Source organism: Spinacia oleracea, chromosome 1 (assembly GCF_020520425.1).
Source record: "Spinacia oleracea cultivar Varoflay chromosome 1, BTI_SOV_V1, whole genome shotgun sequence".
Lineage (NCBI taxonomy): Eukaryota > Viridiplantae > Streptophyta > Magnoliopsida > Caryophyllales > Amaranthaceae > Spinacia > Spinacia oleracea.
In genome coordinates, this window is record NC_079487.1 from 115,487,868 (window position 1) to 115,559,456 (window position 71,589).

At 36.8% G+C, this 71,589-nt stretch overlaps 6 protein-coding genes and 1 non-coding gene across 7 annotated transcripts; 3 read left to right on the plus strand and 4 right to left on the minus strand.

Annotated features, from left to right (window-relative positions):
- Window positions 1-15,236: 15,236 nt before the first annotated feature.
- LOC110801646 (uncharacterized) lies at window positions 15,237-20,451 on the plus strand. The gene is made up of 5 exons (XM_022007021.2): window positions 15,237-16,128; window positions 16,218-16,282; window positions 16,579-18,393; window positions 19,179-19,317; window positions 19,487-20,451. Exons 1-5 carry the CDS (start codon window positions 15,966-15,968, stop codon window positions 20,170-20,172), a joined length of 2,868 nt encoding a protein of 955 aa, XP_021862713.2. The 5' UTR covers window positions 15,237-15,965; the 3' UTR covers window positions 20,173-20,451.
- A 97-nt stretch (window positions 20,452-20,548) lies between these two features.
- LOC110801647 (uncharacterized) lies at window positions 20,549-21,894 on the minus strand. The gene has a single exon (XM_022007022.2). The coding sequence runs from the start codon at window positions 21,697-21,699 to the stop codon at window positions 20,848-20,850; it is 852 nt and encodes a 283-aa protein (XP_021862714.1). The 5' UTR covers window positions 21,700-21,894; the 3' UTR covers window positions 20,549-20,847.
- Window positions 21,895-23,700: 1,806 nt separating this feature from the next.
- Window positions 23,701-27,369, minus strand: LOC110801627 (chloroplastic group IIB intron splicing facilitator CRS2-B, chloroplastic). Its single transcript, XM_022006996.2, has 8 exons — window positions 27,061-27,369; window positions 26,257-26,341; window positions 26,065-26,132; window positions 25,603-25,653; window positions 25,442-25,515; window positions 24,538-24,596; window positions 24,356-24,432; window positions 23,701-24,248 (listed from the first exon to the last, which is right to left on the minus strand). Exons 1-8 carry the CDS (start codon window positions 27,256-27,258, stop codon window positions 24,132-24,134), a joined length of 729 nt encoding a protein of 242 aa, XP_021862688.1. The 5' UTR covers window positions 27,259-27,369; the 3' UTR covers window positions 23,701-24,131.
- A 903-nt stretch (window positions 27,370-28,272) lies between these two features.
- LOC110801624 (plastidic glucose transporter 4) lies at window positions 28,273-42,116 on the plus strand. The gene is made up of 14 exons (XM_022006993.2): window positions 28,273-28,498; window positions 28,771-29,062; window positions 38,387-38,501; window positions 38,716-38,783; window positions 38,959-39,091; window positions 39,173-39,272; window positions 39,352-39,464; window positions 39,904-39,997; window positions 40,129-40,282; window positions 40,677-40,823; window positions 40,908-40,981; window positions 41,370-41,458; window positions 41,559-41,673; window positions 41,784-42,116. The coding sequence occupies exons 2-14, from the start codon at window positions 28,792-28,794 to the stop codon at window positions 41,964-41,966; spliced, it is 1,656 nt and encodes a 551-aa protein (XP_021862685.2). The 5' UTR covers window positions 28,273-28,498; window positions 28,771-28,791; the 3' UTR covers window positions 41,967-42,116.
- A 434-nt stretch (window positions 42,117-42,550) lies between these two features.
- LOC130466552 (U2 spliceosomal RNA) lies at window positions 42,551-42,747 on the minus strand. Its single transcript, XR_008926758.1, has one exon. It is a non-coding gene; the product is annotated as a U2 spliceosomal RNA (small nuclear RNA).
- On the minus strand, window positions 42,551-45,040 carry LOC110801614 (uncharacterized). The gene is made up of 4 exons (XM_022006981.2): window positions 44,783-45,040; window positions 44,078-44,138; window positions 43,764-43,950; window positions 42,551-43,625 (listed from the first exon to the last, which is right to left on the minus strand). Exons 1-4 carry the CDS (start codon window positions 44,873-44,875, stop codon window positions 43,583-43,585), a joined length of 384 nt encoding a protein of 127 aa, XP_021862673.1. The 5' UTR covers window positions 44,876-45,040; the 3' UTR covers window positions 42,551-43,582.
- Window positions 45,041-51,169: 6,129 nt separating this feature from the next.
- LOC110801622 (glycosyltransferase BC10) lies at window positions 51,170-56,185 on the plus strand. The gene is made up of 2 exons (XM_022006990.2): window positions 51,170-51,880; window positions 55,500-56,185. Exons 1-2 carry the CDS (start codon window positions 51,272-51,274, stop codon window positions 56,145-56,147), a joined length of 1,257 nt encoding a protein of 418 aa, XP_021862682.2. The 5' UTR covers window positions 51,170-51,271; the 3' UTR covers window positions 56,148-56,185.
- Window positions 56,186-71,589: the final 15,404 nt, after the last annotated feature.

A 71,589-nucleotide genomic window follows, 5' to 3' on the forward strand; every position in this document is an offset into this window, starting at 1 on the left:
AGTTGTGAGATAAGACCCAATTCTAAACTTTTGTTGTGAATAAGGACCAAAAGCCAATTTTCGATGGTCAAAGCAAATTTTCCGGCGTTGACAGTCACGTGCCCGGCACGTGACTCTCTTTTAACAATTTTTTTAAAAAAAAAAATTGTATTGCCTCCAATTCCCCTTTATTTCCTTAACTAACCACACTGAACTAAAAAAAAACAGCGCGTCTCTTGTGAGACCAGTCACACCATCAACTTGATGGTGTGACGAGCGCGAAACCAATAGTGTACCTCCCCTAAAACTATTAAAAAAAAGTAACAGATCTAAACTATATAAGTAACATACCTAAACTAAAAAAGTACCTCCTCTAAAACTATATAAAAAAAAAGTAACATGTCTAAACTATAGAACATACCTAAACTAAAAATATACCTCCCCTAAAACTATTCCGTATAAAAAAAGTAACATGTCTAAACTATAAAAGTAACATACCTAAACTAAAAAGGTACCTCATCTAAAATTATAAAAAAAGTAACATGTCTAAACTATAGAAGTAATACATAAACTAAAAAGGTACCTCCCCTAAAACTAATCCGTATTAAAAAGTAACATGTCTAAACTATAGAAGTAACATACCTAAACCAAAAAGGTACCTCCCCTAAAACTACTCCGTATAAAAAAAAGTAACATGTCTAAACTATAGAAGTAACATACCTAAACTAAAAAAAAATACCTCCTCTAAAATTATTAAAAAAAAGAGTAACATGTCTAAACTATAGAAATAACATACATAAACTAAGAAGGTATCTCCCCTAAAACTACTTCGTATAAAAAAAGTAACATGTATAAACTATAGAAGTAACATACCTAAACTAAGAAGGTATCTCCCCTAAAACTACTCCGTATAAAAGTGACATGTACGGAGTATAAACTATAGAAGTAACATACCTAAACTAAAAAAAGTACTTCCTCTAAAATTATAAAAAAAAGTAACATGTCTAAACTATAGAAGTAACATACCTAAACTAAGAAGGTATCTCCCCTAAAACTACTCCGTATAAAAGTAACATGTACGGAGTATAAACTATAGAAGTAACATACCTAAACTAAAAAAAGTACTTCCTCTAAAATTATAAAAAAAAGTAACATGTCTAAACTATAGAAGTAACATACCTAAACTAAGAAGGTATCTCCCCTAAAACTACTCCGTATAAAAAAAAGTAACATGTATAAACTATAGAAGTAACATACCTAAACTAAAAAAAATACTTCCTCTAAAATTATATAAAAAAGTAACATGTCTAAATTATAGAAGTAACATACCTAAATTCGCAAGTGTAAACTGGTCTCACCATAAGTTGATGGTGAGGACAGTCTCATATAAGAATTTGAGAAAAAAAATGGCATTTCTCTCTCCTCTCATCTCTGTGTTCTTCGACATTTAATTTCTTCCTCCCTTGTTTCTCTAATCTGTTCTCTACAATTTAAAACAACAAAATTCGTGCAACCCCTTTGATTTTCGTACATCTTCGTACAAGGTAACACTGAACGCCCCATTATTTTTGCTCAAATTTCTCCAAATTTTAAACTCTTGAAATTAGGGTTCTATGGCCCATTGAGTTCATTTTGGCAAAGTAGCACGCCCAGCAATGAGGGCGAGCCGAATGAAGAAGACCCAGGAATACTCCCTTTCATCGAGTTAAAGCTCAAGTCAAGAATGGACATATTTGAGAGGTTTACCCAATTCGTAAATGCAAGCGTGTCATTTAACTCATTATTATTCGTAGACCAGAAAATTTGTTATTGGAGAAATCCATATAGACAAGTTGATTGAGCTGTTCCATTGAAGGTGGAATTGATCCACTGAAAAGTTATGTAATTCAATCCTCTGCGATTGCTTCAAATTACTAATGGAATTTGGCAACTGCTCAGAAAAGTTTGTGAAACTCGAAGCTAATGTCTGAAGAGAGCTGTTCGGTGAGAATTCAGGAAGAGTAACTTGAAGCAATCCTTTGTATGATTTTTTTACATTACAGATAATGAATTTGAGAAAAAAGGGAGGATGAAAATGGCGAGAAAATGTAATTTTTTTTAGGTTTACTGAGTTAGTTATGGGAAAGAAAGGGGGAAATTGTTAGAGGGAAAAGATTAAAAAAAAAAAAAAAAGTTAAAAAGAGTCACATGTTGTGCACGTGACAATCAACGCCGGAAAATTGGATTTGACTGCCGGAAAATGGGACTTGGTCCCTATTAACAACAAAAAACATGATTTGGGTCTTATGTCACAATTTTTTTTTAAAAAGGTCATTTCTCACAATTTTTGGACTTTAAAAGGTCCTTTGTGACAAAATTTCCTAAAATATATATATACTCTTTATTCTTTTACTTTTTTATCAATAATTAAAAATATTAATTATTCAAGTTATGAATTGTCAAACGTGAAAAAAAAAATTGTTGCAATTAAAAAGAAACGGATGAATTAAGTGCATCAATACTACTGTAATACTTATAATTTTGTTAACTAATAGGGCGGAATTTGTGGATTATTGTAGGAAACAACTGTTGAGTTGTATGCTTTTGTAATCAAGAAATGGAAAGTGGTTTTTACGGTCGAGTTTAGACCTGCTCGAGACGATTCATTTCCGGTCCTGTTGCAAAGAAGGAGTGTGATAACAACACCAACAACAGAGATGGAAAATAATGCATTCAGCAAAATCTTTCCAGTTCGTGAGGATGGAACTCTTCATTTAATCGTTGAAAATTTCAGTTTTTCCACTGCCAAGTTGGTGTATGGTTGTCGTCTAATCAGATTAGACGTTTGTAGTTATTTGTTTTGTGTTGGATCAAATCAGTGATAATTTTATGTTTTTGGAGAATATACTCATGATTATCATATTTTTATATAATGGGATTGGGGTATGTTGATTATTACAATTTGATTCACTAAGTTTATCTTATTTCTATATACTAGTTGTTGGACCGTGTGCTAATCCTTTAATATAATTAATTGGTAAATGTATAAAATTGAAAATAAGAAACATAATTAGTTACATAATGTAGTCTCACAGGCATATTAGTTGTTGTAAGTACTTGCAAACACGGATTTCTTATTGGGCTTCATTATACTAACACATGTCATTTTAATGCAGGGGGAATACTATGAGAAACTCGAGGCATGTAAGAGTAAATGAATTGAGATAGACCCCAACGATTTATACCTAGAGATTGTTGGTGGGCAAAAAAAAAGGCAGAGACTATGGCTTAGGGAGTGATTCACAAATGTATTACAATAATATTTCTTCTCACCATACGACATCATCTTCCACGTCTTCCACAACTTGTCAGTTAAGCTCTCAAGTTGAAGAATTAAAGAAGATGGTAGAGGATACCCAGAAAGTGGCAGCGGAGAGCTTAAATTTGGCAAAAGCAACTGCCAAAGACTATGAGATTGAAAAGCCGCATGGCAGAAAGAGAGAAAGAATATGATAATCTCGATAAGGGATATGACATAAATGATTCTTGCTTGTCGGCTTAATCCTACTGTTGCTCTTACCACAGCCCCTACCACTGCTCCTACTCCTACCACGGCTCCTACAACTGCTCCTACAAGACTTGGTTGAGTGTTTTACTTACCGTGCTAACACTTGGAGTGATGATTTGAAGGGTAATTTTGCGAATGTCTAACATGCTCGATAGCAATAGCTTGCTAGCTCATTTTGAAGGTAATTTATGAATGTCTAACATGCTCTATATGGAGTGCCCATTTGGAGGTAATTTTGTGAGTGTCTAACATGCCCATTTGGAGGTAATTTTGTGAATGTCTAACAATCCCATTTGGAGGTATTTTGTAAATGTCCTACTCCGTAATACATTTTAGGAGGTATTTTATAGATGTCCTTACATTTTAGGAGGTGCTTTGTAAATGGCCTAATACATTTTAGGAGGTGATTCTGAATCCATTAGTAGTATGGTTTAAAATTATGTACTTGAATACAATCTGTTTAGTGAATGAGAAATTTGGGATATTCACATATTGTTGTAAATGTATGTAGTTTTAAGAGCATTTTATATTTAGGATAAATTATTTTTTACCACCTAAAAAATTCAAAAATTTAATTTTTACCACCTAAAAAATTAAAACTTATATTTTACCACCTAAATAAAGTTTAAAACTTATTTTTTACCACCTGGCAAATGAAAAAATAGATGAAAATGAAAAAAATGAATTTCAAATAACAACCATTTATTTTATATTTCAAATTCTTAACAATGGCCTTATTTTTTAAAGTCTTAAATTTGGGCCAAATACAAATTCAAACACTTTAGTTTTCCATACAGATCATTTGGCCCATCTCCATCATTTAAAATGAATTTCTTGTTTCCAAACAGGACACAAATGTAATTTGAAAATTCATTAGTGTGCCTAATGAAGTAATTATACAACCTAATTACTCATACAGTACTTGATTACTCCGTACTTAGGACTTAGGAGTTAGGAGGTAGGTTCGTAAGTTAATTGACGTCAACCGACAACCGAAACATCGTTCCTTGGTTTGTTGGTGTCATGCCGGTCATATGCCAACTCACGTGACTCTCTAATAAACAAAACACCCGTATTCTCAATTTACCCACGCGCCATCTCACCAACTGACACGTAAGCATCGCTATCTGTCAGTGCACAATGGCAAGTACACGCACTGTACACGCGATTACATATGGAAAGATGCACATCAGCACAAAGCACACTAGCACAGTACATGAACTAGATTAGTATAAAAACAAGTGTTTAAGCGTCATCGTTCCCCACACTTGGAGCGTATTCTTCCATGCGCGCCCTGGGGTGAAAACTGAAAACCTTTTCTCTCTCCTCTTTTCCTCCACAGTCCACACGGCCTCTCAAGTCTTACGGAGTACTCTTACTGTATTTAATTAAAATATAATTACATTTTTTTTTTGGTAAGCTATGATCTACGGAGTATTATTTTAATTATATTACTCCTTAATATTTATTTCCTTCTTGTATTCCTCACACTTATTCAAATAATTTTTTTACTACAATAAATATTCCACCTAATATGTCACTTTCATCTTATTTTAATAAATTCAACTCAATTTCCTAAAATTATGTGCCGATCAAAATATTATTTTAATTAAATACGATGGTACTTAAACCCTGTTTTCACTAAATTTTCTAAACTGAATTAAATTAAATTGAATGCTCTTAAACTGAACTGAATATTCCTAAACGGAGCTAAAATGAATTTAAATTAACTGAATATCCCTGAACTCAACTGAGGCCCTGTTTTGTTCACCTTATTTTCACTTATTTCAGGAAAAATAAGTTCAGATAAGTTCAGTTAAGTTCAGATAAGATAAGTTCAGGAAAAATAAGGGTTAGCCAAATACAATTTATAACTAAATTAAGTTCAGATAAGTTCTTAGCTTTTAATCTTACGTCTAAATATAGATATGTCTGATTAGCAAACAACTCAATCAAAACTTAATCGAAGCTGACCACTAAACAACCAAGCTTGAACAAAAAATACACGAATAACGTCACCTTGAATAAACGATGTGTACTCCGTACCATTCTCCACGTTAGAAGTGTATTAGTTTGAAGCACGACAAAAACAATAGTTAAAATGCAAAGACTTATAGTACTCCCTCCATTTCTTTTTGTTGTTCCCATTTCCTTTTTTGGCGTTTCTTTTTGTTGTTCCCCTACTGAATCTTTACTATTTTTGGCCATAGTTTTTTTACCAATTTACCCTAAGATTCCCCAATATTTACAAAAAATACCCTAAGATTCTACCCTTTCCCACCCACTTTTACCCCACCCACCTTATTTAATTATTTAACCTAACCCTACCCCCCCTCCCTTTATTACCCATCCCTTTCATCCCTCTGATTTCACTCTCTCATTCTGATCTCTCTCTCTCTCATTCTGATTTCTCTCTCTCACCTCTTCGGATCTCTCTCTCTCTCTCTTATTTCACTCTCTCTCTCTCTCTTAAAATCCCTCCCCTGTTCTTGAGAAAACCCTAGGTTTTCCGCCTCTGATCTGGGTTTTCCTCTCCAAATCTCACAAATCTGAAACGTTTTTGCCGAAAAACTTTCATACAAATTACTCGGATTGATTTTCCGATCAGATCCCCTCTATATTTGTCCCCTTTTTGGTCCCTAATCGTCGCTGAACTTTGTTTTTCTGGTACGTTATGGGTTCTTCTTTTTCTAGAACTCGAGGTGATTCTGGGGTGGGAACTACTGGTCAAAGAATCCCCGATTCCAACTGTGATTGGGGATCCAAGTGCAACTGTCCCAATAACGAGCATTCCTACTCCGCCGAATATAAAAACAATCTGTATTTGGCCCAAAAAGAAAATACGAGTACTCGAAACTATTTGGAAGAATGGTTTCGGAAGAGGGAAGTGGAGCCAGGAGAGGAGGTTGAGTCAAAATATGACGATCGGAAACCCACTCCCTCAGATCTGCGTTTTTTCGGTGAAGGAGATTCCGATGAGGTATTACTTTTGATTTTTTGCGATTTTTTAAGGGTTATTGATGTCGGTTTTAAAAAAATGGTTTGATAATTGTTTGCATGTGTAAAAAAGTGGGATTTGATAAATGTTGGATTTATTTGGAGTATTGTTCATTAAACTCGGATTATTTTTTGGATAAGTTGGTCTGATTTCCCATTGCATGTGTTAAAAATGCAGATCTGGTATTATTTCGAAATTTAAAAGAATTTTTTGGAGATCTGTTGGATTCATTCGGGCTTTTTATGTTATTCTTTGCTCTGTTTTCTCATTGCATGTTGTTAAAATTGAGTTCTATGGGTATTTTGTGCTCTGTTTTTTCATTGCATGTTGTTAAAATTGAGTTCTGATTTTATTTGGAGGTATTTGGAAATTATTTGAAGAAAATCGGAATATTCCTGTGTTTTGTTGATCTGATTTCCCATTGCATGTGGTTAAAAATGGGATCTGGATGTATTTGCTCTCATTTATCTCATTGCATGTGGTAACCATGGTGATCTGAAATTATTTGGAACTTTATTTTGAGTTGTTTGATTAAATCTGTTTTTAATTCATGGTCCCCTGTTATTTTATGAGGGCACTAATCATGTTGTTTGTCCCCTGTTGATTGCAAGGAACCAAGTGGGTCTGATTCATTTGATCTGGTGTATGTTGGAGAGTGTGAAAATGAGAATGGTGATGCTGTTGGGTCTCCAGGACAACTTTCATCTGGTTATCCCTCCTCAAAGAAAGGAGGGAAGGGAAAAAAATCGGCTTCAGCGTCTGATGATGCTTAGATAAGTCTGTCTCCTTTCTCCCTTTTTTCATTTTATTGAATGCTGGCTAGCTGTGGAGTCATAAGGTGGATGCCAACAACTGTGATCTGTTGTTGGCCAGGGGTGTTGTTGTTTGGATGATGATGTTGTGATTAGTTGTATGGATGTTGATGTTAGATAATGATGTTATGAAATTGATATTGATAATGATGATTGGATGATGGTGTTTCCATATGGTTATGAAATTTTGTGGAATGTTGTCTGTGTGATGAACATGATTTGATGGCTTAATGTCCCCTGTTTTATGGTATGTTTTGTGTATGATAAATATGATGCTTTGGTGAGTATGAGATTTGATCAGTATAACTATGTTTTGGATTAGTAAGGGCATGAAATGATCATAATTTGGGGATAGGGTTTGGGTTATTTCAGTCCTCTCAGTGTGGCCTGGTGTTGAATGCTTAATGTCCAAGCATGTCCCTTTAGGATACAATAATGTCCCTTTATTTGTTGTGATCGATGATGAGTCTTTTTTTTGCTGAGGAACAAGTCCAACTAACCACAAATGCTCGTGCTGCCATTAGTATCAGTAATGATATTTCTCGGGCGCTAAGTGTTTGTGGTTTGGAGTTGTTTTAATGATGCTTGGGGACATTCTGAGATCAATATTAGGAGGTTTGTGATCTTCAATGATGTGATTGTTGATATTCTGAGATCTTTGTTTTGATAATTGTCCTTTAACTTCTTTTGTCGAACGGAGTGAATGTCATTTCACACAATGGAATGTGAATATCAATCATTCCGTTCGACAGAAGAATGTTAAAGATATGATAGTATTGAAACTACTTGATCAATGATGTGTGTCAATATGTCTTAGAAATGAAACCCTACATGTTAATGATCTGTTTAATGCTTCATGTCCCATGAATCAGTGGAGGTCTGTGATGAGTCTTTCATTTGATGAGGTTCAAACCCTATGTTTTGATCAGTTCATGGTGATCTGATGCATTGTTGATTGTTATTGTTATACTTGATCTGTGATGAGTCTTTCATTTGCTGAGACTCAAACCCAATGTTCCAATAACACTTGTGCACCATTAGCATCATTGATGCTCTTCCGGAGCTAAGTGTTAGGGGATAGGGTTTGTGTCAATGATGCTTGGGGACATTCTGAGATCTTATGTCAGGTTAGACAGGAGAGGCAATTCATGTATTGCAAAACATGTATAATGTGTTTCTGATATTCAATGATGTTAGTGTTGATATTCTGTGATGTATGTGTTGATAACCTGAGATATTTGATTCTAAACATGTCCCTCACCACCAATCACCAAAGGGAATACAGATCATGTCACATCATTGATTGATCTAGTATCCCCTTTGGTGAATTGGTGGTGAGGTTGTAAATCATTTAGAAACAAATCTGTCAATGATGTAAAACAACTTAACTGAGAGTCAATGATGTTGCCTTGTTCATTGCTTCCTTGTTTTTGCTGCTTTGTTCTTGTTTCCTTGTCCATTACATCTTTTGGCACAACGGCATCCAATTGGGAAGAATTTCCATCTGAAAATGATGTGATATGCATTCTTTCCATTTGGATGCCGATGTGTTTAGAGATGTGATGTGATAAAGTTTTTGTACTTATGCCTTGTGATCTGTGATGAGTCTTCATTTTATGAGTGTCAAACCCTTTGTTTTTCAATCAAACTCATGCACCATTAGCATCCATGATGTTTTTCAGGAGCTAAGTTTAATTGGAAAGGGTTTGATTCAATGATTTTTGGGGACATTCTGAGATATTTATGATTCTTTGTTTATGTGAGGCATATTCCATGTGTTATCAATGATGAATTGATTGTTTTTGTCAAAATTACATCTTTTGACGCATCGGTTTCAGAATGGGAATAATTTCCATCTGAAAATGATGTGATATTATTATTTATTTCCATTTTGAAGCCGATGTGTTTAGAGTTGTGATATTGCAAATGCTGCCTTGTTCTTAAGAACCCAATGCTGCCTTGTTTATAGTGTTGCCAATGCTGCCTTACCTCTTGTGCCTTGTACTTTTTCTGCCAATGCTGCCTTGTTTATTGCCTTGCCTTGATTACTCTATATTGATGTGAATAAGAATGAAGAAAAAAAACTTTACTAAACTTAAACATGAGATTCATTCATTGATGCTTCCAAAAGATATGCTTACAAAATGTTTTGCCTACATGTTATGCTTGCATTTAAGCTTACAAAAGTGACACATTGGTTTTACTTGTCAATTTAAAAACATGTCCCCAAAACACAAAAAATTATCTAATTGTTTTCACTTTGCTTCACTGGTTTGCTTTCCATTCATCATAGAGTTGCATGCATTCATTAACTGCCCATATAGGTGCTTTGACTTGCTCTGGCAGTCTGCCTTCATCTTCTAAAATCTTCTTCTTGTTGTGTGAAAGTTGGTAATCATTGTTGCCTTTGTGTTTTAGAATCTCATTAGAAACAAACTGTAATGTCATCCACACATTAGACAATGTCTTAGGATGCAACTCATTAAAAGAATCATACACTGCTCCACTTAAGTCCTCCACAGTTTTAGGCATTTTCTTGTGCATAAGTGATTGTATTGACCTGAAAAATCCCAAGTCCAAGATGTTGCAATCTGGACTGTTTGCTGGCTGTTGAGTCAACACAAAAGTGAACCCATCTTGTTTGTAGTGTAGTTGCCATTCAGGATCACTTTGCAATATATGTGCCTTTGCATTATCTTGAATGATATAGATGACCTTTTCCCCTTCATGTGGTGGCCACTTGGCCTTGATTGCTGGAAGTAGGTTGTTGATCATCATTGCCCTTGTCTCTATTTGATTTACAGACTTCACTGGCTTTGTTTCAATTGTCCCCTTGAGTCTGTTTTTTGATGTCCTCTTGGCTGCAATTGCATTTGTGAATGGAAATATGCCTATTTTACCATCAAATTCACATTCCCCATTTTCACCCCACCTTGGTCTGGCTACTGCTGCCATGAACATGAATTTTGGTATCTTGGTTCTTGAACTTGCACTTCTGTGTGGATAGGGTTCATTGTTTGCAAGATAAACTCTCTGGTTTTTTTGAGTCAAATAAAACCACTTCTCATCAATATGAATGAAGTCATACATGCTGTAATATGTTGGTTCTTGTGGTATAGTGTAGTCCATTATCAGTCTGATTGCCCACCTTATCCTTGCCATTTTGCATGCTTCTGAAATGCCTGGATGCAAGGGACTTGAGTGTGGCTTTATAATTTTCCTCTTGATGAGCCTCCATACTGTTGTTGGTCCCAAATTCAGCATTCTTGCAAGATCTACGATGCATGTTCTGTCCCCCATGCCTATTTTTGCAATTGAGTCATAGGAGACTTGAACCTTTTTCCTTCCACATCTGTGATATTGGCTTTGCACAATATATGAATTCATTGCTGCCTTCTGTTTCTTTGCTTTGTCCCATATTTTGCCTATGGTTTTTCTGGTGTAATCATATTCTATGACTGCATCCCTTATTGCCCCATACAACAAAGTTTCTGAATCTGGAATCTTTCTATTGAGCAGGAACACCAATATTTCTAGCCTCAATTCATTATTTATTCTTGGAGTCCTTGGCTTGTGATGATCTGTTGTGTGTGTTGCTGTTTGATGATGATGAGGTGATGCATTTTCTGATGGTGGTGGAAAGTTCAAATCAAAAAGAAAGGGTACCTCTTGAAAGTTGGTAGTTTGCTGCTGCCCTTCCCCTTCTACTTCTGGTACTTGCTGTACATATTCAGTGCTGTTTGGTACATCTTCATTAAACCCAATGTCCCCAAATTCAGCAGCAGTATTTTGAGAAGCTTGTACCAAATCAGCAGCATCATCACCTTCCTCCGAGTCAGAATCGGAGTTAATGCCGTCGCCTTCATCATCAGAAAAACCGAGGAAATCGTCATCCTCTTGATCTGAAGCCATTAAGTCCCCTGTTTTTTAGCTATTTAATGCTGAGTTGAGGAATAAATTTTGGTGTGTGTTTGTATTTATTGAACTTGAGTTGGATCAGAATTTTGGTGTTTTGTGGGGAAAGTCAGCCTATTTATAAAGGCATATCACTTTTTCTACCCCTCAAAATTTTGGAGGGAAAAACAAAGTCAATATGTTATTGTTTCTGAAAATTTGGTGGGATTTTTGGAGGGAAAAATGGGAGTCAGAATTTTGGGCAAAATTCCCACCCAAAAATACGTGACTCATTGTAATGTGATTGGTCCAAAAATTTTTATTTGGGTCCCCCAGCCCATGTGACAGAAATTGTAACTCCTTTTATTGTTTACTTTAATAAATATCTACTTTTTCCCCAATTAATTTAATACTTTCTCTCTCTTTACTTTATTCTTTTTCTTACACACAATCATTATTCTTACACCCAATCATTACCCATATCCCAATAACAACCCAAGATTCAGTTTTCTTAAAATACCCCCAACATTCCTTATGGGTACAACAAAAAGGAATGGAGGGAGTATAAGTTTATAAAAAAAAAATCTCTTATACTCCACTCCGTCTATGATATTCTACTTGGCCTAATTGTATTACTCTAAATAAGAAAGATATTTGATGAAATTTTTTTTAAAAAAATAAGAAAGATATTTGATGAAATTTTTAAGTTTAGTTTTAATGTATTGCTATTAACAATTAAATTTACATTTTAAAGGTATTATTAATACTCTTTGAAAAATATTAGTTTACAATGTAAAATAAATTTCATTAATATTAATTTGCATACTACATTCAAACCTATTTAATTAATTAAAAGGAATAAATTCACTTGAAAAGAAGGAAGTATATTGATTGCAATCAAAGTCTTGTCCCATTAAACTGCAAATTAGCACCATACAATTCACAATTTATTAGGTGAAATAAAAAATGACCGATACAAACAAATTATACTAAAAAGTCACAAAAGAAAATACTCTGTTATATATAATTCTCCCAATAACAAAAAAAAAGCAGAATAATTATATGGTAAACTCAAACGATGCATCCAATTAAGAAGCATTCATGCCATAAATCTCTAACTTGAAGTATTCAACTGGATCACCAACTGAAACAAAATAATTCAACAAACCTAAGCTAAAAATACACGTTAGTTTGAAATTATGATTTTGGTAGAACAACATAATTGAAGAATGAATATACCAAAATCTATTTTCAAGTCATTTTTTATCATTTTTTGTTTAGATTAAATTTACCTTGGCTATATCTTTTTTATTTAGATTAAATTTACCTTGGTTGTATCTTTTTTATTTAGATTAAATTTATCTTGGTGTACAATAAATTTATTGTACACCTTGTGCGCACAAGACCTTTTGACAAATTCTTATTTACAATGGGTGTACAATAAATATTGTACACCGAAGTAAAAGTTGACTTAAAATGCTTTAAAGTTACATTTATATATGTAAAAGTTATCTATTTTTTAATGATAAATTTTTCATTTGAATAAAAAATTATTTCTTCAAAATCACTAATAATGTATAAATTAATCATTTAACCCTTTAAAATGTTTATCTATCAACTTTTTAATTTTATAATATAAAAGTTACAGAAAAATAGGTTAAAGTTACGAAAAACTGCATAAAAGTTATCTTGGTGTACAATAAATTTATTGTACACCTTGTGCGCGCAAGACCTTTTGATTTACACAAATTCTTATTTACAATGGGTGTACAATAAATATTGTACACCGAAGTAAAAGTTAACTCAAAATGCTTAAAAGTTAAGCTTATATATGTAAAAGTTATTTATTTTTAAGTAATTAATTTTTTTATTTTAGTAAAACTTATTTCTTCAAAATCACTAATAATGTATAAAATTAATCATTTAATCATTTATATCAACTTTTTTTTTTTACTAATATAAAAGTTAATCAAAACTAGGTTAAAGTTACGAAAAAATGGGTAAAAGTTATCTTGGTGTACAATAAATTTATTGTACACCTTGTGCGCACAAGACCTTTTGTTTTTATACACATAGATACCTTTATTGTTCATATAGTGACTATAATAAATTATACACCAAAATTCTTATACATAGTAACCATTTTTTGAATCATAGTAACCCTATATTTTTTTAAGTGAATTGTGACTTAAAATCACATTAGTCAAGCACACAACATGTATCAAAGACACTAATTTGATATTTTTGTCATAATAATCCTAATAAACATGCCAAAATAAATTAGAAATAAACTGTTGACTTTTTTAAGGCATGGTCCACAATAAATTTAGTGTAAACCAAGTCCATTTAAAAATTGGTGATGCAACAAAGCCTACAATGTTGGACAAGAGTCATAAGACCCCTTATCTTAATGCGAGTATGTTCTTAAAATTTATTTTTTGAAATTTTAAAATTCAAATAAATTTTGTTTTTCTTTATATTTGTCCATACCTTCATAAAGGAATAACTTCATACTTAATTAATAGCACGTTTAATACTTCGTATATTTAAAAGGTTAAAAAAATAATATAATAGTCATTCTTCAAACTCCACCACGTATAAATTATAAAATCCCCATTTTACAATGCAATAATTTTAAAGAATTATAAAATTATGGCTTATTAGTGCATAAATGAGAAAATATGTGGATATTTTATTATTAAAATAGCTATAATGTTGTTTTATTTTTCGTACATAACATAACTGTTTGTAACTCCATACCATAAATATATGATTAGAGTAACATTATAGCATCAATACTCAATATAATAGATGTGATTATGTAAAGCAATGATTACTCAAAAACGATTAGTACTTCCTTTGTTTCTTTTTGTTCTTTATGTTTGACTTTTTATACGTTTATTAATGACTAATGAATGTACATTGAGATTCCTCTATATTTTTATTTAAACAATGCAGATTACGTTTATTTATAATGTTTTCACTTTTATCAATATTTTAATGTTGGTAAAATGAGAAAAATTTAATGTTCCAATGGAAAAGTGGGAACGATTAAATGACCTAATGAACTCAATTGGTTAAAATAATCATTAGACACAAGTGTTGATAGAATATTAAAACATTTATGTGATAATATAAAAGAAAATGTAAAGAATATTTTAAAACACCCAAAAAGAAAAACGTAAAATACAAAGAGAAAAGGAGAAAGTAACAAAATTGTTGGACTCCAAATTAAGGTTTAGGGTACTGTTACAACAAAAGTAGGTGATAATGACCCTTTAATCCTTTCTAGTTTACCACTTTATGGATTACTCAAATTAATTAGGTGAAAATGACCCGCTAATTAATAACCAATTGAGGTTGGCATGAGTGGTTAAGGGCCTGCTCCTTAACCAAGATTTCGGGTTCGAGCCTTGGGAATGGAAAAAATCTCAATTGGCAGGGATGCTGCCCATCGAGGTACCCATGCAAACTTCCGCGGGAGATTAGTCCACTCGTCGAAGGCGGTGTGAACTCCTCGTAGTAGAAAAAAAAAAATGACCCGCTAATAAAACATACTCCCTCCGTCCCGGAATACTTGACCTGTTTTCCTTATCGGGTCGTCCCTTAATACTTGACCTGTTTCTAAAAATGGAAATATTCTAACAATATTATATTATTTCTCACTCCACCCTTATTAACCCACCTACCCCCTACTCCATACAAAAAATAATTAAAAATTCAACCCCTACTCTCTCCCAATCCCACCTCTTAACCCACCTCCCACTAACTACATTAAAATAATACCCCATTATCAACTACTACCTATTAAATTAAATAAGTCAATCTAAGTCCTTTAAACTCTGTGCCGGTCAAACCGGGTCGAGTATTCCGGGACGGAGGGAGTACAAAGTCTTTGGCCTGATAATGGGTTAGTATATTGTAAATAAGTTTGAATCCCCCTTAAACCCTCCGATTTGTAAATTGCAATACACGCTCCTGTGATGGGTACACTGTACTCTCTCTCTCTCTCCTCTCTCTCACACATCAAGTCATCAAGCTTCCATCAACTGTAAGCAGTGTGACCACCACAGTCCACACTTGTGAACTCTGTCTTTCTCTCTCCTCAAACCCAACACATTTCTGCTTCAGACTGAGAATGAACTTACAATAAAAGATTCCATAAACAACAACATCTCTCTTTCTTTTCCCCCTGTTTTTGCAGACCGCACAACAGTCCTCTTCATCTCTATTCTTCTTCCGATCATTTCTTTTTTCATTTACTCTATTTTTTTAGGGTTTTACGCATCAATCCAATTTCATTTTCATTCTTTCCCACATCACACTGTGTTAGTTAAACCCAGGTCACCTCTTTTTATCTCACTCTCCCTCCCCCCTTTTCATGAACCCTTGTTCTTTGATTTACAGATTCTGCATAGCTTCAAGATTCCTTTTCAATGTGATGTCGATTTAAGCTTCGTTTTTCTGACAATCTCACTTCCAGTAGAGAGAGAAAATCTGGGTTAGAGAGAGAAAGCTCCTTTGTTATTATTCTTCACTCATTACTCACCTTTTTCAAGAATCTCCTTTTTTTTTGGGTTTACATTTATTGCTAAGTAAAGTTACATTTTCTACACAAAAAATGAAGATTGGGATTTTCAGGATATGCGACCTTCAATTAGGGTTTATCAGTTCCCCCTCTTTGTAATTGTTATTATTAATTTGAAGATTATATTGTGGAAAGCTATATTAAAAAATGAGTGATTTGTCAGCAAGAACATCATCAGCTTTGGCGATAACAGAGAAAAAGCCACACATTCAAAGAGCAGGTGGTTGTGTTGGAATTTTTTTCCAGCTTTTTGATTGGAATCGAAGGTTTGCGAAGAACAAATTCTTCCCTAAGAAGCTTCTTCCTCCTGGTAATTTTTTAATTTTTATTTTTTTTATTTTTTTGTGGGGAATTATTTGGGGTTGGTTTACTGATTTTGATGGTGTTTAATGTTGTCAGTTCGGACGAAAGTTTCTAAGAAATTCAATGCAGAGGAGAAATTGCCTGTGACTAAGCATTTATTGGTAAGCAATTATTTTGTTACTTCATTTGGAAATATTATTGCTTTGATTTTGATGCGTTGAATGGTATAAATGTTGGATTTTTTACTCTTAATCGTGAAAGTAAACAAAGGTAAAATCTTTGTGAGTCAATAGTTGCGTTGATAGTGTAATTTTAACCAATTCGGGTTGGAGGGATACTACACATTTTCCTGTATTGGTGATTATCTATACTATAACATTAGTACATTACACTTCTGATGTGAAATATATGTAGCTGAACTTTTGCTGGTTTGCGTTTACTTGTTGTAAAATTGTAGATTGGTGATGAGAATAATTCCGGTGGGTTTTCAAGTAAATTGAAGAAAAATGGGAGTTGTGAGCCCAAAAAACATGAAATGCAAGCTCCAGGGTTGGTAGCTAGGTTAATGGGTTTGGAAGCCATGCCGCGTTCTGTGGCAGAAGATTATAATTCTAACAAGAACTCGACTAACCATGACTGTAATAAGGTTAAAGGAGAGAAATTTGGTAGTGGGTTTAATAATGGATTGGCGAAGGAGGAGTTGAGTTTGAGTCCGGAGAAAGGGAATGCTGTAAGACCACAGAAGATTCAGAAGACGGGGTTTTTGGATAGGAAACAAGTTACTAGGTTTGGAGCTGAGGCTTTGCAGATTAAGAATGTTTTGTCGAGGTCCAGGAAGCAGCATCATCATCACCACCACCACCACCACCCAAAGCTTGCTTCCCCAGTTAAGAGTCCCAAAATGGGTCGAAATACGTCTAGGTTGATTGATGTTGCTGCTAGGATCTTGGAACCTGGGATACAGGCATCTAACCGGGCTAGGTGTAGTCTAACTTATTCAAACTCAGCAACTGAGAAGCCGTGGAAGGAGGAGGTGATGAATAAGGTGAGAGAAGATGCTGATTTAGAAACTGAGTTTTTGAATGCCCAGGCTGCTTGTCGAAGTTGTGGCAACAATTTGGATGTTGATTCTAGGGATGTTGATTTTCCTGCCTCTAGTTTTAGGGAGGTATTTTTTCATGGATTAGAATTAGAAGAAAGTCGGCCAAGACCAGCTGTATACTTGGAGAATGAAAATGATGTGGTTCTATTGAGAACCAGGTATCCATCTGAATGTGTAACCACTCAGACAGAGGATAATAGATCACCTGTTAAAACTGAAATCAGGAATGAAGTTCACCAGACACAATGTCATGAACAGATCCCAGTCAGCAGGATGTTTACGTCTCAAAAGGATGCGTTCTCGTCTATAAATTTTAAGCATAGGCCCCAAAGGCATGGCGAGATGTTGCATGGAGATAGAGCTCTTCCACCAAAGTCTAAAATGACAAGTACACAGGGCAGAAGAGTTTCATCAGCTGTCAATACGGTTAATGAAACAAAGGATTTTATTGCCCTCAACAGAAATGTGAGCAGGAACCGGCTAAGAGTACCTAGCAAATCTGATAGCAGCATTGATGCAGATAGAAGATTTTGCACAGGAAAAAATGATTCCCTAACAACACAAAGAAGTCCAGTTAGGAAAAGGAGGACTCTGAATGCTAATAAGCAAGTTGACAATGCATCTACTGCAAATTCATCATTCGAAAAGCAGAGAACTAATAAGGTCAATATTGTAACGGGAAATGGGGCAAGAATTCGTTCCACCCCTGCGAGTCAAACTTGTCTCAGAAGCAGGCCTGCCAGTCAAAGAGGTAATAAAAATACTGATGTTGTTTCTTTCACCTTTAGCTCCCCAGTAAAGTCAACCCTACGGGCTTCTGATGAAAAGGGTGCAAAAAGAAGGGATCCGGTTCGTATCACCAATGAGAATTTACAGCATAAGTTGACAACGGAAGAAAATGGTGTGAGAAAATCTTCCCAAAACTACTTGCGGATGAATGGAGATGCTCTAGGTGCCCTGTTGGAACAAAAGTTGAAGGAGCTTTCACTCCAGGCAGAAAATGAAGCAGCCACAGGTTTCATACCGTCTGCAAGAACTACTGCTTCAATTCTTCAGGAACTAATATCTGCCTTGACAGTTGAGAAGCCAGTTTCATGTGAAGATGGATCTCAGGGAACTGGTTCAATAGATTCTCAGTGTGAAAGCGAAGTTGCTGATAGTGCTTCTCAGGTCAGTCGCTGCTTATATTGCTTTTGATTTTTGAACACTGGTTCTAGACAATGTAGTACAATAATCAATATTCCATGGGATGAATCAAAAAGTTCAAATCGTGGGTAATTTTTTAGGTGAAGTTAGTTTCGAGAAAATTGGTCCTTTTGTTAGCTTTTGAGTCTTTAAAGCTTGTAAAAAGTCAGTGAAGTTTGAGATGCTATGTGAGTGCCTTTAGAATCTGCATTGGTCTTTTGGTCTCTCAGTCATACAAAACTTAGGATATCGGCCTTAGCAGCTTTGTTGCTCTCATAGTCTCATGTACTCCTGCTCATACAATTAGAATATGGCATAGGTAACAAGTATATATCGCCATGTTGCAGATATAAATAATGTGATGTACATACTATATGTCATCTTTTTCCACGAAGAAACTACAGATTAAGGACAGGAGACCAAGAAATGTATGTCTATTGTACTACATGTGAACTAGAATATGTAGTCCTATCCCCAGATGGAGAATACTGATACTAGTCTATAAGACCATAACGTTTGGCTGAACCTCATCTTTGTGAATATTATTGACCGTCTCCCATGACTAATGTTTCTTGTCTGTCTTCCTTGTGTGTAAAATCTGTTAGTTAAATTTTGTTCTAGATTCATATAGTCCTACATCTGCAAAAGAAAGCCTAGGCTTACATCATATTGTCCATATTATTGAAAATGGATGTACTAGGAAAGTATTCAGTATTCTCTAATTGATGCATTTCCGTTTTCTGAAAATTGGTTGTCATTCTTTTCTACAGTCTGGTCAGGCCAAGTTGAGTAACAAAAGATCTTCGAACGGATTTTCTTGTACAGTTGACCATTATAGCCCAGGATGTGTTCTCGATGCTTCATTTTCAAACGATAGCTGCATTTCAAGCAGCATTGATGATAATTCAGGTAAATGATGTATGGATATATTGCATCATATCTCTTTTATCAGTTCATATAACATTGCATCACAGGTGTTTGATTTTCAGTTGTGCAGCTTGTTTCTGAAACGATTCGGCATCTACTCATCTAGTACATGTCTATGAACTGACTTTGACAAATTTATTCTGTGATGCAGTCAAACCAGTGGCCTCTACTGATGTTGATATTGTGGATTCTGCATCCTCAACAAACTGGCCTCGTGGCCGCGCTGTTATGTTGGTCACTGATCTTGTAAACCACACCTCAGCTGTACTACAGAATGTCAATTGTGTTCATTCAAGATTGACTGCAACCAAGCTTGACTATTTCCAGGAGATTGTTTTAAATGCTGAACTCTTGTTTAGCAATGCTGCTGTACAGAGTTCATCTAGAATTCTGGATTTCCTTGTAGGCCCGTTTCTAGATGAGCTAGAAACCCTTGTGATTGCAGCATGGAAGAATACCATCATTCTTGGTATTGAGGTGAGAAAAGAAGATAATCCACTAAGGAGATTTCTGTTCGACTGTCTAGTAGAGTGCCTCGATGTAAAGTACACTCGTTACTCTGATTCTGGGTTCAGGGCATGGAGCAGGCTACCAAAGAGTATTGACGCAGAGGTTTTGATAAAATCTTTTGATGAAGAAGTTAGGAAGTGGATTAGTTTTGCTGGGAACGCGACAGACACTATAATAGAAAGGGAAATGAGTACTTCATTGGGTAAATGGACAGACTTTGAGATTGAAACATTTGAAACCGGTGCCCAGATCAGTCAGGACATAGTTCACAACTTGGTTGATGAAATCGTTATAGACCTTTGCCGGTCTGACATAAGTGTTTACTGATCTTACTCCTAATGCAGCTGAACTTTTGCTGGTTGTGTAATAACCGATAACTACCGGTCAACCCCGTGTAGAAAATTTTGTACAAATGAAATTGGTACATTGGAGGGTTACTGGGTAACTTAATTTTCACATAGGTATGATAATGTGTAGACTGCTGTAGTAAAATGTAATTTTTTTGTTGGAAGGTTTAGTTGTATTAATTGTACTTGGATCATTGTAACTCCCTAAGATCATTAATCAGCAGTTCTTGAATGAATTCCAGAGTTTATAGATTGCAAACTGCCAAGTACAATTTACAAGAAAGTACGGAGTACAATATGTTACACACTATTAGAAACAAGCTTACATCTATTCAACTTTCTTCCATCTCCAATAATAAACCCGAAAAAATAACCATCGTCGTCAAGTAGTATTCCCAAACTAACACATTTACTGTAATTTTATGGAACTCAAAAAGCGAAAAATTACACACATAATCCCTCGTCCCTTAAACTGACTTTTAATTGTCTCCTAAGACAAGTCTTGGAACATATGATTTCTCACTACACTTCTCACACACAACATTCAAACTGTATGAAGTATATTAACCCATGCCAAAATATCGAAAACAGTGGCAAAATTAATCCAAAGCAATAATACCAATCAAAGAATATAAAGGGGAAAAAGAAAATTAAATCAGTAATATCTGGAACTGAATACAGTGCTCTTCCTCAAAACACTACCACCCTTCTTTGCTCCTCTGTTTTCGCCATTAATCGCATTTGCGGCCGCAATCGATAAACCCTTCAATTCATCAATACTAGCATAACTCTTCCTTGCCATCATCATCAACTTCCCACTACTCTGTTTTTCCCCTGAATTCACAGACTTACTTCCTACACCTCCCAATTTTGTCGCACTCCCATACATTTTCTCTCTCTTCGACAATGATGGCGGTGGCGTTGCGCTCTTCTCAAACCTGGGAATCCGATTCTCAGACGGCGGCTTCCTGTTTTCTTTCCTCAATGCTGAAGAGAAATCAGGCACTGATTGAGCCAAAGCAGAGTACCCTTGTTTTTTACTGTTACCCTGTAAATTCCCCTGAAACCTTATAGTCTTTTTCGCCGGCGAAAATTCTGATCTGGGCAACTCTAAAAACTGTTCGTTTTCCTCGATTTTTTTACTGTTGCGCAGTAAATTCCCCTGAAACCTTACACTCTTTTTCGCCGGAGAAAATTCCGATTTAGGTATCTCTAAAAACTGTTCATCTTCCTCAATTTTTTGAAATCTTACAGCCTTCCTCGCTGGAGAAAATTCTGACTTGGAAATCTCTAAAACTTGTTCATCTTCCTCAAGTTTGAGTCTTTTTGATCGGAGCTTTGATTCTCTGAGTTGGGCGTATGCATTGTATCTTGGCCCTCGTTCCATGAAGTAAGGATCAGTGATCAATTGAAGGGTATTGCTTGGATTGAGAGGATCAAAATGATGAGAGAGAATTAGGGTTTTTGGATCAAGGGTTAATTGATGTGACCCAATTATTTCTGCCATTGATGTTTGTTTAATCTAAGCTTAGAGTAATTGCTCTGTTTTTTTTTTCTGGGTTTGTAAAAATGTAAATTTTCCAACGGTCTAATTTTCGTGAAGAGGGAGAAACAGAGAAGAGAGAGAAAAAGGGCAGAGTTTTGGGGTTGCGGTGTGTTTGGGTGAAAGGGTTTGTTTAATCTAAAGAGTTTCTCTCTTCCAACGTTCTGATTTCGGATTGTGAATGGGACCCTATTTTAGGGTCAAAAGAGGGAGATGGATGATCGGTGGAATTTGGACCGTTGGATTTGATGAAAGTCTAAGAGCCGTTTGTGGATGAAGGATTGTGATTGATTTGTGAAATCGGATTTGGTGATGCTATGTGCCACGTGGATAAGTTGTAGGGCTTTTCTTCCACTTTCCAGTCACTACAGTTTTAAGAATTATTATGAGTACGATTTGCTTACTTAATTTCCCTTAATCTCCAAATGGACATAATGTGATCACAAATTCTTATTTACAATGGGTGTACAATAAATATTGTACACCGAAGTAAAAGTTGATTCAAAATACTTAAAAGTTACGTTTATATATGTAAAAGTTATCTATTTTTAATGATAAAATTTTTCATTCCAATAAAAATTATTTTTTCAAAATCACTAATAATGTATAAATTAATCATTTAACCCTTTAAAATGTTTATCTATCAACTTTTTAATTTTATAATATAAAAGTTACAGAAAAATAGGTTAAAGTTACGAAAAACTGCATAAAAGTTATCTTGGTGTACAATAAATTTATTGTACACCTTGTGCGCGCAAGACCTTTTGTAGTATGATTTTGTCATAAGTAGAAAGTATGCAAGCTTGAAGCTGCACTTGTACTTTGTATTTACCCCATGACTATGCAACAAAGATTTTATATCAGAGTAAACGTTAAACTAAAATGTTTTAAAGTTATCTCTGGTATAAGGTAAAAGTTAGCTACTCCGTTTTTCTTAGTGATAAAAAGTTTCGTTTTAATTAAAATCATCCCTTCAAAATCACTATAATTTATTAAAATAACCATTTAAAATAGTCATCCATCAAAAAATTATAATATACTTCGTAAAAGTTAATCTAACATGTTAAAAGTTGTACAAAAAACTAAACAAAAGTTACCACGGCATACAATAAATTTATTGTGCACCTTGTGCGTACAAGACCTTTTGTTTATTTTTTGAATTTTATTTTTTTCAAATGAGGAATACATCCGAATAAAAAGAAAGAAAACAACAGAACTTAACGCAAACAAAGCAGAAGCAAACTAACTAGTGAGGTATTAGACGAGGGATAGCCACTCCCCTAATATCCTCATCTATGATTCTACTGAGTTCTAAAGGTGCTGAAGGGAAAATTTGAAGTCTAATGTGTTGAGCAACTCCATGGTTTGCAAGCCAATCCGCTGCTCGATTGCCTTCTCGATAGACATGTATAATCTTAACCGTCCAAGCGGGACTCTCAATCAACTTGATGGCATGCTCGATCAAGTGTGAGCATTCATTCCTCTCCCATTTCTTGCTGCGTAGAACTTGCACGCAAGCCAAATTGTCCAGCTGCACTATCAAGTTAGCAATTTGCAGGTTCATTGCCAGTTCCAAACCACGTACAAGTGCAGTAGCCTCTGCTTTGAATGAAGAACTATGACCCAAGTTGGTCGACAGTGCTGAAACAAACTGCCCCCTATGGTTTCGAATGATGGCTCCTCCTCCAGCTGGCCCTGGCGATCCCTTTGCAGCTCCATCCACATTAAGGGCTAGCCAATCAATCGGAGTTGTATATAGTTAGTCTTAGAGTTGTATATATCAAAACTTTTTTTAGAATACGATTAATGGTTTGATGAAAAATAATGTTCATAAATACAACTCGGTAAGTTCAATTTACTATAAGTTGTGGATGTCAACTAGATTAGTTGGTAAAATCTTCAAGGGGTGGTACCCAATACATTGGATCGAAACCCGTCTATACTACAAGTTTGAAGAAGTTCAAATAATAAGTCAAATGCAGAAGCATTAGCACGCCAGTTAGGACATTTCAATATAAGAAAGAACTTCAAATAAAGCATTTCAACTTAAACCATTGCCATGAATTGAGTAAATATCTCTTTTAAACTTACAGAGTTAGGGGAGGGAGAGGGGAAAGTTTTGAGCCCATATCATGTACTGTATGTACAAAAATGATAATATTCAACCAGTGGTATTGACGACCACATATGCTGGTAAGTCGCCAACGCAACTCAAGCTTTTTCCGGGAAAAGTCTGTACCGGGCAGAGCAGTCAACCTCAATGCAAGGAAATTTTATCCTTTCAAGAGAATTCGAAGAACCCGTAGTCCATAGACGTTGTCTAGGTTACTAAGACTTGAGAGTGACAATTTTTGAAGCCCAATCTGAATACTTTTGAGGATTTCATACATCTTCCTTCAGACTTTGTGATACTTGTACTTCTGCCCGAGATTAAATCTCGTAATACTGTCACTAAATCCACTAAGCACTAAGGTCCTTACAGCCTCAATACCTTGTTCCAAAGCAGCATCAATCTGTCCATTGAACCAGAAACACTCACAACAAAATACTAACAGTTGGCACTTCAAAGTTAAAACTGCATGATATCAGTCATGATTTTTTTTTGAAGTATATTTCTTACCTGTCTTCTTTCAGTGGGACTGAACTTCTGTAAAAGAAACGCTTTCATATCCATATTTCCCGGTGGATTCCCAATACCTGCAAACAGTAAATTTCCAATTTAAGGGTTGTAATCTGATTACCGATTAAACTGAGGCTTTCCTCACAAACAGGGAAGATAAGGACGATTTTCTAAAAACCAACCTATGCTTAGCCGAGGGAAGTTCTTCCGCCCATCTAAGTGTCCCATCACATTCTTAACTCTGCCATAGCAACATAAAAATTAAGAGACTTGTGATTCAGGATCTGCAAGTTTAACCTACAACAATCGTCTGACTTTCAAAAGAAATGATACAAGGTCCAGTACAACGTGGAATGATAATCGCTTTCAGAACTTGGAATGTAGTATTCAGAAACATCTAATTATTTCATTCCAAGATTCACAGAACTTAACATTTTAGAATCCAGTTTTCACTGAAGGTATAGTATAAAAGCACTAACGGCCCGTTTGATAGCCGGCCATAAATGGTGTCAATGGGAATGAATTTGTATGTAAATTTATAAGGAAAATCAATATCCATCCCATGCTCGTGCACTCAAAATTATCTCTTTTTCTTTATAAATTTTCATTACCATCCATTACCATTTGGGGAGTGGTATTAGGTGGGAATGCAAATTTATGAAGAAAAACACCAAGTTTTAGACAAAATATTTCATTACCATGGACATCATGATGTTAATTTCTTGTCAAATAACACTTGGATTTATTCCCCCATTCGCACCGTTTATTTTACCAAACGGGCAGTAAGGGTCGCAGTGATATTCACCTTAATTAGTCTCTTCTCAAAAGAGTCGATTCCAGAAGCAAAATTTAAGAAGTGGGCAAGATTCGGAACAGTAGTCGGGAAAGGTGAAGAAGCAAAAAACATAGGTTTGTACAGAGCACACAACAGTTCAGTTATGCTACCAGGTATGACCGTCCATTTTTTTAGAATAAGTTTAAATTGGTTTTGAGAAGTTCGGGACAAAAAGAAGAAATAAGCTTAAATTGGTTTTGAGAAGTTCGGCTACTGGCCACCATCTTTGTGAGTCCATTTAGGTAACTTACCCGTTGTGATGTCCATGTCCTCCTTTTGGCTGAAGCCTTAAGACGCCATTAGGCAAGCTCATCTCATCATAGACCTACGTAAAAGTTCAGAGGATCACATAAACAAAGCAAAGACTAACTTTCATTACTTTGATTGAATTTAACAGGTAAGGCTTACATACCAATAAGATGTGTCGCAAAGGTACTTTGTAATATGCAGCCAGCGGTCCAACCTCAAAATAAGAGGAAATCACGAGTCAGGCAAAGGAATTGAAGGCAAAAGCACAAGATCAACCATTTTACCAAAACCATTTCAGTGGATAATGAAGAATCAACCTATGAAATTAGTTTTTACTTCCTTTGCTTTATCTGGTATTGCATAAGCTAATTCTCTGACACGGTGATTTTCCAAGGATGTATAACAAATTAACAACCACTCTTTTCTATTCAGATTTTACCAAAGGGTGCTTGAAGTTCAATTTCAAGATTGTTCGACTCTTTGACTTATCTCACGTCTAAGGCATCAATAAAACGAAGACTCACGCTTCATACAAACTCAAAATAAGTGTAGACAGAATTAATTATGCATAGTCCCAATAAGCTCTGGGAGTCCAACAAGTAACTAAAAAGATCAAAGAGCATACCGATTCCCCACTGTAATTCATATATGCTTGAGGTTTGGCCAAGACGATTGGTATTTCCCCTATTGAACCTGCACTGATCATGCCATATGATGATAATTTTGAGAACCAAGTTACCTTACTAAACAAAACCACGATTCATTCAAGCAATAAAATATGGCTCAAAGAACATAAAACTGAAAATACGAAAAGCACCTATTCCTATCAAGGCTTTTGATTGTATGGTGTTCAACAAAATGCCTTCCTTCTGAGAGATCTTTTCAATCATCTCAAATCCCACCTGATCAGAAAATAACAAAAGCAAATAAGAGCTTATCAAATTCTTGTACTTGATTGACCGGTCAACCCAAAACCGCAGAGTTGAACCCTAACACACTAAAATAGGTCATCCCTAGTCGGTCAGTTTCAGATTGAGGTCATAATATCATGTTTAAAATCTATGATTCGGGTTTCTAATCTAGTTCATTTACCTCCTGTTCTCCATATTGTATATCTTCTCACAAGAACACAAAATTTGAAGTGCGACCCGACAATTCAAGCTTCTCAATTGCCAAAGTCGTCAAAACTTTATACCTAGATATATCTAGAAAAATCAATCAGTCAATCATAGAGACGCTCATCATCATGTTGCCAATTTGACATACAACCCAAAAAAAGCCATTTAAGATGGGTCGATTTCAAAATTTGTTCAAGTCATCTCTCCAATTATACTTATGAAATTTCCCACATAATCAAACTTCATCTACAAAGTAATTGAGTCAGACATTACACCTATCAACATGATTATCATCTACCAAAACAAATGTAAATTTCCAAACAAACTAAATAAATTCAAAATTCGACAAACCCACAAAAATAGTCAGATTATCCCAAATAAAATCAAATTCAAATTACAAACTAACAAAAAAAAAGTCGAAATTGAAGAAGCTGGGAAGCTCAAAATGCATAAAATTTAAAGTACAGAAAAGGTAAAAGATGAAGAAATAGGAGAGAAATTACATTATGGCGAGTGCCTTGGTACTTAATTCCAGGGTTACCCAAACCAACAATAAGCCAAGGGGTGTACTCCAAGTTTGGTTCCGACGAAGAAGCAACTGCTGAAACCCGTAAACTAGTCGGAGCAAACTGCTTTGCTCTCAAATGGGTTGTATTCGGATGCGGTTTGAGTGTATATGGAGCTGAAATTGCACTAAGCATTTTTTTTAATTTTTGGGGGGTTATAGGGAGAGGGATGAAGGGTGTAGGAGAGAAGAACTGGGTTGAGAACTTGAGACTTTCAGAGTGAGAACGGGGAAGAAGAAAATTAAGATGGAATTGGTAAATTGTATTTGGGCTTTATAATTTGTTTATTTTCATCACAATTGGACAATTGATGCCAAGGGAAAAGGCCCAATCTTTTCCCTTAAAAAATAATAAAAAAATAAAATAAAAAATATTATACTTCGTGATAATTGATTTCTTAGAATGCAGCACTCTATGTTGCAGGCATTGGTCACCACATTCAGAGTTACCAAGATATAGACCCTATCATTGATATCAAATTTTCTTATTTTATTTCCTTAGATAAATTAGGTTATAGTCTTGAGAGAAGACTATCATAATTTCTGTTTACTTTTCCTCCTTAAGAAAAAAAAAATAAAAAAAAATTGATTTCTTAGATGATCGAGTTCTCGTTGTTGTTATTGCGATTTAGGGGTCTACAGTTATGAGTATTAAATTTAATAAGTAAGTTAAATTTAAGCTCAAAAGTTCATACGATTAGGCCAACTAAGTTCAAGAACAAGAGTATTACATTGATGTATCCCTTATGTCAATTTTATTTATTACGAAACAAACTGATTTTTGTAGTTGATGTCAATCTGACTCAACCGGTTTAATTTGTAACTCAGCCGAGGTTATTGCTTGTTCCAAGAAATACGCACATGTCATATTAGATGTTGACTATAGTTGAAGGACCACGGTGTATGATTTGGTTTCGAATAAACAACTAGGAGTAATTCATTTATTTCAAAAATTATAAACATGTAGTTCTAATATACGAAGTTCTCCTATAACTATAACTATAACAAACATATTTGTGATATTTGAACCATATGTTAACTGATATTGGACTATTGGAGTACATCTGAATGGCATTACATGGACTGATGGACCCCTGGAAATCCAACCCTATCCTTCCCAAGGTATAATTGTCCTAATTTACCCTCACCATCATTAACAAACACACTCCAAAATTGTCCAACTCAGCTGCTGAATGCTGATCACTCCTCCTCCTTTCAACTGTCACGCTCTCCCTCTTTCTCTCTCCTCCCCTCAAATTCATCAGCAGCAATCGATCACCCCCAACTCCACCTATCTTATAAATTGAATTTGCTTATTCAAACAGATAAACATTCTTCCCTGAGAGCGATCGCTGCTTAATCAATTTCAACTTTCGGTAATTTCTTTTTTTTCCTTCTAAAATCCCAACTTTCATTTATTAGAATTTCTTGGTAATTTTGTCTAATTGTTGAGAATTTCCCCTATTCTTGAGCAATTCAATGTGGGATCAAAGTTGGATCCTTCTTTCATTCATTGATAATTATTTAATCTTGTTTTTGTCAGTTATAAGTACCCTTTTGAGTGTAATTTACTGGACATGTAATAAATTAATTTATTAACTGTTCCTTTTCTTGACTTTCTGTAATATGGGTTTTATTTTTATTTTAGGTTTAGAAAAAGAGGGGGAAAATGCAGGCGTCAACTTTTATGGTCAAAGGCAATTTGGGTTTTGAAGTTCAGAACCGTAGAGTGGCTGGGCTTGCTGGGTTGAAAGGGTTAAGCTCAATCCGTTCCAATAATCTAAGTTTTGTGAATGTTAATGACAATAATTATAAGTCTAATCCCTGTAAATTGAGTTGTGGGTCCCTTTCGATGGGTGCTGGATTTGCAAGATTGGGTCTTGATCATGTCATGAAGTCCTCACCCAAGTACAGATCAGTCAAGGCTCAAGCTGCTTCTGGTTTGTATTCTAACTATTATCAATGTTTATTTGAGATGTTATATGGTCTCTTTATGCGTAAAGTGTGTTGGTTGACTTAAATTAGTTAACTGTGTATGTATTTAATGGAATAGTTATTTTGGTTGTTATTGTTGTTTATTGTGTGTTGGGTTTGTTCCATGGAAATTGGCTTCGATTGCGATTCTTGAGCAAGGCTGTTGTGAATTGCATTGGTAGAGATGATCTTGTGGTTATCATTTTAGGGGATTGCATCGGTTAGTATGATATCTGGGAAATGGGAATAGCTCCCGTCGATTGGTGGGGATGCATTCATGGATTTTATACTATGCTGTAGTGTGGAATGGTATCAGATTATCATTGCTAGTGGGTCAACCAAGGTCTACATATAGCATGGTAATAAGCACTCACAAGGGGACGATGTGTTTTCTCTCTTACACTGCATCGGATTATCAGGAGGAATAGCTTCCATAGATTGTGACCAACAGGAGATAATCTAAGAGAATTTTTAGTAGGAGTTGAGGGCACATCTGCTATCTGGTACTGTCTGTCTGATGAATTGATGGTCATTGATTGCATAAAAATATACACCGTAAACAGTTAACAATAATGTACATTCAAGTGGGAGAGCAGACCAAGATTAGGAGCTGTGAAGTGTGAACTATAGGAATTCTGTTGTGTTTTCCAAACTCCATACTTCAGTATTGTAGTACACTAATGGTGTGTCTCGTATAAATTACTTGTTTGAGCATCCACTTCACACCTATTAACCCATTTAACTCGTCTAAAATGTTTTAAGGTTACTCGCACTGGTGTCAACGTTTCTGTCTTCTTGTCTTTTAAGTTCTCAGAATCAACACTTGTTCCGCCTCTGGAACTTCTTGTTGCTTGTTCCCACTCAGGAACTACCCTTATCTTCCGGAGTTCCAGTTCCTCCTCAGGAACTCTGTAATTTCCAGCTTGTAGTGAGGTACTGTTAATGGCTGAATGAAGTCAGAAACTCAGAACTTCAATACAACTTGATCAAAGATAACATGACAGAGAAAAAAAAGAGAGAATTTAGGAGGAACTAGGAAGAAGAAGGAAGTTTATTATTTACAATCATAAGTGCTGCAAGCTCTGAATAAGCTATTTATACAATAGCTGAGCTACCTTAACTAACTTTTCCACCACAATCAGTTATAGCAACATGACAGATTTCCTAATTACAAGGAGAGGCAAATAACAGATTCTCCTGTTACAATTCTCCCTTCTTGAGAAATGACTTGTCCTCAAGTCTGAACATTAAAATCAGGAAAACTTTGCTCGAAATCATCTGCTTCTGTTGTAGGAAAGTTCAGCCATTTAACCAGGAACTGAGTTGCAGCTACATTGTGATGCTTGACCGCTCTTCTATCAATAATGGCTTCAGGCTTAGCAATTTCTTCCTCTTCCCTTTCATGGAACCAAGATGGAATATGAGCTACTGTAGGAATAGCCCCTCTAACCCGCTTAAGTTGTGACACATGAAAAACTGGGTGGATCTGAGCTTCTTGTGGCAGCTTCAGCTTGTATGCAACCTCCCCTACTGCCTCACTGTTTTGGAAAGGCCCATAGAACACTGCTGCAGGCTTTTCATTGTTCACTGCCTATAAGCCTGTAACATAAGCCAAACCCAGTTACCCACTGCAAACTTCCTTTTACTCCTCTTGTCTGCTTGAGCTTTTATCCTATATTGAGCCCTTCTTAAATGAAACTACACTGCCTTCACCATTTCCTCCCTCTTTGAGTGATCTGTCAACAGCATCCACCTTAGATTCTCCAGGTAAATAAGGCAAATGAATAGGGGGAGATTGACAATACACAATCTCATAAGGAGTTGTTCATGCAGCAGAATGAAACGTAGTATTATACCACGACTCAGCAAGTGGTAGCCACTTGCTCCATTTCTTGGACAATCCCCTGTCATACACCTTAAGTAAGTCTCTAGACACCTGTTGACTCGTTCAGTTTGTCCATCAGTCTGTGGTGATAAGCAGAAGATAGCAGTAGCTCAGTTCCTTGTAAGTAAACAAGGCTTTCCAAAAGTTGCTCAAGAAAATGGTATCCCTGTCACTGACAATCGACCTAGGCCAACCATGCAACTTAAATACATTATCCAAGTAGAGTTGAGCCACCTCTATAGCTCCATAAGGATGGACAAGGCCATAAAGTGTGCGTATTTGCTCAACCACAAAAATCACATCTTTGCCACATGACTTAGGTAATCCACTAATAAAAATCCATCTATATGTCCGTCCAAACCTCTTGAGGAATAGGTAGAGGCTGTAATAGTCCCGGAGTGGCCACATTTTCAGGTTTATTGGCTTGACACACTACACAACTTCTCACAAATTGAGTCACAAAGGTAGTTATTCCCTTCCAATAGAAAATCTCTTCACTTTTGCTAAAGTGGCATCCTTTCCCGATTGTCCACCTTGACCAGAATTATGCAACTAGTGCAAGATTGCTTGCTTCAACTCATCATCAGGCCCAACTACTAACTTGCCTTTCTTTCTAATCAAACCCTCTTGCAGCTGAAATTTAGTGACTTGATCTCCTGCTTTTAGCTTCTGTAATAACTGAGAAGTGTTCAGGTCTAAGTGTCTAACTCATAGCTTTCTAATAGCTCCTGTGAAAGATTGGAGTCAAGAACTGAAAGTGCCATCATCATTATTTCAGCTCCATCCACCCTAGAAAGTGCATCAGCCACCAGATTATCACTCCACTCTTATACTGAATCTCATAGCTAAACCCCATCAACTTGGACAGCCACAATTGTTGAAATGGAGTTGAGATCTTCTGCTGTAAAAGCCACTTGAGACTTTTCTGATCCGTTTTGATAATGAAATGTTGCCCCATTAAGTATTGTTCCCATTTCTGAACTGTTGTAACAACAGCCAGAAGTTCTTCCTCATAAACCGACAACTTCTGCCACCTTGGACCCAATCCCTTGCTTAGTAAAGCCAATGGATGCCCTTCTTGCATTATCACAGCTCCCATGCCATTGTTAGAAGCATCTGTCTCCACAATGAACACCTTAGAAAAATCTGGCAACGCCAAAACAGGAGCTAAACTAAGGCTCTTTTTTAATGCTGGAAATGCATTTTCAGCTTCATCTGACCATTTAAACTCACCCTTCTTTAATAACCGATTTAGTGGCCTGCTTATACAAGCATAATTCCCGACAAATTTCCTATAATATCCAGCCAAACCCAAGAAACTCCTCAAATCTTTGACCATGTCGAGGTACTGGCCACCTGACTACTGACTCCACTTTAAGAGAATCAGTTTCCAATCCCTGCTCCTGAGATAAAATGGCCCAAGTATTCAACCTTATCATTGGCAAAAGCACACTTACTTCTCTTTGCATACAAAACATTTTGTTTCATCAGCTCAAAAACTGACTTTAAGTGTTGTACATGCTCACTGACCGACCTGCTGTGATCACTGATCAATATATTATCAAAAAATATGAGCACACATTTCCTCAAAAGAGGTTTAAAAACATGATTCATCCAGCTTTGGAAAGAAGTTGATGCGTTTGTGAGACCAAATGACATCACTAAGAACTCATAATTTCTATTATCATATTATGAGTTTTAAAAGTAGTTTTGAAAACATCATCTTCTTGAACCCTCAATTGATGGTAACCAGCTCTTAAATCGATCTTGCTAAACACATGTGGGCCAGCCAACTCATCAATCAATTCATCGGGATAGGAAACTCGTCTTTGGTTGTTTTCCTGCTAAGCTCCCTATAATCTACACATAACCTCCAAGTTCCATCCTTCTTTCCCACCAAAAGCACTGGAGAGGCAAAAGGACTTCAACTATCCCTTATAATGCCTTGTTCCAACATTTCCTCAACCAATTTTTCAATTACATCCCTCTGTTTCAATGTCAATGGATACTTGTAAGGCCTAATACTTACTGGATTAGCACCAAACTCTAAAGCTAGGATGCTCGGACTCAGCTCACCACCCCTCCGTACCGGTCGACACGACGCGACCCGGGTGCGGACACGGAATCCGGATCGGACCCGCCGGAGAGAAAGTGGACTCGGCAACTCACTAACCCTACATCTAAAATTGAAGGAAGAAAACAACAAATCAAGAGCCGAAACCTTTGGGCTTTTGTTCGGCCGGAAAATCCGTGTAGATTGAAACCACCGAGTTGTTCGTTTTCTTCTCCGGCGAAGGGTGGCTGTCTTCTCCTTCTCTTCGACCTTAAAAAAAAAAATGGACATTGTGTTGGTTCTGGTTTTCTATTTTTATTTTTTTATGTGGAGTTGGGTAATGGAAAAAAAGTCACGTGATTTCCATCTGTCATTTTATTCATTACCGATTCTTCTACCTCTTTTTCTGTTTTTTAACTTTATTGGTGGGGTATTCTTGACTCTTGAGTCCTTTTATTATGCCTCTTTTTCTGTTTTTTACTTTATTTAATATCAGCAATAAAGTATGGTATATTTATCAAACTAAGGAGTTTGACTTCTCACCTACTCCTCCGTAATATTGAAATTATGTATATTTAAAAAAACAAAAACCAGTACTTTTTTTTTTTTTTGCATTGCCGTGTCCCCGAGTCCAAATACAAGTTTTGGACCCTTTCGAAACGTGTCCCCGAGTCCTTGATTTTTGAGTTTCTCATGTCCGACACTCGGATCCCTTACCCGGGTCCGACACCCGTACCCGAGTCCGAGCATCCTAGCTCTAAAGGAATCCTATGATCATAAACACCCCTACCAGGTGGTATTACCTTGGGCTCTTCAAAAACCTCTTTGTACTCCAGTAATAACTCCTCTACACAATCAGGAACCACTTTAGTTTCAATATTCCAGCTTGAAGAGCCCATAATACCTTCATTTCCACCACTTGAATAGCAACTGCAAGAAATAAAGTTGTACTGATTGAGAAAATAACTTTCCACCATTCTGTCCCAAGTTTGCAACAACTTCCTTTGGTTTCTCACCCCTTAGAACATGCTTGATTCCTTGAATTCAAACTCCATTATCAGTTTCTTAAAACCCCAACTCAGTGCCTAGATCACTAAGCCACTGAATTCCAAGTACCATATTGTTAGAATCCAACCTTCCTTTACTTGTATTTCTCCTTTCTATTGCTTTCTAGGATCTTTCTAATAGTTTTCTAGGCTTTAGGGAGAATTATTATGTTACTGTAATTTCAGTGTTCACTGGCAAGATTTAGCTAATTCAAAATAAACCTCTATGAGGGGTATGAACCAAGACCTCTCATCAGAAGTTGCCTTTGCTTTAATTCATGTGTTGTTGCTAGCCTTTATAGATATTGTGTTGTCGCATGCTTTTAAGCTTTCTAAGACCCATCAAAGTCCCTCAAAACAGATACACTCTCGTCGACGGTTCCGCTTGTGCGCACACAAGCGCCCCGTTCGACCCTCGACCCTCGCTCTTGTCGCCAATAGGCAAGAGTGCCCACTCAAAATCTGACGCTTACTCGTGCCCCTACGAGCCACAAGACACTCATTCCGCACAAGGATCGCCTCCTTGCCACCAATAGGCAAGTGGGCGCCGCACGGATCCGGTGTCAAAACATTCGGACCGTGACAGTTGGTATTAGAGCCAAGGTTCAAACCTAGGCATCGAGAGACCCAAGAAGCAAACTGAGATGGAAACAATCGAAGAAAGACTAGCCTGGCTGGAAGGCATGTCAGAGAGCTGGACCCGACTCGAGGAAGTTGTGATTGGCCAGACCAAAGAGATAGAAAGACTCGAGGGTGCGGTCGATGAGCTCATGCAAGAGAAGGAAGTGCTTCAGGAACAACTCAACTTTGTCCAGAAGCAAGCTGAAGATGCCCAAGACAAATGCGCGACACTGATGCGCGCTTCAAGGACTGACTCGAGTGGAGGTGGTGCGATGAAGATCAAACCTCCAAAGCCTCGAGATTACAGTGGGGCTAGAGACTCGAAGGAAGTTGATAACTTCCTCTTTGACATGGAGCAGTATTTCAGAATTTGTCAACTGAGTGACAATCTAAAGGTGGATACCGCGACCATGCATTTGTCAGATGATGCGAAGCTGTGTTGGCGCACCAAGCACGCCGGCATCGAAGAGGGGAAGATAAAGATAGACACCTGGGAAGGGTTCAAGAAGGAACTCAAAGATCAATTCTATCCCGAGAACACCGAGTTTGTTGCAAGAATGAAGCTACAGGAGATCCGCCACAAGGGCTCCATACGCGACTATGTGAAGGAATACTCGGCCTGCATGTTGGACATCAAAGACATGAATGAGAAAGATTAGTTGTTCAACTTTGTTCTCGGGCTACAAGAATGGGCGCAGCGCGAAGTATTGAGGGCGAAAGTGGACACACTTCCGGCCGCTATGACTGTTGCAGAGCGATTGATGAACTACTCCGCAGGAAGGGGTCATCGCTCGGAAGAAGGGGCAAGGGGGACGCCTACAAGCTCGGAGGGCCCGACTCCAAGCTCACCCAAGAGTGCGAGAAGTGACTCAAGGGTGTCGTCCAGCTAGAACAACACCTCAACATCTTCAAATCATTGATTTTTAGAGGACTCATTCAACCTATGATCCGATTCGACCTATGATCCGTTTATTTTACTCATCCCAAACAATTAATTGAAAATTAAACCAAAATACGAAAACGAAATTCTAGTTAATGAACAAAATACAAAAGGCATAAAGTTTAATGTAGCCGTAACATATTCAAAGTTCAAGCAATAAAGTAAAATCAGTAATTACCTATAATTTTTCACCAATTATATCATAATTGGATATTCAAACCTCCTCTATTTCTTCTATCTCATACAGTTGGGTGCTTGGTTGGGAATGAGTATGAAACTTGAATATTATGTTGAAGAAGGAACAACCTCTGATGTGTGGTTAGTCGGGGGATTCAAGAAAGGAAATGGGGGAGGAGATTCACAGAAATCCTGGTCATCACCTTCCGTATCAACAAAGGAATCCAAGATCAGCACGCTCTCGGGAAACATTAATAGACTTAACTGTTTGCTATGTCGAGGCCCACACAAATGGTGGGAGTGCAAACACAAAGGGGAGATCGACAACCTACAGAGGAAGTTGTCGGCAATGTCCGTGGAGGAAACCCCAAAAGAGACATCAGAAGAAGCATGCAATGAGGACGACGAACCCCGCAAAATGAGTTCCGTCTACATGATGTATGCGATGGGGAAAGAGGCCCCAAAGACAAGAGAGGAATCCACAAACATGATGTACGTGGACCTCGTGGTAAATGGGAGGAATGCTCGAGCCATGGTAGACACCGGCGCCTCTCACAACTTTGTGACCGAAGCAGAAGCCCGAAGATTGGGGTTAGTGCTCAAGAAAGGAGGCGGTAGCATGAAATCCGTCAACTCTAAATCCAAGCCGATTCTCGGTGTGGCAGAACAGGTGGAAGCAAAGTTGGAAGATTGGGAAGGAAAAATGAACTTCACTGCCGTCAACATGGACGACTTCAACTTGGTACTTGGATTGGAGTTCCTCCGCACCAGCAAAGCAGTTGTAATGCCTCACTTGAATTCTTTGCTTGTAGCAGGTGGACAAACTTGTCTAGTTCGAAGTACAGGTACTCTCACAAAGACAAAAGAGAAGGGCCGATTCCTTTCGGCAATGCGAGTGATGGAGCCACTCAGAAAGGCGACATCCCAGATACCCCCTCGCATCAGAAACAAGAAACAAGATACAAGCTCAAGCCAAGCCGCTCCAAGCCAGAAACCAAAAACAAGGAAGACTTGGATTCACAAGATTCACCAGCCAATCAAGACACAACAAGATTCAAGAAGACTCCAGCAACCGCCATCAACCAACGGCGCAGAGAAAACTACAGAGTTTAGAATAGGAGCTTTTTCTTTCATCTTTTGTAACTCTTGTAAGTCGACGAGGGCGTCGACAGCTTAAGTGGGGGAGGATGTTAGAATCCAACCTTCCTTTACTTGTATTTCTCCTTTCTATTGCTTTCTAGGATCTTTCTAATAGTTTTCTAGGCTTTAGGGAGAATTATTATGTTACTGTAATTCCAGTGTTCACTGGCAAGATTTAGCTAATTCAAAATAAACCTCTATGAGGGGTATGAACCAATACCTCTCATCAGAAGTTGCCTTTGCTTAATTCATGTGTTGTTGCTAGCCTTTATAGATATTGTGTTGTCGCATGCTTTTAAGCTTTCTAAGACCCATCAAAGTCCCTCGAAACAGATACACTCTCGTCGACGGTCCCGCTTGTGCCTGCTGTGCGCACACAAGCGCCCCGTTTGACCCTCGACCCTCGCTCTTGTCGCCAATAGGCAAGAGTGCCCACTCAAAATCTGATGCTTACTCTTGCCCCTACGAGCCACAAGACACTCATTCCGCACAAGGCTCGCCTCCTTGCCGCCAATAGGCAAGTGGGCGCCGCACGGATCCGGTGTCAAAACATTCGGACCGTGACACATATCATATCCACCCAATGGAATTAGAAGCACATCAGACATGAATTCAGTGTGTTGCAGCTTCCATTTGAACCCCTTGCACACATTTGACTGGCCAAATGATTCTGATCTGCTACTGTCACAGATTGGGGAGCAGTCTTCTCAATCTTCATGCCCAAATTTCCCGCCAGTTCTAAGTCTACAAAATTATGTGTACTGCTGGGTCAATCAAAATATGAAGAGGCTTCTTCTCATAATACCCAGTGACTCTCATGGTCTGGAAATTATGATTCCCATTTAAAGCATTCACAGAGATACAAGGTTCGACCTCAGAAACAGGAAACTCCTAACCCCTGCTCTTCTTTGACATTATTCACTTCCTCATCATCATCTCCAGGAATTTCCACAGTGAATAATCATCTCACAATCATCAACATCCAGTAAGCTCTATTGTTGATGACTTAGGCACAACCATTTATTTGTGATCCTTGCACACATACAACTTGAAAACCGCCTTAGTTAATTACTTTAGTTTGTCGTCATCAAAACCATATTAGCTCAACGGAACTTCAGGGTTATACAATTAGCATAACAATGTTATATTATTAAGGTTCGGAATCAATTGTTTAGATAGGTAAGATCTGATAAAAACTAGAGTTGATAGCTATGAACTGGTTGCAGATAGGTATTCTATTACATTAAGGTATCTGCTTTATATTGTGGCCATTACATGTCAGGCTACAGAGTTATGCTGATATTGCTTTGATGAGTCAATCTTTCATCTGCCAACTTCATGAAGAGTCTCGAGTCAAGTCTTTAGGTTTTCTATGATGCATTTTATTCTGGTAATTTTCTCCTAATTCACACCATATGTACATCGTAGGAGGAGATCTTGAAGATGCCACTCCTGTCAAATATCAAGGCAAATCTTCTGCATCAGTGTTGCCGTATGTTGGTGTTGCTTGTTTGGGAGCTATTTTGTTTGGATATCACCTTGGGTATGTCGTAGTGGATTAATACACTTGTCATTTTCTTTGATCTCTCATCTCTGTTTATATTGAGCCATACTCAAATTGTGAGAAGGCCCTTCATGTTATCATTTATTGTAAGGTTTCATTTACGGTGAAACAAGTATTTTTCTGGGTACTTCAGGGATCAGGTTACACTCTACAAACCTAATTAAGAACTGTGTTTTCGTTGTTTATCTTGCAGTGTGGTAAATGGAGCTCTTGACTACCTATCTGCGGATTTAGCTATTGCTGGCAATACTGTTTTACAAGGCAAGTTGTCGTAGAACGAAAATGTGAAACATGGGATACAGAAAATCTTCTTCATAATATGTTCGAGATCATTTTAGCACAACATGATGATATTCTGTATTTAACTGATTCAGATCACTTATGGATTTGTAATGTTTGTTCCACTTTTAAACATAGTTATATTGATTTCCTACAGGATGGGTTGTGAGCATATTACTTGCTGGAGCGACTGTAGGTTCATTTACTGGCGGATCTTTGGCTGATAAGTTTGGAAGGACAAAGACCTTCCAGTTAGATGCAATTCCTCTTGCAATAGGAGCTTATCTCTGGTTTGTACACCATCCTTTTAAAGTTTCAAGATTTTGCTTACAGGGAGATCACTTAACATCTCTTTCCTGAATCTTTCATAGTGCCACAGCACAAAATGTACAGATAATGATGATTGGTCGTTTACTTTGTGGCATTGGAATTGGCATATCATCTGCCTTAGCTCCGTTATACATTTCTGAGGTAATATCATATTTGTTTCCTGTCTATTTTGAAACTGTCTGGCCTCGGGAACTGAACAGAGATCATTACTGATTTGCAGATTTCGCCAACTGAAATTCGAGGTGCACTTGGTTCTGTCAACCAGCTTTTTATATGCATTGGTATTCTTGCGGCTTTGGTTGCTGGATTGCCTTTAGCAGGAAACCCTTTGTGGTACTACCTTGATATCTTTATGCTATGTGTTTACCTTACTGATTGTGAAGAACTGAGATTTTGGTGCAGAAAATTAATGGTAGAAATATGCAATAATCTAGTTGATAGATGAATGGACACAAAATGGGATACGAAAGTAGTGACTTGAGGCCACCAATCTCCAAGTTTAGTGACTTGAGGTCACCACTCTCCAAAGCCTAAGCTTTACCAAATTCTCCACATACCTCCCATAACCTAATGTGCCACTATTTATAACCCTTCTACTAGACCTACCTAATTTTTCTTCTACCTAATATTACTTATTACCTATTATGCCCTCCCCTTGCACTTAATTCATTACACTGATCTACTTCAAAGCTTTTGTTATGTGTCTGTTTGAGAGTTTTTCTATCATTTGTATGACTTTATTTGTTGTCTCCCTTTCCCTCTCTGTTTGCAGGTGGAGGACAATGTTTGGTATTGCAACAGTTCCCTCTGTTCTCTTGGCTCTTGGGATGGGCTTCTGTCCAGAAAGCCCTAGGTGGCTTTTTCAGGTGTTCTAATTTTTACTCCTATAATTTCTGCTTTCTTCATGCTATGGTGACTGATGACGAGTACTGGAAGGTCTTAGCTACCTTTGAGGGTGGGCTTCATAGTTTGCTGTGCTAATACATTACTTTTGCAGCAAGGAAAAATTGTTGAAGCAGAAAAGGCCGTAGCAGCCCTCTATGGAAAAGAAAGGGTTCCGGAGGTGATTAATGATTTGAGAGCATCTGTTCAAGGTTCTTCTGAACCAGAAGCTGGCTGGTTTGATCTGTTCAGTAGCCGCTACAGGAAAGGTATATCCAGGAAGTCTTTCAATATTATGATATTACCTCAGCCCTCCTGAAATTGACATTATTATCAATATTATGAGTGCTTCTAAATAAGCTCCTGCCTAGATTGGGATAAGGGGAGTCAAATGTGCGTAGGATCGCTCCTGCAATGACAGGAATGATCCATTCGACTTGAGGAGTAATTAACAATACCCCTCCCCCTCAAACCCAAACAAATCGGATGTAAAAGAGGTGACACTTATGTTACACCGTACTCTTATTCCATGCTTTCTTGGGAATTATGTTTTACTAAAGACAGTGAAAAGCGAAACATTTTGGTAATTGTTAATATACAGGAGTCTCATAGTTTCTGAGTGTAATATACACAGTAATCCATAAAATTTATCTTTATGTGCAGTGGTAAGTGTTGGTGCTGCACTTTTCTTGTTCCAGCAAATGGCAGGAATCAATGCTGTTGTATATTACTCCACATCTGTATTCCGAAGTGCTGGAATTGCATCAGATGTTGCCGCTAGTGCCCTTGTTGGAGCATCAAATGTTATTGGTCTGTCAGATGAAACTTTTGCTAAATTAGTTTTTCATTAGTTGGCACAACTTTTTGCTCAAGTCATTTTCTTCCTCTATGTAGGCACTGCTGTCGCCTCTTCTTTAATGGACAAGCAAGGAAGAAAGAGCCTACTGATGACAAGTTTCTCAGGAATGGTAAGAATTCCTTAAAGTTATTTAGCTCTGTACAATATTTCATCATCACTATATTCCATTTTGAAAGTATTCAACGAAGAGAACGAAATCTTGATACGGATTCGGGAATAGGGGCATTTTGAGTGTAACTTATTGATCTCGTGAAAAAAAAAAAAAAGGTGTAACTTATTTTGCCTGACAATCTGTTTTTAAGGAAAATCTGTTTTCGTGATTACGAAACCTATAAATTAAGCAACTAAAGACTTGATATTGAACATGAAGTGGAGGGTATTCAATATATCTGACTGATTCAATACAATTTTTTTTTCCTGGGATATGCGTATAATTTAGGATAACCGTTGTAATTGTATATCCTGACAAATTTCTATGAAAATCACTCCTGTTGAAGGCTGCCTCAATGTTGTTGCTGTCACTATCGTTCACATGGAAGGCTCTAGCACCTTACTCGGGCACACTTGCCGTTGTGGGAACTGTTTTGTGAGTCTTTTACTTTTACTCCTGGGATTTTTTTTCTTCCATTCCTGTATTCTTCCTTTTTTGCACCCAAAAACAATATATAAAACCTACTTCCCGACAGATATGTCCTCTCGTTTTCACTTGGCGCTGGTCCTGTTCCTGCTCTTCTACTTCCGGAGATCTTCGCATCCAGAATCCGAGCAAAAGCAGTGGCTTTGTCACTGGGAATGCATTGGGTAATTGGTCAACAGCAAACTAGTATTGACATTTGACATTGGGTAAGCTTCTGATATATGCACCCCCACATATTGATTATTGACATTTCTTTATTTTTCCTTTATTGCAGGCGTCAAACTTCGTAATTGGCCTTTATTTCTTAAGTGTGGTGACCAAGTTTGGAATCAGCAAAGTGTATTTGGGGTTCGCGTCAGTGTGTGTGCTTGCCGTGTTGTACATAGCTGGTAACGTTGTTGAAACAAAAGGACGATCACTTGAGGAAATAGAGCTTGCTCTAAGTCCAGCTGTTTAGTTTGGAGGATACAGTTTTTCTGTTTTTTTGATCTAGAGAGAATTATGTTAATAATTCCCGGATTTAGGAGTTTGATGCTAGTTTTCATGCTCGTTGGCACATTCATGTCCAGACAGTTGTACTATCAATGTCAGAAATTCAGTTTGCTCATTTTTGTTGGCACTTTCACCATTCTACTCGTAGTTCATTACTATTAGTACTTTTTTTGTAGAGATAGTGCAGCGACACACAAGGCCAAAATTCCCTTACAATTCGGATTTAACGTGGTTCTTAGTTATTTTGTTCAATTGTTCTTCATGCAAATATCTTCGTCCAGCTCTGTGTAAGTGTTTAGTAAACAAGTTCTCCAAGTTTGATTTAAGGCTGTTGGAACTTGGAAGCATGGTTACACGCATTTCAATGATCGTAACAAAATTCATACCTTTCTCGGCCTTCAGTTTTACTTATCAAACAAACATCAACTTTGTCAAACAAATATCAAATTCATTTTGGTTTATCAAACAAACACATACACTTCTTGTCAAACAAATATCAAATCCCTCCCTCTGAAATCCTCCAAGTGCATATTATTTAAACTAGAACTGGTGGGGTGCGCCAGGCCCATGCAATAGTGCAACGCATGGGCGACGCTTGAAGATCCCAGTAGCAAGCTACTGTGGTGGAACTTCCCCCTTAAAAAATAAATTTAATATCGTTGTGGGTCATTGACCCACGTATCAGATATTAAACTGATAAGAACAGATACTACACTTGATCTTAGCCAAAAGGCCGAGAAAGGTATGAATTTTCCATAGTTTGGACTGCTCTTTTATAATACCCTTGCAACACATGCTTGTTTCTTATTTCGATGTGGGACGGTTTCAGTTGCTATTTTGCTGCAGTAATGCATTACTATTTACTACTACGACAGTCTTGTAGCATTATTGAAGTTATTCTATGGATAAAGGCAGTTAATGATATATTGATATAGCCATAGATTCCTCTGCTAACTTGTGACGCGATAAAATTATCTACATTACATCCTGCTTTTTATCACCAACTGCTGTACCATGAAGCATGAAGCATGAAGCATGAAGCATGAAGCTTTTTTTTCCAAGAACCAGTCAAATGTTGAAATAGGTCTGAAGTTTCATTTTTGGCACCATATCCGTATTAACCCTCTCGCCATTGTTTGAAGCTTACCAGCTGTGGGATTGGTTGTATGTAGGTGCCCCGAGACAGGGCGTTGTTGTGCGTTACATTACTTTATTTGAGAAAAATATGAAGCAACAATAACTTTCTTTGTTTCCTATTTCATTAACATTGTTTTGAAAAAGAATGATAAGCTGTAGTATCATGTTTGACGCTTGAAAATTATTGTTCAGATTATGAAACCACTAAACCTCTCAGGTCTTACCCTGCATCCCAAACTACAGGTGTGATCACAGATGACGAGAGATGTAATTCTTAGTGCTCTATCCATCATAACTATCTCAGTATTTGCCTATCAAATGTAACTGTAGGAGCATCCCCAACTAAGCCGCAGGAAAATTAACGTTGAAAAGGCCATGAAACAGCCACATCAAAGAACTGAAATGCTGCTTTCGCTTCTGAGGGATTCTGCAAATCTGCATATGCTACATGTTGGCCTTTCTTTCCCATCGTTCTTTTGCATCTAGCCTATCATCCACAAAATAAAAACGATAAGGCTTACATTTTACAAAGCAGATCGATGTTCTAAACAATTAGATTTGGTTTGAAACGAGTTGGATACTAATAAGCAGAAAAAGGTTTGATGATATCATAAAAGATCATTACCCCCAATGCAACTTCCTCTTCTTTAATGCGGGATGTACATCGGTGTGGGAAGTTGATGATGATACTTCGTTACTGTATTCGCCTTTTGAAGTGCTTCTAACACTTGAATCTTTCAACCCCTCATCTACATGCTCATCTACACATCCTTGTGTATCAACATCCTCACTTAGAAATTTACCTTTCTTGTCTGCAATTCAACAAGTATTGCACAAAATGCTTTTAGACCCCATTTCAGTATGAATTAGAAATAGCTCGAATCATAACCATGACATAATTAAATGATTAATGATCCTAAGAACGGAAATAAGATGGACCTTTAGACTTCCTTTTGTACTTTATCTTTGATTGCATTCGCAAGCGTCTCTGTTGTAATTCCTACAAGATGCACAGTCCAAGATATACTTACAGCAAGCAACAGCGGCGTCGAAAACAAATGCACATAAGTTCAAGACAAGAGCATAGGAACAATGCAATTAGAAGTCAGAACAGCAAAAATTACACTTCCAAGAAGTCAGATGGTTTGCTCTTACTAGCACTACCAGAGTAAAAAGTGTTCAATTTCTACTATTTTATCACATTTTTCTCAGTTTTGCGCTTCAAATAGATAAACTTCAAATCTATGATCATAAATCATAATCACAATTCATGGCCAGCAAAAATTCCACAAAATTTTCCCTAATTATTATTCCCACAAAAAAATCAGAATATTAAAAGCTGCATAAATCAATAATCAAACATCAATTAACACTGAAATCAAATCAAACCCTTCTCAGTAATCACGAAAACAAATTAGAAATTGCAGAAACTCCTAATCAAGCATCAATTAATACTCACAATTCACTACAATATTGAAATAAAATCAAATGAAGCCCTTTGCGCTGAATCACAAAAAACAAATAATGCAAATCAAAACTATGGAAATTTATCAATCCCATAAAATAAGGAATTTAATCAGATTTTCTGGGTATTTGTCCAAACCCAAGCTTACTGCTATTAAAACAAGGGTTTGAGAACATTACTCGAAATTTGGCGAGGCGTTCTTGGGTAATTGAAGATGATTTGACACTGGGATTTGACGCAATTGATGCTTCCCTTCTTCCATCTTCCTCCATTTTCTTTACTCGTTTCCAAATTTTAATTGCGAAACCTCAAGCCGTACCGAACTGTAAAAGATTGGCTTAGTGATTGACTAGAAGCTTGATCGAATTAGTTTTGGTTTGGACCATCTCATATTGCACTCAATTGTGTATGTCCACCTAAAAACTTATTAGGCTATAAAGTTTTTGCTTATACTAATTGATGGGTTGAATTTGGCAGAGAGGATTGTGGGTTGGATTCCCGCAACAATAATTGGAAAGGGAGTGAAACCTATCCACTCGAAACTCGCTTCGATTTCGGATTATCCCTAAAGGTGAACCGGGGGTAACACCAGAAAAAATAAAGTTTTTGCTTATTCATAAAGGATTCAGATCCTTTGCATGACCCACAACCCATCATGACAAGGTCTAACTATCTTTGTCAACAAATGTGAATATGTGGTATTTCTCAAGGTATTTTCATTTATTGTTTTTACACATACAAAACCCATTAAGATCCTCTTATGTGGAACCACCGACTTAGGCATCGAAGTGTCTTCCTCGAATCTACCTCTAAGGTCAGTTAACGTGTGTACATAGGTATATTTGGACAAGCCTTTTAGCATTTTACCAATAAGAGTTAAATTCCTTGTTTTAGTTCATCGGTCTCATCTCTTGGATATCATGCTATCACCCGACAAGCTAAATAAGTTCTCAATTTTCAGGGTCGATAAACACATACGACTCGTGCAACAATAAGTTGAGAAGAAAGACTATGGATGCAAACGAGGCGAGACGATCCGAATTTTACCTTATTCAAGCTAAGATGGCCGGTAAGGATTTTAATTGTTCGAGCTTTGCAATTTGTTGTTCGGACTTTGTATTCTGACTTTCTCGAGCTCGGTCCCAGCTCACTCGTTTAGCTCGAGCTAAACGAGCTTGATAAACAAGCTTGGAAAATCTAACTTGATATTGTTATTTATATAGATCATGCTTTTGATTTAAATCCTTGGTTCTGCTTGGCGGAGGTAAGTTAATTTGTAAGAGTATTTATATTAAACATTCAGATCTTAAGGGAAACAATAACAAAGGAATGAATTTGGAAACAAGAAAAGCCATAAACTCTTACTATGGGAGTTGGCCGGGGTTCAATCAATCAAATCTCAAATTGGAGCAAACAAACATAATCAAGGAGAAACTTAACAAAACATATGAATGAAATAGTTTTTATAGTAAATGACCTTTTGGTGTCCCCTACAAAATAGTCAATATTACCCTCGTTAATCATTTAAATTAATATAACTCTATTAAATATATGATTAATGCCTAGATTTGGTGAAATTTTAATGCAAATACAACCTACGCTATTTTTCTAAGGAAATCAATTTGATTGGAAAAAAATTCAAAACAAGATTATTTAGCGACAATAACTATTCGATAAAATAGGCAAATAATATATCCATGTAGTATTCACTTTTCAAGATTAGTAACAAACAATATGAGTATTAATTATACACTAGAGATGTAGCGGAAAAAACTACGTTTTACTCGGCAAAAGACGATGTTCAATACAAAGTACTACGGAGTAAGAGATAATAAATCATGTTCCATATAATTATACACTAAAGATATAGGACCAACAAAAAGAATATAGTAATAAGGTTGCTTAATAATGTTGGTTAAATAATATGTGTAACTACGTTCTTGAGTTCTATAATGGACGAAAACGAAGATCAAGACACGCAAGATCGAAGGTCAAAAACATTTTTTTAAGGGAAAATCAGTAATTGATTTGGTTTTGTAGGTTATTGATTCGGCCTTGTCCAACGCAATTTAGACTGTTTATTCAACATGTTTCAATCTACTATAATAAATACTCTTAGGATTTTAATTAGCTCACATTGAGTTTTACATTAAAGAAAATTTGTTTACGTTTGTGTAGCCTAATAGACGTAATAGGCTCAAGGAAAAATAATTCTCAACCTCTGGAATCAAAACTTTTTCGTGGGTGTTACCTACACCAATTGAAAATTTTAATCCAAAATATTCCTATAGTGTTAGTTATGTGCTGCAATTTGATTGGACGAAAAAGTACACGGGTTAGGCAACATACTGCGAGCAAAATAAAAAAAGTGAAGTACAATATATATGTACAGTATAATTTTTTTAATGTTGGTACTACAATTTATATTTTTCTTCGTGGGAGGCGATGAGTATTACATTGTTTCCTATTTGGAGTTTTTCATTCATGATATGATGTCTATTTTTCTTTAGATAAACTTTGTGAATAATTTTTTGCATGTAGTTTGTGGTGACTAGTTATAATATCACAATTTTTAATTTTATATATAGACTCACGCTGAAGTCAAGCACGTACCGCGTGTATAGAAGACTAGTTACTTAATAAACGGATTTTGACTGGATTTTGACCGAGCTTGTCCGCGAATATATCAGCTCACTTACAGCCCTGGACATGACACGTAACTACATGAGTCTGTTAAAAAAAAAAAAAAAAAAATCCTTACTTAAAAAGTGTGTATGTGCATTAGTGTTACAATAAGATGGGAACCGTGTACTTTCGGTTGATAAACAATACTCCATACAACGATATAAGCGTAGAACCAGAGACAATTCGCAAGTGTCCACTTGAATTTGGGTATATGAGTTCGAAATCATGCCATCGTAAGTGCATCTCATATAGAAGACGCTTTTGTGTCTTGATGTTTCATTATAAACCTCCTTGAAGTTAGATCAAATTTGGGAAGTATTTTATTAATTGCCGTAATAGATTGAGCATGACAGCAATAATTGAACAACTAAGGGCAATAAGTTCTTGAAAGTTGGAATCCCTCATTTATTTAAACACTAATTAGTATGTGAACAATTGTTTTATATAGAAAGTTTGGCAAATATAACCTAACAAAGTTTCATATTTATCAATTACAACTCAATTTTTTTTTTGTCAATTATAACCTTAAACTTGTACATCCATTTTAAATTACAACTCCAAAATCATTTTCCAGCAAAATCACCGAAAGATGATTTCATAATGTTATTAAAGAAACAATTACATAATTTCTATAAAAAAAATTAGATAGAAAAATAAGAATTAAAACAAAACAAATCGATTTTTTTTATAGATATTATGTAATTATTTTTTTTAACAACATTATGACATTATCTTCCGGACATTTTTGCCGATAAATGACTTCGTGTTGTAATTTAAGATGAATGTATAAGTTTGAGATTGTAACTGGCAAGTAGAAAACTTTATTAGGTTGTATTTGCTAAATTTGCCTTTTATATATGCAAGTAATGTTATACGGAGTAACATTTTATAAATATTTTTTACCAATTTAAATATGAATAAGGGTAATATAGACATCTTAGGTGGACACCAAACTCCTCACGAGTTAGCTTGTATAATAGAGAAAGTCTTATATGCACGTGATGCGTGCGAGAGTATATAAAAACAAAAAATTGTATTATTACCCATAATCGCCTAAGATAAGAGGCAAGAAACATTGTTCACAAAGTTATCTAGAGAAAAGTTTGACATGGTCTTCATAAAAAACATCTAAATTGTGCAACAATTAATGTAGAATATTCATAATAAAAAATTTAAATTGTAGTACCAAAGTAATAATTAAATACATGGTAATATAAAATACGGAGTAGTGTATTATTTATTTATTTGGCCCGCGTTATACTTGCCTAACCACGTGCATTTTCATATTTTTCTATTTTGAAATACAGAGTAAGGTGGTTGTACGTAAAATCATTTTCCTATTGTAAAATGGGAGAATGAGATATTGTAGGTGTTTTTGCATCAAACTCTTCTGATTGCATGTAAAGTAATTCTTTGACTTTATTTGTGTGATTTCCCAAATGTTTTCATGTAAGAAAATAGGAGAAACTTCATGCGTGATTTTCATTACTCTTTCTTGATTGATTACTCGGCATTAGATATTCAGTTTTTTTCTATTAATTCCAATTCGCATAAAAAATCAGCTACTCCTCCCAATCTCCCATAGTTTATTTAGGGGGGTTACATTTTTATTTTTGGTAAGTTTGATTCTACGAACTCACAAATTATTTAATACATCTTACTATTTTATGGGGCCAATACTTCGATAATCTCTCTTTCTAATTTAAGTAAAAAAAATTCCCCACCGTCTTTATTCTATTTGTTTATTACTCCTCCCCCACTTGCTTTATTATTTATATTACATTCAACTCTCATTTGTGCCAGCCAACATGTAACTCCTCAAAAAATACGGAGAAAATATATATATTTTAATTAAATTGTTAAGTGATTGGTGGTATTGTAGTCTATTCTATAGAAGGACACCAAAAGATTATTTTCCGGAATGACCTAATGAGTTCTTAGGGCCGAACCATAAATTATACATTGGGGAGGGGCAAAACTTAACATACAACTTTTATAACAATGGGATTTTTTAAAAAAAACCATGTTTAACAAGAATTGAACCCTATATCTCCCAATAATATCTCACTTTTTAAGGCAAAACTACCACTTGAACAATAGTAGACATGTGCATTTATATGGATATTTAATATTTAACCATATTATGGGTGTGGCCATGGCCCCGCCAGCCACCCCCAGCTCTGCCCCTGAGTTTTCTTATGGAATAGAGGTCTAGCCAACATGGAAACATATAATTAGGCGTATATCGGTACTCTAATATTGGTGCATATATTTGACATTTTTGGCAAAGTATTACATATCATATCAACATGTTTGTTAGCATGTGTAACGTAATCCGCTGATTTAAGACGTGAGGAATTTAAAATATTTGTAACTCATCTTTCAGGTGTTAGACAATACATGTTGTACACAGATCGTCTTTACACATTATCAACTCTAATTACTCTCCTATACGTAGATTGAAGTGAATTACTTATTTGAAAATTTTAAAGTATTTCATTTAACAAATATTGACTTTTGAGTAAGTCTTTATTTTTTATTTTTGGGAGAGGTGATGGGGTTTGGCATGTTGTGCATGTCTTAAGGTTCCATGCAAACTGCCGAGGTTTCATGAACTTAATTGCAACGTCCGGAAGCCATGCATCACTTATTTCTCCCTTGTTTAAAGTTCACGCTTCAAATTTTATCGAAGAACAAACTTAATCCTCAAATTGTACTTTTTTATAAGATAAAAGTTCCCTTGTTTTTGTTGCAATTAATCTCAAATCAACACATGGCTAGTTTGGCTAATCTTAATTAACAAACTTTTAATCCTTTTTAAACTAATGTAAACCACGCCACTTGCATTCTAAGATTCTTTCACATCAACTTTAACACTGGCTTAAGCTGCTTAATTAACAATATTAATTTGTCAAACAATAACACATTATTGAATTAATCCAAATAAACTTTGGACTAAGTGCATACATAATACTAGGATTATAATATTATAATAATTGTATTTAATTTCTTGAATTGGGTCCGATCAACTTGTTCCATGTTTTGTTTCTTTTTCCCAATATTTTGGACATTGACCTAGGAGATACGGGGGAGCAAATTTTGGATACACATACCATCTTGTCATCTTAACTTGTTTTAGCTTCTCTAAGATGTTCTCTTTGATTAGGGGCACATATTGTGTATTACTTGACCTAAATTATGGCAATAGATTTTTAATTAGATCCTCCTAAAATTTGAGTTAATTGTACAAAGCAAGTGCTATATTACCTAAAATTTATAATCTTTTATGAAAAACACGTACTCATTCCCCCATCCTCAGTTGAACGGTTCGAGATCCACTAGTTATTTACTCCCTCTGTCCATTAATACTCGCACCGTTTCGACTTGACACGTTTGCCAATGCATTACTTTGACCACCAATATCTTTAACTTCATATTATAAAAATTTATAAAAATATTAATATTTTGAAAATATATATTAAGATGAAGCCAACAATATATTACATACTAATATTTGTTTTCATATAATAGAAATAAAATAGAGTCAAAGTGAATTATGTGAATAGTGCAAAAAGTCAAAACAATGCGAGTATTAAGGGACAGAGGGAGTACATATAACATTAATGTTATGATCCACTATTGTCATTGGACGTATTGTTTGAGATCTCAACATCCTACGACGTGTTTGGCTGCTTGCTAGTTGCTACAAAGTCAGATAGAAAAGCATAGACGACTATGGGATAACTAGGTCAATCTCGTAAAAAATACGTAGTCTAACACATGCAAATTCCCCTAACTTCCGTTTGACTCATAAATCATTAAATAAAAAGCAGTCCTACCTAGCTAGCTAGATACATCTCTTAAGTTAATAATCTCCCTTTATATATTTAGCCATTGAATCAAATTATTTATGGTTAACTTTTTTTATTTTTCTAGTACTCATCAATTAAGATGCATGATTCTAACAAAAATCATTATGACATATGTTAATTAGTGAGTTAGTAAAACTATATATGGCTAAGTTAGATCAATTTTTCTTCTTTGCCTTAGGCTTATCTCTTGGCCTAACAATTGGCTTCCTCCATCTCCAAACCTTTCCTCTTTCCCTTTCTACTTGGCCATCTCTATCCGCTACCTTGCCGTACTTGGCACTACCGGAAGAGCCACCGGCCCGGCCTCCACCATCTCCACCACCACCACCACCGCCTATGCCTTCGGATGATCCACCACCTACATCGGACGAAACAACAACAACAACAACAACAAGTAACATTGTTTCATCATGGAAGGAATACAACTTGGGAGATGATAATAGCAAAATTGGAAATAGTAGTGTAGTGCATAATATGAGTGACAAGGAGTTACTATGGAGAGCATCAATGGTCCCTCAAATGGAAGGGTACCCTTATGATTACTTTCCTAAAGTGGCCTTCATGTTCTTGACAAAAGGGCCCTTACCATTAGCCCCACTATGGGAACTATTCTTTAAGGGTCATCAAGGGTTATACTCCATTTATGTTCACACGCATCCTTCTTACAATCACTCTTGGCCTCAAGAATCTGTATTCTACGGCAGCCGAATTCCTAGTCAGGTATCTACTTCTAACTTTTGGTTAATCTTTATTTATTTATTTTTAATTAGAAAATAAAAATTATATTAGCCTCTTAATGATCAACCTAAATCATCATTTCAGATGTCTAAATTACAAACGGGGGAGGGGATTCGAACCTGAAACCTATTGTACACAGGCCCTCAGTCTTAACCACTAGGCCAAGACATCATTATTTTAGTTTGTTGAATACTTAGTAAGTGGTACTTAAAACGAGGATCGAAACAAGTCTACCTCTTTATTAGTACTTACTTTGGGCTTTCACGTAATTAAGGGAGTTTGCTTTGAATTTAATACTGGGCTTCTAATATATGGGCCCTTTGTCAACGAAAATGATCCAATCAAACTAAGATAGTACTCCGTAATATTCTGAATCCAGAATTAGTAATCTCATCTATTACATTAAAACAGAGTGGTGAGGAACGTAGGAGCTCCCAAACTCCATTCTCACCTCTCATGCTTCGTTATTTAAGTAAATTTAGGAAATAAAAAAAAATTAACAAATCAGCATCACCCACACACAATTAATAGGGAGATTAAATTGGAAATAACATTAATAAAGGGTAATTATGGACATAAAAGATTAAAGAAATAATTTAGAACAATTATTCACTTTCAAATTTCATGACAAATCTATGGTACAGAATGAAACATTACATATTTTAGCTTCTACAAAAAAAAAAAAAAAAAAATTTAACCATGGTCGAATTCTACATAGTTGCACAATACGAAAATAAAAATATTATAACTTTAGCAGAATTATACATTGAAAATCAAATTACACTAAATTACTTCTAAGCCTACATGCACAATTATACATATTTTCAACAACTCTGCATTTTCCACTTGCCGCTACATTTTAATTTCTCTACTATTGTAATATGCATGTCATTCTAATTAAATTAAACCGACAAACTCCAACAAAAGGAAAAAAATTAACACATAAGAATATGAAGAAAAAATATATTAATCGATGATTAGATCAATTAAAAGTAAATTTACAAGTAAAGAAAAACATAATAAGAGGAACTAGATCTGAGAAGTTGTTAAATTTAGAGAAATGATGTTTTTCGAGAGCAAATCGTCTTTTCAACCATCGAAGCATAATTAAAACATACCCTTAGAGTTTTATTTAAGGGAATACTCTTAGTTTACCAAGTATTAAAATATATGCAATTACACAAGTCAGCAAACCTATTAATTTTTTTGGCGTAAGGACGAGTAGTTGTGTACAGATGGTTGAAGAATGAAAGAGAAATATTAGAAAGCGGAGAAAGAATGAAGCTTATGCTTAATAATTTGAGTTAGATGTCCTTTGACTAAGCTTGGTATACCACTATGCCACATAGATTTTTTAACACATGAAAAGAACAAAATATTAAGGCAGGTTCAGTACAAAACCAACTTCCCTTATGGCGAAACAAATAACGATAATATCATACCTCCCTTATACAAAATATCCTAATAACCTAGATAAACCTTGCGGCCACAAAAATCCTGGTTATCCATATAAGCCAAAAGATGAAACACTACTAAGGCACTTGGGAGAATTAATTGTTGGTGATTTCTCCATCTTCCACTTCAATAATGGTAATTGGATTATCCATTGTTGAACCGCTAACAACAAAAGGAGTAAAGTTCTTTGCCTTCGAAGAAGAGCCTTCTGTCACATTCGAGTCTTTTGAAACCTGAACGGCCTCCTAACTATCGTACCAATAACTATCTGAGATGCTTTTAAGTAGTTGTCACTTTGTTGATCATTGCAGCTCTTGCCTCTGCTTCTTTTTAATTTTTAGTTTTGTTAAATGACTACATTATTCTCGAAAAAATATTTAAGCCTAGCTAAAACATGATCATTAATATCATAGCCAACTAAACATGAATAAATCTGCCTTAGTTTGGGATGAAGGGATGATAGTAATGTGTGGTAGATATGATTATAAAAACTAACATACTCCATCCATATATAATAAATGGTGCACTTGACCGACACAAAGTTTAAAGAGGGTGAGTTAATTTTATTAAAATAAAAATACAAGTGGGTAAGTGAAGGTATTAATGTATTCAAATAATGTAAAAGGTAATGAGAAATAAAATAAAGATATTCAATCCCTTTTGTCGAACCACCATTTCAAAGATAAAGCTCGAACATTTAATTCTTTGTTGACATTCACGTCTATGGGCGGTAGAAATAATTGACAACACCGTTAATGACAGTGGAGGCCCTATGTCTTCCGCATAAGTGGTAGTAATCATCATAAAATTGGGTCTTTAATCCCAGAGCCAAAGAACTTGCTAAAGTTGGCGTAATTGTACATTTATGACATTGAGAATGAATTACAAAACCCCATGCATGTGATAGATGGTTCTAAATCTTCTATGATAAGCCCCATAATCCTGTATAGAAGGACTACAAAAATTCTTAATAATGTAAATCCATATGTTGCGATGTTTCGGAATGCTCGAACCATGTTGCGTGACCAATGTGAAAATCGAGATTTGCGGATTAAGATTATTCGGGATAATCTAGTTTTTATCTCCTTGTCAAAAAAAAAGGGAAAAGTGCCACCTAAATAAACGGGTTATTCCGCACCGTAACCCTAATTAGAGGGTACCCATTTGGGACAAGGGTTTGAAACAGGCACAAGTTTCTACAAGAAAGTTTTTCTCATATGCTTCAATGTTCCCACAAATGTTACAAAAAGGTCGTCTTCTCCTTGTGTTGTTGGTGCGTATGTTGACATTTTTTTAAAAAAAAATTAATTTTATTTGGAGTTCTTTTATTAGATTTTTGGAAGAGACTTTGTGTTGAAAAAGTTAGTTTTGAAAAAACTTAATATAGAATTTTTTTTTTTGTAATAGAAGTTTAAAGAAAAGGGTGTAAAATGACAAATTTATCCTAAAATTTTCTAAAACTACAACTCTAACCGACCTAAGCCATCTTATATCAATGTCCTCAATGATCATTTAACACATTAAATAATTAACAACTAACGAATAATTTACCAAATAATTTACACGAGCACCAAACACTACAAAATAATCATTAGAGACGAGGAATTTCGTCTCTAAATAATGAAAATCCGTCTCAAAATGATGCTTAGAGACGAATTTGAGACGGAAATAGGGCGTCTATATAAAGAGCGTCTCAATTTTTTTTTGGAATTCTTGCAAATCCATTACAAATTTGAGACGGAATTTGTGAAACTCCATATACTATTTCATCAATTTTAATTTAGAGATGAAATTTTAGTAATCCGTCTCAAATTTGAGATGTTTATTGTATCCATCTCAAAATCCATCTCTAATTGATGCATAATTTTGTAGTGCAAAGAAACCATTTAGTAAAACTAGCTAATACAAACAGTAATCAACGCCATCTTATCATATCCTATATTCTTACCTTATTTTATTTAATCTTATTTTATCTTATATTATATTACATTGTCTTATATGAATTTATTGATCCTTATTTTTTCTTATCTTATTAGATTTGAAAGAAGTAAAAATAAGATGATAGAACAGAGTTGGTGACTTGTAGTCAAACCAACTAACATCTAATTGCCGAACAAGAACTTCACATATTGTTTTCATGTTTCAGGAAGTGACATGGGGAACTATGTCAATGATAGATGCTGAAAAACGCCTTTTAGGCAATGCCCTCTTAGATTTTTCCAATCAAAGATTCGTTTTACTCTCTGAATCATGCATCCCACTATTCAATTTCACCACAATTTACAACTTCTTAACCAAATCAAATGTGAGTTTTCTTGCTTCCTTTGATGACCCAAGAAAACCCGGTCGTGGACGTTACAACCCCAAAATGTGGCCTAACATAACCATTCAAGACTGGAGAAAAGGTTCCCAGTGGTTCGAAGTTCGTCGTGATGTTGCCATACGTATGATTTCCGATCAAAAATATTACTCTATTTTCGAACAACACTGTCATCCACCTTGTTACAATGACGAGCATTATTTTCCAACTTTGTCGCGTTTACTTTTTCCAGAGTTAATTGCCAATAGAGGTATTACTTGGGTGGATTGGTCACATATTGGACCTCATCCTGGTCGATTTATTAGGCGTGACATAACAGAGGAGTTTCTTAACAATATCAGATTTCAGTCATCCAATTGTACATATAACGGTGATGTAACAACTATGTGCTTTCTTTTTGCTAGAAAATTTGTAGGGGATACATTGAAGCCTTTGCTTCAAATTTCACCCAACCTACTAGGTTTTGATCCTTAACATTTTATAATTATAATTCTCGATTCATTTTATATTCATGCACTTAACTTATTGTTCTTATTACGATGTTGTATATTTTTTGTTTCTGCACAAGAAACTACAAATATAATATTTTGGGGATTGGCTTAACTGATAACGTGTTTGACCGTTGTCTCCTTTTAGTCGAAGACCTATAGAATCGATAGACTGTTCCGGAGTGTGTCCGAGAGATCTCATACGATACTTAAATTGGATAAGTAATTGTTAAGTGAGAATAACTAGAGAGAGAGTGACCGATTAACTCTTTTAGGTAATAATTAGATAGCTTTTTAATTGATTATTATGGGAAATTATGTAATTACGTCTACTTCTAAAGGATAACTGTCCTCCTTGGTTTCAGGTACTCAAGGGTATTTCGTCTTTTCACATCGTGTTGGGCATACCATGTATATGGGCCCCAAAAATTACCCCCGTGCTTGACATAGGAGATGATGCCTTCGGTATGTCGTGTATTGAGTGAAATTTTGTACGGAACACGATTTACTTTCCGTCTTTGTTTGCGTGAATGTCGAGGAACCACCCCCTCCTTTGGAGTCGAGGTATAATTCTTGTGTTTGTGTCGAGGAACCTTCTATTTTGGCTGAGCGTTGTCGAGCTTATTACGTGGAGTTTAACTTCATCGACCTTCACTTGATAGTGGAGATTATATATGAGTTGTAGAGTGACACTTATTCCTCCCATGTTGAAGACCAACTTCTCATAAGTCGAGGAACTTTGCCCCTCTTCTTGCATATGGGTCGCACGACATTAAAGGGTCTCGCCTTCGTGTCGGGGAACCTCCTTTAGATTGAGCAGTAGCAGACGATCAAGGAACCTCCTTTCGTCTAATCAATAACAAATGGTAGATGATGTGGGCTTTGTTGAGGAAGTATCCTTAATGTTCCTATGAATTTTCCGAGGAGGTACTCTTGACCTTCCTATGAATTTGTCGAGGAAGTCTTGATCTCATCCTTGGTCGACGAACTCTAATGCTCGGTCGAGGAAGGGTCCCACCTTCATGTCGAGGAACCTTCCTTTTGGTAGAGTCTTAGAAAACAGTCGAGTAACCTCCCTTGGTTTAGAGATATATAATGACCGTCGAGGAACCTCCCTTGATTTTGATTTAGGGTTCACGAAAACACACCCTCTCTTGCAAGAGAGGAACGTCTCCTTGATAGGTTATGATCAGTATAATTCATGCGGAAAAAACATAAAGCCATGAATCCAAATTAATTGCCACATAATCAATTAGCATAATTTAATATACATACTATGTGATGTGTGCCTTCCCTAGATGCTCCCAAACCGAACAAGAACAAGTATAGAGCTCGAAATGTCGCCTCTTCGTAGATAGTCCACAACACGTTCGGATCCACCTTAGGTTCAACTAACTAGGATATAATCTAAGGTTTTATGTGCACTCGGGAATTCACAATAAGTGATAGGAAAATTATTAAATTCGGTTGAATTCAATGTGTGTAGTATGTTCTATATTTGTGATCATGGATCACATATATATAGGGGAGGAAATAGAGTAGTCATATCCTACTAAGATTGGATTTACTAAATCCATTAGAATTAGGATTCTAGTTAATCTTAAACTCTTAGTATTTTAGAAATAATCAAACACTATTAGTATTAGATTTATCCTAAAATTCTAGTTTAGGTAGGATTAGGAAAACGGTTAGCTTGCGACCCAAGATAATTGCCGCGCAAGTAGACTTGATGCCCAAGCCAACAAGTGCACGAGGTTGGACCACGCGTGACACCAAGCCCACGCTGCTGCTGCTTGTCTCCCATGCTACCCTCGCAGCCCACACTAGGTGTTGTTGGCCCATCGTCATTGCTTGTGCGCGTAGGCCTGCTGGGCGTTGGGCCTGGCGCCTAGCTTGCGGGCTTGCTAGTCGAGCAATCGCTCGTCGTGCTTTCGATTCATTTTCCGATTCCGGAATTTTTTCCCGATTCGAACAATATTCTCGTTTTCGATAATATTTTCGATTATGACAATATTTTCCGATTCCGACAATATTTCCGATTTCGATAATGTTTCCGTTTCCGGCAATATATCCGGTTCCAGCAATATTTCTATTTTCGTTAATATTTTCCGAAATGAACCATATTTCCGTTTCCGACAATATCTTTTACTTCGATAATATTTATATTTCCGTCATGAACCATATTTTCATTTCCGGCAACATCTTAATTTCCGGCAAATATTCTTTCTTTACCTTTTGATGATTTCAGGTCCCACTGCAACCAAGATCCATAATTTTCCGAATGTCAATAAATAGAGTATTTACTGAATATTATATTTACCTAAATACTTGATCCGTTCACGCACTATTTGTGTGATCCTACGGGTTTAGTCAAGAGTAAGTCGTGGATTAATATTATTAATTCCACTTGAACTGAAGCGCCCTCTAGCTAGGCATTCAAATCACTTGATCTCACTGAATTATTAACTTGTTAATTAATACTGAACTGCATTTATTAGACTTAGAATTAAATGAAAACTTGGACAAAAGACATTATTTCTTTTAGTCTCCCACTTGTCCTAGTGTGCATTTCCTAATTCCTTTGTCGCTTGATGCTTGCTCATGAACATAAGGTAAGAGTAGTCATCCTTATTATGTCCATGGGTATTTCTCGGTGTCAGAGTTCAACTTATCAAATAAACTTAATCATATCCTATGATTCATCTGAGCGCGGCCATGCATTTTACAATTTCTAGCTCTCCGAGTGGCCTTTGTGCAACTTTTGGCATCTCATCCCGATTTATGGGAGGACAATCCCAATCTTGTTATCTTGATGTTAGACTTCGTTTGATAGGTGATTACCTGAGAGTTTCCGTTATAGGCTCCTTTTACGGTGCGACGCTTGACAACGTCAAAGTAACCAGTTCTCAAACAAGTAATCTCAAATCACTCAGGTATTGAGGATTAGTGTCTAATAATATAATGAAATTTACTTATGACAGATTTTGATATCTTACAGTAAAGTTTCATAGGTCTGTCCGATACTAATCTTATAAAATAAGTATCTATGCAAATGATTGCGACATTGGCATGTCCACATAGTTCAAGAAACATAACTACTAGTCATCTTGCATTCTAGTCGTCTAGTGATTTCTATGCGTCCACCTTTATAGAAAACTTCCGACCAGGGACTATTTTCCAACTTTTGACATTCAAGTTCACTTGATAAAAATGTCTTAGTCATGGGACTGGTCCTGACAGTCTATCTTGAATATTTGTCAAATTGAAAGGACTCGTCATTTAATAAACCACAAAATTAAATGAAAAAATGAATTTATTCGTTTTTGTGAATGGTTAACCAAAAATTTTATACAAAGTATTTAAACTCTAAAAATTTAAAACATTTAATAAGGACATTAAAGTCATTCTCCAACATGCTTGATTCCCATAGCTGCAGTGTGCGAGTTGTGCTTCGCTTGCGGCAGAGGTTTAACTAATGGATCTAAGATGTTGTCGTCAGTTCCAATCTTTCTTATCTCGACTTCTTTTCTCTCCAAGAATTCTCGTAGAAGGTGAAATCTACGAAGTACATGTTTGACTCTCTGGTGGTGTCTAGGCTCCTTTGCCTGTGCAATAGCTCCGTTATTGTCACAATATAGAGCTACTGGTCCTTTAATGGAGGGTGTTAGGTTATGATACATATGACAATTCATAAATCATGCGGAAAAACCATAAAGCCAGGAAAACATATTATTTACACATAATCATTTAGCATAGTTTAGATGCATACTCTTTGTTGCGTGCCCTCCCTAGCTGCGCCCGAACCGAACAAGAACAAGTCTTTAGGACTCCAAGTGTCGTCCCTCCGTAGATAGTCCACAGCACGTCCGGATCCGCCTTAAGATTGACCAACTAGAATCGCCCTTAAGGTACTTAGAATTTTCGGCACTTTATAGGCAATTGTATGACTGAATTTTGCTCTCAAAAACTCACTTTGAATACTTGAATGCTCGATGTAAATATGTGACCCTAGGCACCTATTTATAGAGTTATGGAAAAGGATTTGGAATCCTATTAGGATACTAATTTAATTAATTATAATCCTACTAGGACTCTAATTAAATAAACTAAATCTTTTAGGATTAGATTTAATCATATGACAAATCCCGGTAGCTTTAGGATTCGAGTAGCACACAAACACACACGCACGCACAGCAGCCCACGAGGGGCGCCATGCGCGCGCGCGCAGCCCGCGAGCTCGCAGCCCACTGCCGCAAGCCCACACGCTGCCGTAGCCTTGGCGCGCGCTGGGCCTGCCTTGCGGTGGGCCTGGCGCAGCCTTGGCAGGTGCGTTTGTGGCGCGCTGGCTTGCTGGGCGATGGCCCGGCTTCGTGCTGGGCCTTCGTCTGGCAGGCCTCGTCCGATGCTAATTCGTACGATACGCTTCCGATTAATTTCCCGATTCCGGAATTCATTTCCGATACCAACAATATTCAATATTTCCGATTCCGGAATCAATTTCCGTTTCGAACAAATATTTAATATTTTCGTTTCCGGAATTATTTTCTGATTCCGATAATATTTCCGATTCTGACAATATTTCCGTTTCCGGCAATATTTCCGATTCCGGCAATATTTCCATTTCCGATAATATTTTCCGATACGTACCATGTTTCCGTTTTCGGCAACATCTACGACTTGGATAATATTTATATTTCCGATACGATCCATATTTCCGTTTCCGGCAATATCATCGTTTCCGGAGTATTCATTTCTTGCCTGTGACGATCTCAGCTCCCACTGAAACCAAGATCCGTCGATTCCGAATATCCATAGATGGAGTATTTAATGCCATTAAATACTTGATCCGTTTACGTACTATTTGTGTGACCCTACGGGTTCAGTCAAGAGTAAGCTGTGGATTAATATCATTAATTCCACTTGAACTGAAGCGACCTCTAGCTAGGCATTCAGCTCACTTGATCTCACTGAATTATTAACTTGTTAATTAATACTGAACCGCATTTATTAGACTTAACATTGAATGCATACTTGGACCAAGGGCATTATTTCCTTCAGTCTCCCACTTGTCCTTAGGGACAAGTGTGCATTTCCTAATTCCTTTGTCGCTCGATGCTTGCTCTTGAACATAAGGTAAGAGTTGTCATCCTTATTATGTCCAGAGGTGTTTCTCGGTTTCAGAGTTCAACTGATCAAATAAACAGATAATCATAGCCTATGATTCATCCGAGCACGGCCATGCATTTCACAGTTTCTAGCTCTCTGAGTGGCCTTGTACAACTTTTAAGCATCTCATCCCGATTTATGGGAGGACAACCCCAATCTTGCGATCTTGAGATTAGACTTCGTTTGATAGGTGATTACCTGAGCGTTGTCTTTATAGCCTCCTTTTACGGTGCGACGGTTGGTCAACGTCAAAGCAACCAGTTCTCAAACAAGTAATCTCAAATCACTCAGGTATTGAGGATTTAGTGTCTAATAATTTTAATGAAATTTACTTATGACAGATTTTCATCTCTTACAGTAAAGTTTCATAGGTCTTGTCCGATACTAGTCTTCCCAAAGTAAGTATCTATGCAAATGATTATGACATTGCCATGTCCACATAGTTCAAGAAACAGAACTACTAGTCATCTTGCATTCTAGTCGTCTAACGTTTTCTATGCGTCCAATTTTATAGAAAACTCCGACTAGGGACCATTTTCAACCTTTGACATTCAAGTTCACTTGATAGACATTTCTTAGTCACAGGACTGGTCCTGACAGTCTATCTTGAATATATCGTCAAATTGAAGGGACTCATCATTTAATAAACCACAAATTAAATGGAAAAATGAATTCTTTTCATTTATTGTGAATGATTAACCAATAATGTTTTACAAAGATTTAAACTCTAAAACTTTAAAACATTAAACAGGGTCATCAAAGCCATTCTCCAATATGCTTGATTCCCATAGCTGCAGTGTGCGAGTTGTGCTTCGCCTACGGCAGAGGTTTAGTCAATGGATCTGATATGTTGTCATCAGTTCCAATCTTGTTTATCTCGACTTCTTTTCTTTCAACGAACTCTCGTAGAAGGTGAAATCTATGAAGTACATGCTTGACTCTCTGGTGGTGTCTAGGCTCCTTTGCCTGTGCAATAGCTCCGTTATTATCACAATACAGGGCTATTGGTCCTTTAATGGAGGGGACTACACCAAGTTCACCTATGAACTTCCTTAGCCATATAGCTTCCTTTGCTGCTTCATGTGCAGCAATGTACTCCGCTTCAGTTGTAGAATCCGCAATGGTGCTTTGCTTAGCACTTTTCCAGCTTACTGCTCCTCCGTTGAGGCAGAAGACAAACCCAGACTGTGATCTGAAATCATCTTTGTCGGTTTGGGAACTTGCGTCCGTATAGCCTTTAACAATTAATTCATCATCTCCACCATAGACCAGGAAGTCATCTTTGTGCCTTTTCAGGTACTTCAGAATATTCTTGGCAGCAGTCCAATGCGCCTCTCCTGGGTCTGACTGGTATCTGCTCGTAGCACTGAGTGCGTACGCAACATCCGGGCGTGTACATATCATAGCATACATTATTGAACCAATCAATGATGCATATGGAATCCCATTCATTCGTCTACGCTCATCAAGTGTTTTTGGGCACTGATTCTTGCTTAGAGTCATTCCATGAGACATGGGTAGGTAGCCTCGCTTGGAGTCCGCCATCTTGAACCTATCAAGCACCTTATTGATATAAGTGCTTTGACTAAGTCCAATCATCCTTTTAGATCTATCTCTGTAAATCTTGATGCCCAATATGTACTGTGCTTCTCCTAGATCTTTCATCGAAAAACATTTCCCAAGCCAAATCTTGACAGAGTTCAACATAGGAATGTCATTTTCGATAAGTAATATGTCGTCGACATATAATACTAGGAAAGCAATTTTGCTCCCACTGACCTTCTTGTATACACAAGATTCGTCTGCGTTCTTGATGAAACCAAAGTCACTGACTGCTTCATCAAAACGTATATTCCAGCTCCTGGATGCCTGCTTCAATCCGTAGATTGACTTCTTTAGCTTGCATACCTTTTTAGCATTCTTTGGATCCTCAAAACCTTCAGGCTGTGTCATAAACACAGTTTCTGTTAAAACGCCGTTTAAGAAAGCAGTTTTGACATCCATCTGCCATATTTCGTAATCGTAATATGCAGCGATTGCTAACATTATCCGAATAGACTTTAGCATTGCAACTGGTGAAAAGGTTTCATCGTAATCCACACCGTGGACTTGCCTGTAACCTTTTGCAACCAATCTAGCTTTGAAAACTTCAAGTTTCCCATCTTTGTCCTTTTTCAGTTTGAAAACCCATTTGCTTCCAATGGCTTGGTAGCCATCTGGCAAATCGACCAAATCCCATACTTGGTTTTCAGACATGGAGTCTAATTCAGATTGCATGGCTTCTTGCCATTGCTTGGAGCTAGGGCTCGTCATAGCTTGTTTGTAAGTCGCAGGTTCATCACTTTCAAGTAATAGAACGTCATAGCTCTCGTTCGTCAAAATACCTAAGTACCTTTCCGGTTGAGATTTATATCTTTGCGATCTACGCGGGGTAACATTTCTAGTTTGACCATGATTCTCACCAGATTCTTCTAAAGATCTCTGAGTTTCATCCTGAATGTCATCTTGAGCATTCTCTAGAGTTTGTTGTTCGACTCGAATTTCTTCGAGGTCTACTTTTCTCCCACTTGTCATTTTGGAAATGTGATCTTTCTCAAAAAAGACACCATCTCGAGCAACAAACACCTTGTTCTCAGATGTATTGTAGAAGTAATACCCCTTTGTTTCCTTTGGATAGCCCACAAGGATACATTTGTCAGATTTTGGATGAAGTTTGTCTGAAATCAATCGTTTGACGTATACTTCACATCCCCAAATCTTCAGAAAAGACACATTTGGAGGCTTTCCAAACCATAATTCATATGGAGTCTTTTCGACAGCTTTAGACGGAGCTCTATTTATAGTGAGTGCAGCTGTATTTAGTGCATGTCCCCAAAATTCTAATGGAAGTTTGGCCTGACCCATCATTGACCTGACCATGTCTAGCAAGGTTCTGTTCCTCCGTTCCGACACACCGTTCCATTGTGGTGTTCCAGGAGGAGTCAATTCTGATAGAATTCCACATTCTTTCAGATGGTCATCAAATTCATAGCTCAGATATTCACCGCCTCTATCAGACCGCAGTGCCTTAATCTTCTTGCCTAATTGATTCTCTACATCACTCTGAAATTCCTTGAATTTGTCAAAGGATTCAGACTTATGCTTCATTAGGTAGACATAACCATATCTACTGAAGTCATCAGTGAAAGTGATAAAGTAGCTGAAACCACCTCTAGCATTTGTACTCATTGGTCCACATACATCTGTATGGATTAAACCCAATAGTTCATTTGCTCTTTCTCCAACTTTACAGAAAGGTTGCTTTGTCATTTTGCCAAGTAAACATGATTTGCATTTACCATAATCCTCTAAGTCAAATGGTTCTAGAATTCCTTCCTTTTGAAGTCTTTCTAAGCGTTTCAAGTTTATATGGCCTAATCGACAATGCCACAGATAGGTGAGATCTGAATCATCCTTTTTGGCCCTTTTGGTATTTATGTTATATACTTGTTTGTCGTGATCTAATAAATAAAGTCCATTGACTAATCTAGCAGATCCATAAAACATCTCTTTAAAATAAAACGAACAACTATTGTCTTTTATTAAAAAGGAAAATCCCTTAGCATCTAAGCAAGAAACTGAAATGATGTTTTTTGTAAGACTTGGAACATGGAAACATTCTTCCAGTTCCAAAACTAGCCCGGAGGGCAACGACAAATAGTAAGTTCCTACAGCTAATGCAGCAATCCGTGCTCCATTTCCCACTCGTAGGTCGACTTCACCCTTGCTTAACTTTCTACTTCTTCTTAGTCCCTGTGGATTGGAACATAAGTGTGAGCCACAACCTGTATCTAATACCCAAGAAGTTGAATTAGCAAGTATACAGTCTATAACGAAAATACCTGAAGATGGAACGACTGTTCCGTTCTTCTGATCTTCCTTTAGCTTCAAGCAATCTCTCTTCCAATGCCCATTCTTCTTGCAGTAGAAGCATTCGGATTCAGAAGTGGGTTGACTGACCTTCCTCTTTACAGATTTGGCGCCAGTTTGCTTAGTTGGGCTGGCCTTGTTGCCACCTTTCTTAGCATTCCTCTTCTTTCCAGATTTCTTGAACTTGCCCCCACGCACCATAAGCACATCCTGCTTATCACTTTTGAGCGTCTTTTCAGCGGTCTTCAGCATACCGTAAAGCTCAGTGAGCGTTTTGTCCAGACTATTCATACTGTAGTTCAGTTTGAACTGATCATACCCGCTATGAAGAGAATGGAGAATGGTGTCTATAGCCATTTCCTGAGAAAATTGCTGATCCAGCCGACTCATATTCTCAATGAGTCCAATCATTTTGAGAACATGTGGACTTACGGGCTCGCCTTTCTTAAGCTTAGTCTCAAGAATTTGCCTATGAGTCTCGAATCTTTCGACTCGAGCCAGATCTTGGAACATGTTCTTCAACTCACTGATGATTGTGAAAGCATCTGAGTTGATGAACGTTTTCTGCAGATCCGCACTCATGGTGGCGAGCATTAGACATTTCACATCCTTGTTGGCATCAATCCAACGATTGAGGGCTGCCTGAGTGACCCCGTCGCCTGCGGCTTCGGGCATTGCCTCTTCTAGGACATACTCCTTTTCTTCCTGCATAAGAACTATTTGCAAGTTCCTTTGCCAGTCAAGGAAGTTCTTCCCGTTCAACTTCTCCTTTTCGAGAATTGATCGAATGTTGAATGAATTGTTGTTTGCCATATTTAAAACTACAATTGAAAAGAATAAACAAATAAATAACCATTCACAGTTTCTCTTAATAAACTTAAATTCTAGCATACATGCATAATACAATGTTTATTAAGCATTTTATTCAAGTTATGTGTTCCGGCAGGTGTGAATAAAATGATTCCAAGATCCTAAAATCATTGAAGAACTAAGCACAGTTTGTCGACTTAATCCTAAAACATCTTAGGTAAGCAAAAGCCTTTTGCTAATAGTCTAGAAACTATTCTTGGTTGATAGGTACGTCTAAGAACTTATTAGGTAAACCTATCGATTTTGCCACGACATAAAAGGACTCCTTACTTATATCGTTGAGTTTCACCAAAACTAACATGTACTCACAATTATTTGTGTACCTTGCCCCTTTAGGACCAATAAGTAACACCTCGCTGAGCGAAAACTATTACTAGATTGATGTAAAGGATATCCAAGCAAGTGTATATTTTGGCATGGCACCTTTTAACTCAAATTTTAAGTTTGGAACTTAAGGCTCTTACTATGTTGGTTAGATTTTAAGTGAACTAAAATCCTTAATCATGCAACATAATCAAGCTTTTGATCGCATGCATTTTAAGACATATTTAAAAGCAATAAATAACTTAAAACATGCATAAGATAAATGTGATCTAGTATGGCCCGACTTCATCTTGAAGCTTTAACTTCAAAGTCCGTCTTGAAAATCTCCGTGGGAGGCACCATTTTCTTCAAATAGGATAAGCTATAATTAAAACTAATTACAACTATTTGATGGTACGCAGACCATATTTGAATTGAAAAACAACTTTGGTACTTTAGACCAATTACATTCAAATTAATGGTACGCAGACCATACTTTTTATCCTATTTGGGCCATACTAGTCACTTCATAACCTGCAAAACAGTACATATACAATATATACCATTCACCCATTCATTATCATGAATGGCCCACATAGCTGGTTAGTAAAACACATTATGCATCACGTAAACATTTGCAGCAATTAATCAAGGGCACCAATAATCTACCAATTATTCAGTCCTTATTAATTCTAATCAAGTTGTTTTAACCTTAAGGATTTGTAGACCTAATCAAGAGTTTATGACTAAAAGGGCTCCCACTTAAACCAATAAATTCATATGCTTTACTAATTTTAAACATAAAAATGTATTTCTAGTCTAACCGGAAATATACAAATTTAATTAAAATTTAAAGCTCAGATAAATTTATAATTGAATACAAAAAGTTTAATTTAATTTCAGTCGTATTTAAATTAATTAATGATTTTAATTTTAGTAAAATAATTAGAATAAATAAAATTTATTATAATTACAATATTCAAAATTAAAATCCAAGAAAATAATTTAAATTTGTTAATTTTAAAATTAATTAAAATTACGTAAACTGAAAATTTCAAATTAAAATTTCAAAACGATCCAATTGCAACGCAACAACCCCACGCAACGCACGCCCATGGGCCACACGCACACAGCCATCGCTGGCCATGTGCGCGCAGCCCATGCGCTGCGTCGCATCGCTGCTGCTGCTCTCCTTCGCAAGGCATCACGCGAGCCGGTGCTCGCTGCGCGCGCCAGCACTTAATGCACGCGAGCCATCGCTCGCTGCGCTCGCTTCATGCGAGCCAGCGCTCGCTGCACGCGCTCGCCAGCGCTCGCTTTATGCGGGCCATTGCTCGCTGCGCGCGCTTGCCAGCGCTCGATCCTGCGAGCCTCGCTCGCTGCGCGAGGCATCGACGCTGGGCGTAACACTCGTGGCACGCGAGCTTGCGCTCGCTGCGCGCGAGGCTCCGCACGCTTGCGCGAGGCAGTGCGCGCTGTGGCGCAGCTCGCTTGCTGCCCACACGCGACTGTTGTGCCTTGCTTTCGCCCTCGCCCATTCGTCCATTGCTCACAGCCCACGACACAAGGCAGGGCTGCTGCCTTGTGCTCGTGCACCATGGCCTTGCTCATTGCATTCGTGCCGCATGGGCGACGAGCTCCCTTGCTCGTCGTCACATGCCCGCACTTTACAACACCCCTTAAGGGTAACACGTAGCGTCCATTGCTTTGTGCGTGCAAGTTATATGAGCGAATCGCATAAAATTTAAAAAATTTATATTTAAAATTAATGAAAAATTAATAAATAATATTAATTTCATAATTTTATGGCGAAAAATCGAAAATTTATTATTCAATTGATTTCCGATTAAGATGGATTCAAGTCTAGGTCATAAAAATTTAAAATTTAACATAAATTTACAATTTTTATGGTGGTTTTTAATCATAGGTATCTAATTAAATTATAATTAATTATGAAAATCAAATTAATTCTAAATTATTCTAATTTTCAACAAATTAATCATAATTACAAATTAGATTGCATAATTAACAAGGCTAGGCATTCAAACTTGTTAAACATATACAATAGGTCAATCAAAAATTCAAGATTTATCAACAAGAATCGCAAATATTTAATTTAACATCTTAAATTTACGAAATTTTGCATTCGAAAAACTAAAACCTCCGAAAAGTCATAGTTAGGCTTCGAATTTGAGAATTCTGGGTTCGGCAGAAAAATAATATTTTTGTCAAAATTTTAGAATGCCTTTTACATGCGGAATTGACACAAAAATCACTCGATTTGGATGAGTAACGAAGAAACTGCCGAAAAATTGCGTACGTATAATTAAATAAACGCAATTTGCAATTAATTAACAATTACGAAAATTAATCACCCCTTTTAATTCTTGTAAATTTGTAATATTTAACCATGTTCATGCAATTTTAGATTATGAAAATAATAAGAGGCTCTGATACCACTGTTAGGTTATGATACATATGACAATTCATAAATCATGCGGAAAAACCATAAAGCCAGGAAAACATATTATTTACACATAATCATTTATCATAGTTTAGATGCATACTCTTTGTTGCGTGCCCTCCCTATCTGCGCCCGAACTGAACAAGAACAAGTCTTTAGGACTCCAAGTGTCGTCCCTCCGTAGATAGTCCACAGCACGTCCGGATCCGCCTTAAGATTGACCAACTAGAATCGCCCTTAAGGTACTTAGAATTTCCGGCACTTTATAGGCAATTGTATGACTGAATTTTGCTCTTAAAAACTCACTTTGAATACTTGAATGCTCGATGTAAATATGTGACCCTAGGCACCTATTTATAGAGTTATGGAAAAGGATTTGGAATCCTATTAGGATACTAATTTATTTAATTATAATCCTACTAGGACTCTAATTAAATAAACTAAATCTTTTAGGATTAGATTTAATCATATGACAAATCCGGGTAGCTTTAGGATTCGAGTAGCACACAAACACACACGCACGCACAGCAGCCCACGAGGGGCGCCATGCGCGCGCGCGCAGCCCGCGAGCTCGCAGCCCACTGCCGCAAGCCCACACGCTGCCGTAGCCTTGGCGCGCGCTGGGCCTGCCTTGCGGTGGGCCTGGCGCAGCCTTGGCTGGTGCGTTTGTGGCGCGCTGGCTTGTTGGGCGATGGCCCGGCTTCGTGCTGGGCCTTCGTCTGGCAGGCCTCGTCCGATGCTAATTCGTACGATACGCTTCCGATTAATTTCCTGATTCCGGAATTCATTTCCGATACGAACCATATTCAATATTTCCGATTCCGGAATCAATTTCCGTTTCGAACAAATATTTAATATTTCCGTTTCCGGAATTATTTTCCGATTCCGATAATATTTCCGATTCTGACAATATTTCCGTTTCCGGCAATATTTCCGATTCCGGCAATATTTCCATTTCCGATAATATTTTCCGATACGTACCATGTTTCCGTTTCCGGCAACATCTACGACTTGGATAATATTTATATTTCCGATACGATCCATATTTCCGTTTCCGGCAATATCATCGTTTCCGGAGTATTCATTTCTTGCCTGTGACGATCTCAGCTCCCACTGAAACCAAGATCCGTCGATTCCGAATATCCATAGATGGAGTATTTAATGGCATTAAATACTTGATCCGTTTACGTACTATTTGTGTGACCCTACGGGTTCAGTCAAGAGTAAGCTGTGGATTAATATCATTAATTCCACTTGAACTGAAGCGGCCTCTAGCTAGGCATTCAGCTCACTTGATCTCACTGAATTATTAACTTGTTAATTAATACTGAACCGCATTTATTAGACTTAACATTGAATGCATACTTGGACCAAGGGCATTATTTCCTTCAGAGGGGACTACACCAAGTTCACCATTGAACTTCCTTAGCCAAATAGCTTCCTTTGTTGCTTCATGTGCAACAATGTACCCCGCTTCAGCTGTAGAATCCGTAATAGCGCTTTGCTTAGCACTTTTTCAGCTTACTGCACCTTCGTTGAGGTAGAAGGCAAACCCAGACTTTGATCTGAAATCATCTTTGTCGGTTTAGAAACTTGCGTCCGTATAGCCTTTATCAATTGATTCTGCATTTTCACCATAGACCAGGAAATCATCTTTGTGCCTTTTCAGGTACTTCAGAATGTTCTTGGCAGCAGTCCAATGTGCCTCTCCTGGGTCTGACTGGTATCTACTCGTAGCACTAAGTGCGTACGAAACATCCGGGCGTGTACATATCATAGCATACATTATTGAACCAATCAATGATGCATGTGGAATCTCACTCATTAGTCTTCGTTCATCTGGTGTCTTTGGACACTGAGTCTTTCTTAGAGTCATTCCATGAGATATGGGTAGGTAGCCTCGCTTGGAGTCAGTCATCCTGAACCTATCAAGCACCTTACTGATATAAGTGCTTTGACTAAGTCCAATCATCTTCTTAGATCTATCTCTGTAGATCTTGATACCCAATATGTATTGTGCTTCTCCTAGATCCTTCATCAAAACATTTCCCTGGCCAAATATTTACATATTTCAACATAGGAATGCCATTTTCAATAAGTAATATGTTATCGACATAAAATACTAGGAAAATAATTTTTCTCCCACTGACCTTCTTATATACACAAGATTCGTCTGAGTTCTCGAAGAAGGCAAAGTCACTGACTGCTTCATCAAAACATATATGTCAGATCCTCGATGCTTTCTTCAATCCATAATGAATTTTGTTGTGGGGTTTTTCCGGTGAGATACCTGGGAGGTTTCTTGGTAACTTTTACAGATTAAACAAGATTGTATTTTTATAGAGAGAGAAAGTAGAGAGAAGGCAGAGCAGCAATTGCTCTAGAATGTATTGATTGTGACCCTTTTTTCTAGGGAAGTGGGAATATTTATAGTACTAGGTTTTTGGGGGAATGACCTAATATTCCCCTTACATGATTGGCTGGGGAATGGGAGGAGGACACGTGTCCTTTCTCCTTACAATTCTCTGGCCTCTTTTGGCAATAGTGGGCTGTTTGGGCCTATTGTGCTTAGTCATTCACTTGGGATACATACTAATTAAGCCCCTTTCCAGGTATAGGTTTTATACATACATTTATACACACTTAAATACATACATTGTAGATACCTAGATTAATACTCATGCCTCGGAGTAGACTTCGTATGATTTCTGCTTAG

Coding starts and splice junctions, on each gene's coding strand:
- LOC110801646 (XM_022007021.2), top strand. CDS start 15,966: ATGAGTGATTTGTCAGCAAGAACATCATCAGCTTTGGCGATAACAGAG. Junction 16,283..16,578: donor CTGTGACTAAGCATTTATTG/GTAAGCAATTAT, acceptor GTAAAATTGTAG/ATTGGTGATGAGAATAATTC. Junction 19,318..19,486: donor CAGCATTGATGATAATTCAG/GTAAATGATGTA, acceptor TCTGTGATGCAG/TCAAACCAGTGGCCTCTACT.
- LOC110801647 (XM_022007022.2), bottom strand. CDS start 21,699: ATGGCAGAAATAATTGGGTCACATCAATTAACCCTTGATCCAAAAACC.
- LOC110801627 (XM_022006996.2), bottom strand. CDS start 27,258: ATGCTTAGTGCAATTTCAGCTCCATATACACTCAAACCGCATCCGAAT. Junction 25,654..26,064: donor TGAATTACAGTGGGGAATCG/GTATGCTCTTTG, acceptor TCTTATTTTGAG/GTTGGACCGCTGGCTGCATA. Junction 25,516..25,602: donor CTTTGCGACACATCTTATTG/GTATGTAAGCCT, acceptor ACTTTTACGTAG/GTCTATGATGAGATGAGCTT.
- LOC110801624 (XM_022006993.2), top strand. CDS start 28,792: ATGCAGGCGTCAACTTTTATGGTCAAAGGCAATTTGGGTTTTGAAGTT. Junction 39,998..40,128: donor GCCCTAGGTGGCTTTTTCAG/GTGTTCTAATTT, acceptor TTACTTTTGCAG/CAAGGAAAAATTGTTGAAGC. Junction 40,982..41,369: donor TGACAAGTTTCTCAGGAATG/GTAAGAATTCCT, acceptor CTCCTGTTGAAG/GCTGCCTCAATGTTGTTGCT.
- LOC110801614 (XM_022006981.2), bottom strand. CDS start 44,875: ATGGAGGAAGATGGAAGAAGGGAAGCATCAATTGCGTCAAATCCCAGT. Junction 44,139..44,782: donor AACGCCTCGCCAAATTTCGA/GTAATGTTCTCA, acceptor TGCATCTTGTAG/GAATTACAACAGAGACGCTT. Junction 43,951..44,077: donor GTACAAAAGGAAGTCTAAAG/GTCCATCTTATT, acceptor GTTGAATTGCAG/ACAAGAAAGGTAAATTTCTA.
- LOC110801622 (XM_022006990.2), top strand. CDS start 51,272: ATGTTAATTAGTGAGTTAGTAAAACTATATATGGCTAAGTTAGATCAA. Junction 51,881..55,499: donor GCAGCCGAATTCCTAGTCAG/GTATCTACTTCT, acceptor TTCATGTTTCAG/GAAGTGACATGGGGAACTAT.